The sequence below is a fragment of the Prinia subflava genome, chromosome 10, assembly GCF_021018805.1.
Source record: "Prinia subflava isolate CZ2003 ecotype Zambia chromosome 10, Cam_Psub_1.2, whole genome shotgun sequence".
NCBI classification, from domain to species: domain Eukaryota; kingdom Metazoa; phylum Chordata; class Aves; order Passeriformes; family Cisticolidae; genus Prinia; species Prinia subflava.
In genome coordinates, this window is record NC_086256.1 from 843,630 (window position 1) to 906,649 (window position 63,020).

At 48.1% G+C, this 63,020-nt stretch overlaps 1 protein-coding gene across 1 annotated transcript; it reads left to right on the forward strand.

Annotated features, from left to right (window-relative positions):
• The first annotated feature begins 2,602 nt into the window (after positions 1–2,602).
• Positions 2,603–59,592, forward strand: LRRC7 (leucine rich repeat containing 7). The gene is made up of 25 exons (XM_063406864.1): positions 2,603–2,791; positions 6,609–6,726; positions 7,542–7,620; positions 8,902–8,991; positions 11,624–11,680; positions 21,612–21,675; positions 24,999–25,073; positions 25,548–25,692; positions 26,532–26,604; positions 29,686–29,815; positions 30,771–30,886; positions 32,288–32,357; positions 36,073–36,172; positions 37,525–37,527; positions 37,566–37,684; positions 40,331–40,531; positions 44,900–45,011; positions 45,206–45,386; positions 46,270–47,947; positions 50,086–50,235; positions 53,508–53,627; positions 55,191–55,409; positions 56,714–56,806; positions 57,965–58,039; positions 59,485–59,592. The coding sequence occupies exons 1-25, from the start codon at positions 2,603–2,605 to the stop codon at positions 59,590–59,592; spliced, it is 4,365 nt and encodes a 1,454-aa protein (XP_063262934.1).
• The last annotated feature ends 3,428 nt before the right edge of the window (positions 59,593–63,020 follow it).

The following is a 63,020-nucleotide window of genomic DNA, read 5'->3' on the forward strand; positions in this document are numbered from 1 at the left end:
TTTCCTCCCACCCCACCCCTGCCATGGCAGGGACCTTCCATTGTCCCAGATTGCTCCAGCCTGGCCTTAGGCACTGCCAGGGATCCAGGGACAGCCACAGCTGCTCTGGGAATTCCAGCCCAGCCCCTCCCCACCCTGCCAGCCAGGAATTCCTTCCCAATATCCCAATACCCCAATATCCCAATAGCTCAATATCCCAATATCCCAATTTCCCAATATCCCAATATCCCAATATCCCAATTTCCCAATGTCCCAATGTCCCAATATCCCAATAGCTCAATATCCCAATATCCCAATATCCCAATATCCCAATATCCCAATATCCCAATATCCCAATATCCCAATATCCCAATACCCCAATATCCCAATATCCCAATACCCCAATACCCCAATATCCCAATATCCCAGTATCCCAGTATCCCCTCCATCCCTGCCCTCTGGATACATCACGTGTGTGGCCCTTTGCAGAGGATAAAGCTTTTGAGACAGAAAACTGAAACTGTTCTGTTCTTTGTCCTGCTGTTCCAAGACGTTTGGAATGTTGGGGTTTGTTGAGCTGTTCAGTCCCAGCTGGGGGAAGCTGCAGCAGTTTTCTCTGCCTTTCCAGCAGGTGAGGGAAATGTCTTTTCCTGTGGCTCCTGACAAACAGGGATTAGTGTTTTCCTGCACAAAGGATCCATGAACTGAGAGGGGATTGTATTTTATTGTAATTGATTTCCATAAAGCTCCTGTTTTCCTCAGATGAAGGGGTTTCTGTATAAGACAATCAGCTGCAGGAGCTGATAATGAGCTGCTTGCTGGAGCTGAAAAGGAGCAGGTTATTTTATGCTGCTCTCCTCATTTATCTGCCTTTATTCAAGAAATAATCTGATTTTTGAGCTCTTTTGGAGGGTCTGCTCTTCCTGTGGGATGTGGGGCAATGGCTGTGGGGAATTTTAGTTCTTTAATGAGGAAAAGCACCGAGCTCTGGTGTTTCCAGGGGGATGGAAGAGGGATGAGGAATCCTTGCAGGGATTAAGGAATGCATGGAGCTGCTCTGTCCCTGACTCAGCTCAGTCAGGGGGTGGCTCCTGGACTGATCCTTCTCCATGAGCAACCTCCAGCACCAAGGAAAGGATCCTGAACATCAGGAGAGAGCAAAATGCAGGGCAGGAAAGTGTAATTACCAAAGCTGGAATTAGTCCAGGGTAGGAATTAATAATGCTGAAATTATTAAAAGGTTTAATTACCATGAGCCCACAGGGCGTGAATTCTGCTTCCTCCAATCGTAGCCCAGGTCCTTCCATTCCAGCCTTATTTTGCTTTGTTTGGACTAATTTAGTGCATTTTTTTTCCTAAATATAACTCAAAACCTTGGAAGTGATTTGGGAAATGGGAGTTGGAGGCTGAGCCCTCCTTGCCTTTGTGGTAGATGCGTTTCAGGACAGCCTGGGGTACCCAAAGCGTTGAATTAACTCCTGAAGGTGTCCAGGATGGATTTAGGGATGGATTGATGTGTTCCAAATCTGCTTTTGGAGCGTTGCCTCCATCCCAAGGTGGTTTTGTTCCAGTGACAAGGAGAAGGGCACTGTGTAAGCCACTGAGTGAGGGAGGGTCTGCATCGCTGGGACTGAGGTGGGAGAAGTCTGGGAAAACTTCCTGGACCCGTCTTTTAGCGCAGGAGAAGGAAGGGATTTTGTTAAATCCCCTCTCGGAGCTCCCAGCAGAGCGTGGTGGCACAGGGGGGACAGGGATGGTTTGGGATTGCTCTGGAGCCAAGGATGCCACCCCTGCTCTCCTGGGCTGCTGCAGGAGCCCGAGGGAGCGGCCGTGGGAGCTCTGCTGGGTGGGGGATCCAGGGATAATGCCCACCTCCCACGGGAATGAGCCCCACTCTGATTCAGCCCGGTTCATTCACTCAGTAACAGCCCAGCTCATCCAGACAATCGTGGATTTCTCGGTGCTCATCCGTAGGAGTTGTTGGAGATTTGGGTGGCTTCCTCACGGGCAGTCCCACTGATCATTCGGAATCCTGCTCTGATTATCTCTCCTGTTTGGGTGGCTTTCTCACGGGCAGTCCCACTGATCACTCAGCACCCTGACTGCCTCTCCTGCAGTCCCTGCAGTGACCACAGCCCTGCTTTCACTCTCCTGCTTTGCACAGGCTTTGTTTTGGTGCATGACCACAGCTGACAGGTTTAGATCTCTGAAATAAGAACATCTTGCCATGGATCCCTGAGTCCCCGGGCCAGGGACCGGCCTTGGCTCTGTGCTTCCATGGATGTGTTTGGGTTTGTGGCTTCCCCCGGCTCATTTTCCCATCAAAGCCAGGCTTGTGGCTGCTGTGCTCCCTTCCATCCCAGAGCGGGGAAAGGCTGCAGGGTCCAGGATTTCTCCCCCCACTCCAATCCCACCTTTTCCCTCCAGAACGTGCTTTCCCACAGGCGCTGCACAGTGCACGCTCCGGGCACCCCTCGGGAAAAGCATCTTTTAACGAGCGCCAATCCGGAGGGGAATTCCCAAGAACATTCCCAGGTGTTCCCAACATCCCAGGAGGTTCCCCGGAGCTCTGCCGGTGCCAGCAGCCGGTTCTCCCCTCTGTCCCCCAGTATGCTGCCTGGAGATGACAAGCAAAAGGAAGCTGATCGGGCGCCTGGTGCCGTGCCGCTGCTTCCGCGGCGAGGAGGAGATCGTGTCCGTGCTGGACTATTCCCACTGCGGCCTGCAGCAGGTGCCAAAGGAGGTCTTCAACTTCGAGCGGACCCTGGAGGAGCTTTACCTCGACGCCAACCAGATTGAGGAGCTGCCCAAGGTAATCCATGGCCTGCTGGGGCACCGGGGAAAACCTGGAATGTGTGCCGGGCTCTGGGAATGCCGGAGAGGAGGGGAGGGGAGTGCAGGGGTGTTCCTTGGGATTTGGGCTGGATGGGACTCCAGGGATATTCCTTGGGATTGGGGCTGGACTGGGAGCAGTAGGGACTGCAGGGCTGTTCCTTGGGACTGGGGCTGGACTGGGAGCAGTAGGGACTGCAGGGCTGTTCCTTGGGATTGGGAGCAGTAGGGACTGCAGGGATGTTCCCTGGGATTGGGAGCAGTAGGGACTGCAGGGATGTTCCCTGGGATTGGGAGCAGTAGGGACTGCAGGGGTGTTCCCTGGGATTGGGAGCAGTAGGGACTCCAGGGATATTCCCTGGGATTTGGGCTGGATTGGGAGCAGTAGGGACTGCAGGGATATTCCCTGGGATCTGGGCTGGATTGGGAGCAGTAGAGATTCCTGCTCCTTCTTCACAGCACAGGAATGGGGCAGCACGGAGCCTGAAACTGGGAAAAACAATTCTCCAAAGGAAACGGAGATTTTCCACCAGAAATTCCTGTGGGATCCAGTACCTGGGCCAGGAGTCACTGCTGCCTTTGATCCTCTCTATCCCTGCTTTTCAAAGCAAGCTCTCCTCCAGGATCAGCCCTTTGTCCCCGTGGGACATTCCTGGGAATGCCAGGGCTGTCCCCTGTGCCAGGATCAGCCCTTTGTCCCCGTGGGACATTCCTGGGAATGCCAACCATCCCCTGAGATGATCCAAGCCATCCTTCCCGTGTAGAACTCCTCTTCTGGAACCTTCCACTCCATTCTCCTGCTGATCAGTGTTTGCTATGAGGAATTAAAAGTTCCTGATCTGGAAACAAAAGAAGGAAAGGTGGAAAAAGCAATTAATGGCAGGTGCTGGCTCCATAATGAAGCGTGAAGGGATGGGATCCAGGCCTTAATGGAATTTTTCTCCACAATAGTGAAAGCTGCTTACAAATCTTTAATTAAACATTGCTGCAGTCTCCATCACCTCACAGCAAATTTCCCATTTGTGCTGCAGAGAGACTTTGTAAAAATTCCATTTACGAAAGTACAAAATGGCCTTTTCCCATGCCACGGAGTTGCTTTGCTGGGATGTGATGGTTCATTGCTTGAGAGCTTCACTCCGTGGAGGAATTCTGCACAGATGGTGGGGCAGGGCAGACAAAATCCCTTTATTTTCATGGAAAAATGCTGTGGAGAGCTGCCTGAGCTCTCCTGGAGACAGCACAGAACCAGCTGGGTTCTATCCCCAGAGATCCCAAATGGATCCTGGGGAAAACCTGCTCAGGATGCCCTGAGGTCCTGCAAACAGCAAATTAAAAATTGATTTAAAAATCCTTCTCCTTCTCCTTCTCCTTCTCCTTCTCCTTCTCCTTCTCCTTCTCCTTCTCCTTCTCCTTCTCCTTCTCCTTCTCCTTCTCCTTCTCCTTCTCCTTCTCCTTCTCCTTCTCCTTCTCCTTCTCCTTCTCCTTCTCCTTCTCCTTCTCCTTCTCCTTCTCCTTCTCCTTCTCCTTCTCCTTCTCCTTCTCCTTCTCCTTCTCCTTCTCCTTCTCCTTCTCCTTCTCCTTCTCCTTCTCCTTCTCCTTCTCCTTCTCCTTCTCCTTCTCCTCCTCCTAATAATAATAATAATAATAATAATAACAACAATAACAATAGGTTATGATGATAAATTCCCTTTCTTTTCCTTCTGCTCCTGAGGAATATTGGAAGTGTCTCATTTAGGGAGGGATTTTTGGGCTATTTGGGTTGGACCTCTTGGAGTTATCGCAGTGTTCCAGACTTGGGCTTGATGGAAAACAAATATATCAGAGCAAGATGCCAGAATTCTGTGTGGGAAAAAAAGAGGCCCAAAGGGAAGGGGTCCAAAATGCTGAAACTGGGATGAAGGTGATAATTTTCATTTAGAGTAAATCGAGTTTAACATAATCTTGGCCATGTGGAAGAGGAGATTAATGGCAGTGTTAATAGCACTCATCAGTTTGTGTCTTAAGCCTTTATTAATTGTTACCAGGAATTCAACAGCTGAAATAATTCCTTTATCAAATTTTCTGCTCGAGGTGTTTTTGCAGCAGAGTTCAAGGGGTTTTTTTCATCGCTGAATTAATATTTCAGGAGAGAAAATACCTTTTTCCCCATGAAACTGGCACTGTATTACTTCACATGAACTTCTGTGTTATACATGAAATTCTACCATTCTCTCACATTAAATTCTACCATTCTCTCCTCCCTCTGTAAATGTGATTTCAAAGAATTCCTTCCAGAGGAAATTTTGGGTCATTTTCTGGTTCTTGCCAAATGCTCTGTGCCCCTGATATTAGAAAATTCTTTTGAATCAAAACTCTTGATCATGTTTTATTATTTACTGGGGAAACACCTCAGTTAAGTCCAGCTCTGCTTTAGGTTCACGTGATGCTCCAGAACCCAGGAAATTATTTTACCTTGAACTGTTGCTTTAAACTCGTTCTGCCTGATTTTATTTTTATTTATACTTTCCATTTTAGGTATCATAATGCTGGTTCTTTTCCTGCTGATTTTTAGTTCTTCATTTCTTGTATTCCTCTGGTTTTTTAAGGTCTTACAAGATGGTTTTTTACTTCTTACTCTCTTTTTTTGGCTAAACGCAGCCAAGTCTTCTTGTTCTCTTTGCCTTTGCCTTTATTCTCCTGCTGCAAAAAATCCTTTCTTTGTATGAGTCAAATGAATTGATGACTAATAAAGGGAAAATTGATCTGGATGAGAGTGGAGTCATTGGAATCAGCATCCAGAAAAACATGAGTGGGATGGAATTCTCCCCAGAGGTGCAGAACAAAACCCTGATTTTATAACTCAGAGCTCGGTAGCATCACTTGGATTTGGTCTGAGAGGAATTAAAGTCGTGCATGGATGGAGGAATGATGACTCCAAGAAAATCCTGATGGCCAGGGAGCTCTGGAAACTGGGAAAAAATACCTGTTAAACATCCAGTGGGTGAAAAAAATGCAATTTTGGGACCTCATTCCCACATTCCATGGCTCACGTTCCTTCTGGTGCAACAGCACTTCATAAAATCATTCCAGGGGGAAGATTTTTAATTGGGCTTCTCCCTCCAGCACTTCCAAGGCCTTGGGTGTGTCCAGGTGGGGTCAGAATGAGCTCTGAGCCCTCCTCGGCTCCCAAGGGAATTCCTGGTGGAAACTGGGAACCCACTTCTATAAAATTGGGATTTGGTGGAAGAATTGGAATTGAGTCCTGGCTTTTGGGCAGGGATTTCAAGAAAGCATCCTTTGGATGATGCCAAAGCATTTTTGGATCCTGAGGATAATTATTTATTAATATTGCAGTTATTTATTTATTATTTAATTAATAATACTCTGTATTTATTTATTTATAGTATAATAATATAGTAATTGTTTATTAATAATACTCTGAATGCAGCCACGGTATTTTAAAATCCGCCATGAAATTCAGTTATGAAATCAAATATTTTCATTTATCAGGAGGCACAAGAATTTGGGAATTTTTATGTGGAATATGAAACACATCAATAAATACGAGTGATATGCAATGATATCAAAATCACAATTACTGATAGCAGTGACCTGGCAGGTTTGGGCTGCCTTTGGACACTCCTGCCACGTGTGACCCATTTGTGTCACCCCTGCCAAAGGTGGGAACGCCTTCCCAAAAAACCCACGGGGAGGACTGAATCCCGCTGGGGCAAAGGGGGTTTGTGCTGTTTGGTGTGTCAATAACGAGCCCAAATGGATTTTTTTTTATTATTTTTCCCATGAAACCCCCGGAACAGCAACTGTTCAACTGCCAGGCGCTGCGGAAGCTGAGCATCCCCGACAACGACCTGTCCAGCCTGCCCACCTCCATCGCCAGCCTGGTCAACCTCCGCGAGCTCGACATCAGCAAGAACGGTGAGAGAACCCCCAGAGCCCCAAAAATCGGGAGCTGGGACGGAGCTTTCACCCCTCGTGATGCAGGAATTCGTGCTCAGCCTCGGGTTTCCCGCCCGGCGCTTTGGGGGAGGATCCGTGGAATTCCTGCTCTGGTTTTTCCATAAAAATCAGAGTTTTCTGTAGCATCCTGTGCTCTGGGGGCTTCTGCCCAGCTGGAATAGGAATGTGAGGCTGGTTTTCCATGCACTGAGGAACATTCCACTTCCAATGGGGTCTAGAGCTCGCTGGGCTCTTGTGTGGAGGGGTTTAAACAATTCCCGTGATTTAAACAATTCCCAAGATTTATCCGGACTGGTTTGGTGCTGTGCATTCCCAGTTCTGCGTTTTTGTATTGATGGGCCTAAAAACCTTTGCTGTCTGAGCTCGAGGGTCTTTGTTTTTAAAAAATTCCTGGAAATGTTGGGGAATTTCCTGTCAGGGGAGGAGACTCTGAGGATCCTGTGGGAGAAAAGCAGTTTGGGAAGGGATGGAGGCACAAATCTCAGCACAAATTATGTCACTGTTAATTCCAGAGCATTATATAAACCAAGCATCAGCAGAAGAGTTATGATTTTGTATTTTTATGTATTTATTTAGGGCTTGAGCATCACCTTTTGGGTGATAATTCCAAACTGTTTCCTTCCTGCTCAAGCTGAACTCTGAGCTGAAAATCCCAGTGAAGCATTTATGAACAAAGCAGGCTGGACAGTTTTTGTGTAGATAATATTTTTCTGTATTTAATAAATATTTTTGTCTATCTAATAGCCTTTCCATGTTGTGTTTTTTTCTTTTAGGAATCCAAGATTTCCCAGAAAACATCAAGTGTTGTAAGTGTTTAACGATAATCGAAGCCAGCGTCAATCCCGTGTCCAAGTGAGTACCAGGAGCTCGTTCTGCTCATTCCAAGGGTGCTCAGAGTCCAGGGCTTCGTGTCCAGACCTTCTGCAGGGTTAATCTGAATCCCTTTCTAATTGATTTACACCAGGGTGGGTTTATCCGGGAGCTCTGGCAGTGCCTGGCAGGCTGGGCAGTCTCTGAACACAGGGGGGAGGCTTCACCTTGCCAGCCCTTGTTCCTTATTCCTCCCAAAATCCTGCAAAAATAGCAACAAAAGATGTGTTGTAAATCCAGGATTTACACGGTGGAGTGCAGGGCAGAGAGGGCGAAATGTTGATATTTCAGTTTAAAAAATATGGAAAGAAAGGAAGAGGGAGAGGGAGGAAGAATGAGAGAGAAAGAGGAGAAAGAGAAAAAGGGAAAATATTGAGAGGAAAGGAAGAGAAGGAGAAGGAGAAGGAGAAGGAGAAGGAGAAGGAGAAGGAGAAGGAGAAGGAGAAGGAGAAGGAGAAGGAGAAGGAGAAGGAGAAGGAGAAGGAGAAGGAGAAGGAGAAGGAGAAGGAGAAGGAGAAGGAGAAGGAGAAGGAGAAGGAGAAGGAGAAGGAGAAGGAGAAGGAGAAGGAGAAGGAGAAGGAGAAGGAGAAGGAGAAGGAGAAGGAGAAGGAGAAGGAGAAGGAGAAGGAGAAGGAGAAGGAGAAGGAGAAGGAGAAGGAGAAGGAGAAGGAGAAGGAGAAGGAGAAGGAGAAGGAGAAGGAGAAGGAGAAGGAGAAGGAGAAGGAGAAGGAGAAGGAGAAGGAGAAGGAGAAGGAGAAGGAGAAGGAGAAGGAGAAGGAGAAGGAGAAGGAGAAGGAGAAGGAGAAGGAGAAGGAAAGGAAAGGAAAGGAAAGGAAAGGAAAGGAAAGGAAAGGAAAGGAAAGGAAAGGAAAGGAAAGGAAAGGAAAGGAAAGGAAAGGAAAGGAAAGGAAAGGAAAGGAAAGGAAAGGAAAGGAAAGGAAAGGAAAGGAAAGGAAAGGAAAGGAAAGGAAAGGAAAGGAAAGGAAAGGAAAGGAAAGGAAAGGAAAGGAAAGGAAAGGAAAGGAAAGGAAAGGAAAGGAAAGGCTGCTGTCCCTGAATGTGCCAGGCCTTTGCATTTCCTGTCTGTAGCAATGCAGAGAAGATGGGAATGGGCAAAAATGTCCATTAAAAGTGAGTTCTTCAGGAGAGTTTGGGTAGAAGAAGAAGGTGAGAGAGAAAGTCACCTTTCTGCTTCTAAATATACATTGTTATTATCTCCATGGCAACTCGGGGTGAGCATTAAGGTTTGCTCTGTTTTTTTAGGCTGCCAGATGGCTTCACACAACTTCTAAATTTGACCCAGCTCTATCTAAATGATGCCTTTTTGGAGTTTCTTCCAGCTAACTTTGGAAGGTAAGAATGAGTCACCACAGCACATTCCTGAACCCGGCCCAGGCTCCGAGGTACCAGCTCAGAGCTTGAAAATCCAAACAAAAAATGGAGATTTGGGCTTCTGGAGTTTTCAGCAGTGGTTGGGAGAGGGAGCTGCCAGCAGGGGTGTGGTGGTGAGGGATGGAGCTGGGCAGTCTGGGGAAAGGTGATGTGAAAAACGAGCTTCACTTCCTTGGTAAAATGTAAAAAGTTTAATTAAAAGGCAATTAGGAGACAGAATAAAAGAAAGTTTTACAGCTGGGGGCTTGGCATTCAGCCGAGAGCACACTTCACCCTCCCAGAAACGCTTCCTTAAATGCACCAGCCTGGTGCATGTTCATAGCCCTCCGTGCACTTTTCAAACTCTCCTTTGAGTTTAGAGGGGTTTTTCTGGGTTTATTTCTCCTCGTGGCTCTGTCCTGCAGGCCCTGATAACAGAGAGGCAATAAATTCCTCCTTTGGGGTTCTGGTGTCTGGTGTCTCCATCTAGATAGGATAACCCAAGAAAGTGAAGAATTTCCTGGTTATACTTCCCATTCTCTGAGTTAGCCACAAAAAGCATTTTACAGTGAAGTTTTTCTAGCATTATACATACAGCACTCATTTTAATATTTGTGATTTTATTTGCGATTAATATTGCAATTAATAAAGGCCAACTTTATACTCAGTGTTTATAACAGTGAGGACGAGCAGAGCTCGGAGATTCTCGTCCTTCCTGCCCTGCCCCAGCTCTGGGGCAGGGGCTGCAGCTTTCTCTTCAGCAAGGTTTTCTCTTAAGAAGGGTTTTCTTTTCAGCAGGGTTTTCTCTTCAGGGGGTTTTTCTCTTCAGGGAGTTTTTCTGTTCCGGGAGTTTTTCTCTTCAGGGAGTTTTTCTGTTCAGGGAGTTTTTCTGTTCAGGGAGTTTTTCTGTTCAGGGAGTTTTTCTGTTCAGCAGGGTTTTCTCTTCAGGGGGTTTTTCTGTTCAGGGAGTTTTTCTGTTCAGGGAGTTTTTCTGTTCAGGGAGTTTTTCTGTTCAGGGAGTTTTTCTCTGGAGGGAGTTTTCCTTTTCAGCAGCTCTGCCCAGGTCCCTGCCTGGCAGACGGGCACAGGGTGAGGAGCTGCGGGCAGGGGCACAGAGGGGCACAGAGGGGCACAGAGGGGTGGGAGAGGCAGAGCTGAAATGTGGAAAGCAGAAGGAGAGAGGGGAGCCCAAAGGAGAGAGGGGAGCCCAAAGGAGAGAGGGGAGCCCAAAGGAGAGAGGGGAGCCCGAAGGCAGCAGAGCGAGGGTGAAAATCAACGCAGGCAGAGCCGGGGCAGAGCTGTCAGACAAGGACAGGGCAGGGGGGATCAGAGTTATCCCAGTTCCCACAGGAGGGGCAGGAGCTGACCCTGCACAGCCCTGGCACAAATGGGGACTTCATTCCACCGGGAATTGTTGGGATTTCTGGATTGTTCCCCTGGGCAAGGAGCTCAGCAGAAAAAAGATCAGCAGAGCAAAGCTTTGGTGTTGTCACAGAGCTCACCCAAGCCCAGTTTTAGGCTGGTCCCTGCAGCCACCTGGGTGAAATGTTTTATTCTTTATTTTATTTAATTATTTATTTATTTTTTTAATTTTTATTTTTAATTTTTTAAATTTTGTTTCTTTATTTTTTTAATTTTAATTTAATTTTTTTTTTATTTTTATTTTTATTTTCAATTTCAATTTCAATTTCAATTTCAATTTCAATTTCAATTTCAATTTCAATTTCAATTTCAATTTCAATTTCAATTTCAATTTCAATTTCAATTTCAATTTCAATTTCAATTTCAATTTTTATTAGTTGTGTTATTTGCTTATTTATTATATATGGGAAAATCAGCTCAGCTCTCCAAACAAAATGGCAAAATGTGGCCAAGTCCTGCTGGATTATTATTGTTGTTATTTCCCCCTGTCCGATCCCTTTGGGGCCCTGCGTTTACAAACTTTCCTCTTGGCTCCTTGCTGGGTCCTTTTTGTTTCTCCCAAACTTTGCCCCTTCTCCTGAGTTTGCCTTGCCGGAGTGAGGAATCAAAGGAATTTGGAATTGCTGGGGAAGCCTGACAGGTGCCAGAGCTTTCCCGGGGATTCAGACAGGGCAGACACGACAGGGAATTATTTGGCTCTGATTTTTGTGCCAGACCCAGCCACTCAAGAACTGGGCATGGGATTATTTGCATGAAACAGACTTCTTTAATTTAAAATAAATAAATTTAAATCTTGGTTAAAATTAAAATTAAATTTAAATTATTTAATAATTTTTAAATTATAATTATTTTAATTTTTTTATTTTAAATTATTTTTTTAAAAATTAAAATTTTAATGGATTATTTTCCATAAAACAGACTTCTTAAATTTAAAATAAATAATTTTAAATTCTGATTTAAACTAAAATTAAAATTAAATTATTTAATAATTTTAAAATTATAATTATTTTATTTTATTTTTTATTTTATTTTAAATTATTTTAATAAAAATTAAATTATTTTTAATGGATTATTTTCCATAAAACAAACTTCCTAAATTTAAAATAAATAATTTTAAATTCTGATTTAAATTTAAATTAAAGGTTCTGATGGATTCTTTGAACGTATTAATTATTTTCTCTCCCATTTCCAGACTTGTCAAATTGCGGATTTTGGAGTTAAGAGAAAACCACTTGAAAACTCTACCAAAGTAAGTGCTGGGGTATTTACAATTATTCACCTGGACTTTCCAAAAGTGCCAAATGTTTGGGTTGGCAGCAATGCAGTGGTGCTGTTTCTGTGATGAGATATTTTATTTTGCATTTATAAAAGAAATTCTAGGAAGGCTTCTAGAAAAAAAAAATTAAAGATTCCATGATTTGAGGGAAGATGGACAATGGTGGATCAGCTGAGCGTAACCCAAAACCCAAAATTTGACATTTGAAGATAAATATCTGATGTTTTAAGGTAAATATCTGATATTTTTAGATAAATATCTAATGTTTTAAGATAAATGTCTGATATTTTAAGATAAGTATTTGCTATTTTAAGATAAATAAACAGAATTGGGAAGCACCAGATGAGCTGTCCCAGGTCAGTGAGGGTGGCAGCGTTTCCATCACCAGGAATCATCCAAGGGTTGAAAACGTCCCCAGGGAAATGTTTTCCCCTCCTGGTCTGTTGGGTTTTTTTTAATTTTACCTCAGGAAAAATCTGAAATCTCCTGGAATTTTCAAAGGTCTTGGAGTGAATTTCAGCCCGGGGCAGAGGAAAACACCTTCCCAAAGTGCTGCGGGATTCCTTCCCAAATTCCTCTGGAAAATGGAATTTCTCAGGGCCCTGCCTGGCCCTGGTGACTCTCGGGAGGCTGCAGGGATGAGAAAATCCCGGGATTTGCTCTTCCCATTCTGAGTCACGGCCTCAGCACAGCCTGGGCAGTTTTGGCAGCAGGAATTGTTTTCCTGCTGGGAAAGGCGACGGCCAATGGATCATTGCCAAAGGAGTCCTGGCGTGGGGAAAAATAAAAAAGAAAAATTGGATTTCTCCTGATTTCGGGATTAATTTGTGAGGAGGAAAAGTTGCAGCCCTCAAAAAACCCAGGCAGGAATGTGAAAATTTGGGATTTAAGGTGCAAAGTCAGGTCCTGGGGGAGCAGAGGGAACGTGGGGATCCAACAGGAGCTCTCCAGGCGGGAATCAGGCTGGGAATGCAGGATGGGAGCGTTTGAGGGCTGTAAAATGGATTTATAATGGCTGGGAGTCATGGACCTGCCAGGGAATTCTCACCGCAGCCAAAGGAGTGTCCCTGCCACAGGGGGGGATTCCAGATTATTCCTGAGGTAAAAGAAGAAATCAGGGAGATCCCTGAATATTCCTGACTGCCCTCAGGAGTCCAACAGGATGCTCAAATCCCAAAAAATCCCCAAAATCCCAAAATGTTTAGGGATGAATAAAGGGTGAGAGCTCATTTGGGAAAGCCCCAAGGGAAATGGGAAAGGCTGGAGCAGATCCTGAGGGGAACAAGAGTGACTGCACAGTGAATGGTGTGGGAGGGCCTGAAAAGTGATATTTATTTATATTTATTTATATCTATTTATATTTATTTATATTTATTTATATTTATTTACATTTATTTATATTTTTACTCTTATTTATATTTATTTCTTTATATTTATTTTTATTTCTTTATATTTATTTTTATTTCTTTATATTTATTTTTATTTATCTAAAAATCCAGACCTGAGGGGGGATAATTCCATGTTTGTGTGCACTCACAGGGAATTGTTCACTGGGGGAACGGGCTGGGATCAGCCAGAAATGGGACATTTTATCCCAAATGTGGTGACAATGGGAGACTCCCTGGCAGAGGAGCTGGTTTGGGTTGCTCTGTTCTGGGGGGTTCAGGCTGAAATCCCTGCAATAATCAGATTTTCCAGCCCTCTCTTTGCAGCGTCAGTGCAATTTTCCCAAATATTTCATCCTCGTGCTTTTTCTCCTGCATGGAGTCGGGAATAAAAGGAATTTATGGACAGGAGGATGAAAATGAGGATTAATGAGGATGAGGATGTTGGGTGGGGTTTGACTCTGCTTTTATTAAAATCTCCCATTTTATCCTGCTCAGTTTTCAGCTTTGAGACGTTTCTGCTTCCAGCCTTAAAATCTAAACCTGTGGTTTTAGTTCTGGTTTTAATCCTTGATTCTTTCAGGCTCTGACTGTGCCAAAACAGCACCAAAATGTGGGAATAGGGGTTGATTGCAGCCCCAGGTTTATTCCTGGGAATTCCTGCTCGCTCTGTTTGCTGTCCCAATTCAGAATTTCCTTGCAAAGTCCTCGTTTGGCTTTACCCCTGGTGGGCAATGGAAAACAGGAATTTTCTGCTTTGCCTTTTTCTCCAAATGCCCCAAACTGGGCTGAATTTCTGGGGTTTGGCTGCCACAGTTTAGGTTACAAAAGGATTTCTATCCATTCAATTCTATAAAAACTAAATTTTCCTATTTTGTGTATTATTTTCCTATCAATGCTCCAACATTTTCCATGATAAAGGGAAAACCGGATAAGTTTTCTTCTCATAATTTAAAACCACACAAGGTTAAAATTTTCCATTAAAATCTTTGAAGGAGAAAAGGGCACAAGAAGGATTTTCCTCAATTAAGATTTTCTTTCTGGGTAATAAATGAAGAGGTGAAAACAAGATATTGGTGTAGATATAATTGAAAATACCTGGTTGGGCTTTCCCAATTATATATTGGGGAAAAAAGCACATTTTTTACCCACAAGAGTTTCCTTTTAAGAATTTCCATAAAATGGCATTTTCTCTGTCCTTTGAATTCCAAGTGTACTTTGATTTTTTATCTGTAAATACAATGTGAAAAAATGACATTTTTCTCTGACATTCATTCTATTTTTTCCCAGGCCTTCCCACTTTTATCTATTTTTCTCTTCACCCCCCAAATTTAGAGATAGACCCAAAGTTTTAATTTGAATTAATCCCACTGTGGATCTGCACCAAATGAATTGCCAGGTATCCCCAAAATCTAGGAAAAAATCAATAATAAATAAAGCAAAGTGGGGAAGTTTTGCTGTTCTTGCTAAAATTCAGATTTATTGGGATGATTCATAACTTTTATTTATATTTATTTCTTAAAGGGGTGAGACTGTGTATAAAGAGATTAAACACATGGAGGTTTTTAAGCAACATCATGAAAACTGTGTGCAAAGGAGATTTTCTGTGTTTTTAAAACAAAATCAAGTGAATTAAACAAGATTCTTGCCATTATCAGTAACAGTGGCTGCTTTGCAGAGGGTAAATCTGCAAATTTGAGGTTTCTCATTGGAATTGGAGTTACAATTTTTGTGCCTCCTGCAGCCAAGACTTTGCTCCAAAGGGAGAAATGAAATGAATAATCCAGAAATTCCAGGAAATCATTCCGAGATTACAGATCTGCCAATCCTTTACCTCCCTCCTGACAGGAATTTACTGCGAAAAATTGATTTTAATTTCCAGGAACCCGATAATCGAGGGTCCAAAACTTCCCTGTGCCTCACAAACATCTCTGCCATAAAATCCACATTCCTCCCCTCCCCAGCACTTCCCAAATCCCACTTTTGGGAGCTGCCTGGTGAAAATCACAGGTTTTTTTGAAGTGTGTTAAAGTCAGTGGAGGAGACAATTTAAATCAGCTGAGAATCCGTCCTGGGGGGATAAATTTAGGGAAAAGCTTCACTTTCTCCTGCTATTTTTTGAGATGCTGCTCCACTTTCTCCCGAGGTTCTGATGGAGACGGGAAGCGTTTGCACACTTTGGGTTTACAAATATTTGCAGAGTTTTTGGTGCCCTGTTTTCCTCAAATAGCAGCTCTGGCTGACTTTGGGAACTCACACACCCCGAGCTTTACTACTCCGGCACCACCTTATTAAATATTGGCAATATTTGAATCAGCAGCTGCTACTGCCAGGCTTCCCTTGAGGCTTTTGGGAGTTAAATCTGTTTGCTGCTCAGGGAAGAGGCTGGAAAATGCATCCCATTATTTTGCTTTGGGAAAAAAAGGCTTTTCCCATTGTTTTACTTTAGGAAAAAGGCTTTTCCCATTGTTTTGCTTTAGGAAAAAAAGGCTTTTCCCATTGTTTTACTTTAGGGAAAAAGGCTTTTCCCATTGTTTTGCTTTAGGAAAAAGGCTTTTCCCATTGTTTTACTTTAGGGAAAAAGGCTTTTCCCATTGTCTTGCTTTAGGAAAAAGGCTTTTCCCATTGTCTTGCTTTGGGGAAAAAAGGTTTTTCCTATTTTCAAAGCTGTCTGGAAAATTGACTTCATTATTCTTTGTAAAATCTCAGAATTCCAGGCAGGTTTGGGTTGGGAGTTAAATCTCATCTGGTTCCACAGAGTTTTCAGGTCTTTTCCAGGGAATTCTGGGATTCATCCCGGAGGAGCTGAGATCTCATTAGGAACGCTGAATTTCAGAGGAACACTGGCTGGCCCCAAGTGGTGGGAGGGGAGAACATCGAGAACCGTGGAGAATTCCCCAATTCCTCTTGTTCTTCATTATCCCAAATCCCGGCCCCTCCCAGCCCCTGGAGCTGAACACACTCGGAATTCCCGGTGGGATTCCCCGATGGGATCGGGTTTGGTCACGCTCCTCCCCTGCTCTGCTGCTTTGTGGGAAGTGGCTGCTGGTGCTCCGAATTTCCCAGTGCCATTCCCGTTATCCCGGGTAATAACAGTGCCATTCCCGTTATCCTGGGTAATAACAGTGCCATTCCCATTATCTGGATAATAACAGTGCCATTCCCATTATCCTGGATAATAACAGTGCCATTCCCGTTATCCTGGGTAATAACAGTGCCATTCCCATTATCCCGGGTAATAACAGTGCCATTCCCGTTATCCCGGGTAATAACAGTGCCATTCCCATTATCCCGGGTAATAACAGTGCCATTCCCGTTATCCCGGGTAATAACAGTGCCATTCCCATTATCCCGGATAATAACAGTGCCATTCCCGTTATCCCGGGTAATAACAGTGCCATTCCCATTATCCCGGATAATAACAGTGCCATTCCCATTATCCTGGGTAATAACAGTGCCATTCCCATTATCCCGGGTAATAACAGTGCCATTCCCGTTATCCCAGATAATAACAGTGCCATTCCCGTTATCCCGGGTAATAACAGTGCCATTCCCATTATCCCGGGTAATAACAGTGCCATTCCCATTATCCTGGGTAATAACAGTGCCATTCCCGTTATCCTGGATAATAACAGTGCCATTCCCGTTATCCCAGATAATAACAGTGCCATTCCCGTTATCCCGGATAATAACAGTGCCATTCCCATTATCCTGGATAATAACAGTGCCATTCCCGTTATCCCGGGTAATAACAGTGCCATTCCCGTTATCCCGGATAATAACAGTGCCATTCCCATTATCTGGATAATAACAGTGCCATTCCCATTATCCCGGATAATAACAGTGCCATTCCCGTTATCCTGGATAATAACAGTGCCATTCCCGTTATCCTGGGTAATAACAGTGCCATTCCCGTTATCCTGGATAATAACAGTGCCATTCCCATTATCCCAGATAATAACAGTGCCATTCCCGTTATCTGGATAATAACAGTGCCATTCCCGTTATCCCGGATAATAACAGTGCCATTCCCATTATCCCGGATAATAACAGTGCCATTCCCATTATCCCGGATAATAACAGTGCCATTCCCGTTATCCCGGATAATAACAGTGCCATTCCCATTATCCCGGATAATAACAGTGCCATTCCCGTTATCCCGGATAATAACAGTGCCATTCCCATTATCCCGGATAATAACAGTGCCATTCCCATTATCCCGGATAATAACAGTGCCATTCCCGTTATCCTGGATAATAACAGTGCCATTCCCATTATCCTGGGTAATATTCCAGTGCCATTCCCGTTATCCCGGGTAATAACAGTGCCATTCCCGTTATCCCAGATAATAACAGTGCCATTCCCATTATCCCGGATAATAACAGTGCCATTCCCGTTATCCTGGATAATAACAGTGCCATTCCCATTATCTGGATAATAACAGTGCCATTCCCGTTATCCCGGATAATAACAGTGCCATTCCCGTTATCCCAGATAATAACAGTGCCATTCCCGTTATCTGGATAATAACAGTGCCATTCCCGTTATCCCAGGTAATAACAGTGCCATTCCCATTATCCTGGATAATAACAGTGCCATTCCCGTTATCCCGGGTAATAACAGTGCCATTCCCGTTATCCCGGGTAATAACAGTGCCATTCCCGTTATCCTGGATAATAACAGTGCCATTCCCGTTATCCCGGATAATAACAGTGCCATTCCCATTATCCTGGATAATAACAGTGCCATTCCCATTATCCTGGGTAATAACAGTGCCATTCCCGTTATCCCAGATAATAACAGTGCCATTCCCATTATCCCGGGTAATAACAGTGCCATTCCCGTTATCCTGGATAATAACAGTGCCATTCCCATTATCCCGGATAATAACAGTGCCATTCCCATTATCCCGGGTAATAACAGTGCCATTCCCGTTATCCCGGATAATAACAGTGCCATTCCCGTTATCCCGGGTAATAACAGTGCCATTCCCGTTATCTGGATAATAACAGTGCCATTCCCATTATCCCGGATAATAACAGTGCCATTCCCATTATCCCGGGTAATAACAGTGCCATTCCCATTATCCTGGGTAATAACAGTGCCATTCCCGTTATCCCGGATAATAACAGTGCCATTCCCGTTATCCCGGGCTCATCCCGGGCTTGGCTTGGAAATCAGGATTCTGCCAGGGAAAGGCAGAGCCTCCCTTGGAATGGAGAATGTAAAACCCCTCCCTCCCAATTATTGCAATTCTGAAATTCAGGGGCTCTCAGGCACAGAGGAATTAAGGAATGAATCCTGGTAATTCCAGAGGGATATTCCAGGAGTTTTCCAGGTGTTCCTGCCCGTTTCCAGCCACTCCTCAAGGAAAATGCAGGTTGTTTTTGAGTCCTGGCACTTTTCATCTTGGCTCCATCCCAGCCCAAATTTGTTTCCCAGGTTTTATTTGGGAATGAAGCCGGGTTTGATCCGTGCTCTCGCTGCCCCCAGGCCAGGCTGCAGCAGGAGGGGAATCAAAAGGACTCTGAAATAAGGAACTCAAATTCCTTTTCTCCCGTTTTTGGGTTGAGCTGGTGGAGCCAGCTTGGAATCATCAGATATTCCCTAACTCCCATCGAACCTGGTTCATCCCTGGGGAATATCCAGCACCTTAAATCAGATATTCTGCAGTTCTCTGGCAAAATGAGTGGAAAAAACAGGGCTAAAAGTGCATTTTCAGTCTCTCTTGACTTTCTGTTTGCTCATTCCGTGCTGAATTAGTGCAGAAGAGCAGGAAGTGTGATGAATTCTTTAGGGGTTGGAATAACATGGAAATATAAAGGTTTCTAATAAGCATAATCTCTTGTATATCCTGATGAAACTTGGGTTATTTTTAGGCAGTTTTTATTATGGGAAACTTGGGCTGCTTCTCCTCAAGGCGGGGGAGACTGAGATCCCAAATGCTGTTAAATAACCCAGTTAATTGGATATTATAATTTGATCTTCATTTAATAACCTGGTGGAGTCTTCAACCCTGGAAGTGACAAAAACCCTTTTGGATGTGGCATTTGGGGACATGGATTAGAGGTGACCGTGGCTGGACTCAGTGACCTCAGAGGGCTTTTCCAGCCTTCACAATTCCATGATTTTGTTATTTGAGGAATTTCCTCCGTGGCCTAAACCAGAGGAATTTCCTGGTTATTTGAAGGCTTTACAATAAAAATTGATAATGAATTTATTTCCCGTTTCCTGTGGAGTTTTCCCCCTGTTTCTTTGGGGTTTATTTCCCTGGTTTTGTGCAGTTATTTCCCTGTTTTATTGCAGGTTTTTTCCTGTTTCTGTGGGGTGTATTTCCTCCATTTTGTGGGGTTTATTTCCTTGCTCTAAAAAAGGGAAAAGTGAAATTTGTTGGCAATAAAAATTACAGATAAATGGCTTCTAAATGAGGCAGCAAAGCCAAACCTGCATGAACTTGAGAAAGTTAAATTAAGCCATTAATGTGATTAGCAGGAATTGTAATTAATACCCCTGATTTGTATCATGTGAGTTATAATTCATGGACTGGGAATGGTTTAAAATGTTAATTTTTCACAAGTTTTCCGTGGTCTCTCTGCTGATCTCCGTGCCTCTGTAGCCTTTTAAAAAGCACATTCCATGCTGAAAAATGATTAAAAAATAAAATCATTTTATTCAGAACCTCGTGGGAATTACACCCCCAAAATCCCCTGAATGGAGTCACTCGGGAGTGGAGGGAAAACTCCAAGTGGAGCCCAACCAAGATTTGTGGGAAACCCTGGGCTGCCACTTCTGTGAGCACTGAATTCTCCCATGACATCATTTAAGGAATGAATATTTAACTGAGCATTACTCATAAAACTGCTCCCTTCCTGATCCACCTCCAAAAAACAGCCCCACGTAAAAACCAGAACGAAGCTTTCCATAAGAAAAATATAAGTAATTACAGGAGAGGGATAAAAAGAGCAGCAGCTAATGGAAAAATCCAATTTTCCATTGGGAGCATTGGCAGAGCTTCATCTTTTGATGGAGCCCAGCCCCTGAAATGAATCTGCCCCCACACCAATTTCAGCTCCTGGAATTGTTTATTTGGCTGGAAGGGACACCGAGAATGGCTCAAAGTTGCATTTGGAGCTGAATTTACAGCAGAAAACCCAAAGCTGTTGAAGTTGTGTTCAAAAGAATTTGGGGTGAAAGACAAAGGTTTTACCAATTTGAGTGTATTTCATCTCTGAAGAGTTTCAGGATTTAATTGTTAAAAAGTTAGACTAGAGACATCTAAAATATTAAAATATATCATGTGGATAATATAGAATGTGTGTAACAATTAAAATATTGGTTACAATAATATATTGGAATATATTTCAGTGGAGTTTGATCCCCTGGTTTTGTAGGGTTCATTGTCCTGTTCCTATGGGGCTTATTTTCTGGTTTTATGCAGTTTATTTCCTGTTTCTGTGGAGTTTATTCCCTGTTTCTATGGGGTTTATTTCCTATTTCCATGGGCTTTATTTCCCTGTTTCTGTGGAGTTTATTTTCCCCTTCCTGTGGAGTTTATTTCCTATTTCTGAAGAGCTTGTTTCCTATTTCTGTATAGTTTATTTCCTATTTCTGTGGAGTTGATTTTCCTGCTCCCCTGGGGTCGAATTCCTGGGTGTTTTTGAGTTTATTTCCCTGTTTCCACAAGGGAAAAGTGAATTTTGCTGGCAATAAAACGGCAGCAGTGCCCTGAGCACAGCCAGGTTGGAATGCTAAACCAGGGCTCTGCTTTCCAGCCTTTCAATAATAATCACATTTACCTCTGGCACAAACTGCAGAGATGAAGTGGCTGATATTTTAGATCACAGCAATTAAGGCTATGCTAATTTTTTGATTAGGATCTGATTACCTCGGGAGGCCTCTGAACTGCCTGTTGCAGTTCATGGCAGATGATTTCATTATTTTTATCCTCTTTTTTCACCACACCCCCCCAAACCCAGCGCGGTGTTTGGTTCATTTTGGTCTGTCAGGAGAAATTCTGAATAAATTTTATTCAGGATAAAACCCTGCTCTGGTTTTGCTCATGGAAACAAAGGCAAAAATTGATTTATTAACTTTGAACTTGATTAAATCTGAACCTCAGAGCAGGGGACCTGGCTCAAGAGTCCAAACGCTTTCTAGTGGTTTATAAAAAACCACAGCAAAGGCATAAATCTCTCTCAAAAAGCCACAATTTCTGTTATATTTAATTTCAGTCACTTATTGATATAACATGGGGCATTTTCCCTGAACAAACATGGAAAAATCTACCAAGATTTTATGAATTTCTATACAAAAATAACTGTTGCTGGCCTTTGAGTTCAATAACCTCAGCTCACGTCTCAGGGATGGGATATATTGTCGGAATTTGCATCAGCATCCAGCTGGGGCCACTCTTTTTTTGCCATCACAGCATCAGTGCAGGTTTATTTTTATCCCACCCAAACCTGGCTGACGTTTTGTGGGTCAAAATCTCATTTCCAGTCCTTCCTGCTCTGTTCCAGGTCAATGCACAAACTGACCCAGCTGGAGAGGCTCGACCTGGGCAATAATGAGTTCTCGGAGCTGGTAAGAAATGCAGATTTCAGAGGGAATTCCGGGGGTTGGTGCTCTGTCCATGGGGAGTTCAACTTTTTCTGGGAAGGTTTTTGGGATCGTGGCCTTGGGCAGGGGACACATTTCCCTCCAACCCAAAGTCTGGGATTCTGTCACTCCAGCAGGGGATTCTGGACTCCCAAAGGGGTTCCTGTCCCTGACTCGTCCCAGGATCTGGATTCATTTCCCTGAGATTTAAATCTTTGGGGAATTCTCTCTGCTGCCAGCACAGGCAGTGGGAGTTGTGGAAGAACAGGAGCAGGGATTACAGCCCTGCGAGGGAATAGTTCCTGTAGCTTTAGTTAAAACTGAGATAATTCCCCTCCAAACAAACCTTGAAATGTCACCTGGTGCTGAAAAGCTGTGGCAAAGTCTCTACATCTGTTTTATGGAGCAGCTCCTGCCCTGTTCCAGGCTGCTCATTTATTCCGTGCAGGAGGAAGAGAGAGGATTTAACTCTGATTTTTAATTAAAATCTTCAGCGTGGATAAACAGAGCGAATTTTTCACAAGTGCTGCTTGGAATTTTAATTGGAGGAGTTAAATCCTTCCCAAGTTCAGAGTGTCTCTTCTGGGGGTGGCTGGGATTGTGGTGTTTGAAAAGAGCTGGACAATATTCCGTGTATTCCCCTGGCAGCACGGTGACCCCACGAGGGATAGATCAGGGGAGGGGTGGTCCCATCCTCCTGCTGGGGCCAGAATTCCCAGGTTTTAACTCATTTTTCAGGCAGCTGTTCCAAAAATGTGGGAACTGGAATGGAATGGCAGGAGCCAAACGGGCTGAGAGGCCAAGGAGCAGTGGGAATGTGCAGGGATGTCACAGAAAAGTGGTTCTAGTTTAACTCCCACCTGGAAAAGGGGATTTAAAGGTCCTGTTCTCGTGGATTCTGAAAACCTGACTTGGTTTTCCATAGAAATTTCCTTTTTATTGGGGCAGGGGGAGTTGGTGGTGTGGGAGAGCCTCATTTCTGTGGAGTCCTGGGACTGCTGTGCCCGTCCTGCAGGAGGATGGAGCCGCGGGCACGGGGCTGCCACGGCCAAAATGAGCTCATCCTGTTCCTCCACTGTGCTGGGAACAGGATTCCCACAGCCTGGCAGACTGTGCCCTCCTGGAATGCAAACCGTGCTCCCTCAAGAGCAGCAGTGTCCGGGCTGGAATGGCAGAGGGCAGAGGCAGCTCCCAGCTCCTCTCCCGGGCTCCAGGAGCACATCCCAGAGCCTGGAACATCCCTGGAACTGGGAGAGCAGGGGCAGCAGCTTGGCCAAGTTTGGCTTCTCCCTCCCAGTTCCAGAGGTTCAGGAGTGTGCAGGCAGCAGCAAGGCTTTGGGAGAAACTCAGGAAGGGAGCAGGGAGAGGAGGAAAAGGAAAGAGAGAAAATAGAATGTAACTTTTGCCAAAATTCCTGTGAGTCTTCCGCTCAGACTCGATCCCAGGAGGATTTTCTGTATGGAGAGGGTGGTCAGACCCTGGAAAAGGCTCCTGGGAAGGGGGATTGAGGGACATTTGGACAATTCCCTGAGTAATATCCTTCAAGGTTTGGTCAGACTGAATTGTTCAGGGAGCTGGACTGGGTGGTCAGTGTAAAACCCTTCCAGCTGGTTCTCTTCTGTTCTGTTCCTGTTCTCGATCCTATCCCTATCCCTATCCCTATCCCTATCCCTATCCCTATCCCTATCCCTATCCCTATCCCTATCCCTATCCCTATCCCTATCCCTATCCCTATCCCTATCCCTGTTCCTATCCCTGTTCCTGATCCTATTCCTATTGTATTCCTGTTTCTATTCTATTCTATTCTATTCTATTCTATTCTATTCTATTCTATTCTATTCCATTCCATTCCATTCCATTCCCACTCCCATTCCCACTCCCATTCCCATTCCACTCTATTCCAGCTGTAGCAGCCTGTGTGGAAAATGAGAATATTCCCCAAACAGCCCCGAACCAGAGCATTTCTACCAGAGATAAATCAGGTTTTAATGGCCCTTTAACACCAACCCATCCAGAGATCTCACCTGGATCATGGTGTGCCATAATGTGGGATATTCCGTGGTGCTCCACAACAATGGGAAAATCATAGCCCTGGGAAATTATAATCCAAGGAATTCCCCATCAAAGCGTGCCCTGTACAGCCCAGGAGCAGGCCTTGAGGAAAGGTGTCTGTTAATGAGAGGGATTCAAAAGCAAATTAAAGTTGAGAGGGGAAATTATGATTATCCATAATGACCTCCAGAGGGATAAAGAAACATTAATCAGCACAGGAATAAATAGTATCAAATGACCATTAATCAATTTAGCCTGGAAACGAGCAGTGGTTTTAATCATTGCAAGACAGCAGAATTTCAATGGAATTAAGAGAGGCAAAATAAATCATCTTTAAACTGCTCACCACTAGTTTTTAATAGGAACTCATTATGTGGAAAACAAGGACTGAGCTCTCCTGTTTGACAGCTTTGCTCTTATCTGATGGGGCACCAGGAGCTTCTCCTGCAATTCCCTGGGCAAGTGGAAAATCAGATTTCTTCTGGGAAAGGCAGAATTCCAGACCAGAGCACTCGAGGCCCCTCTTAGGGTCTGAAGGTCCATTTGTTTCTGTGCTGGGATAATTCCAGGGCAATTTCACTGCTTCCAAACGCTGGACCCTGATCTGGAATGGAATATTCGTGGAATATATCATGGAATATTTCATGGAACATTTAATACCAGGTTCTGACAGGCTGTGAAAAAAAAATCTCCACAACTTGAGAGGACAAAGGCAAATTCCAGGTGTTGGTTTGCTGTGGAAAGCATTTCGTGGGGAAGGAAAGCACTGCTGAGGAAAGCTGGGAATATCTGTGAGCTGGAGCTGTAACTCTGTCATTTCCCAGCTGTAAGGAGTGAGGAGGGGTTTGGGAATTGCCGTTTTTAGCTCCTCTCCCTGCCAGTGCTGAGAAGGATAAAACAGAAGAGGGTTTGACTGCAGTTCCAGGTTTTCTCCGTGCTCATTACCTGCTGTGTGCTCTGACTCCAGCAGAGCCAGCTGCACACACTAAACCTCCCAAGGATGTGTCCTTTGGCCTCATTCCCCTTGCAAAGGTTCTGAAATTTCTCCCATTTCCATGAGGAGCAGCAGTGGTTCCATTACAGGAAGGGAATGTTCCCCTCTTGTCCTTACGCACCTGCCAGGCTGAGGTGGGTTGTAAAAACCAAAGGGAAGTCAAGAGGGAAGCTTGACTTTTTTGGAGAAAATCTTGATTTTTGCATAACTCAAGGAACACTGCTTTATTTAGCTGCCTATAATTATTTATTCTTTTCCTCAGCCTGAGGTTCTTGAACAAATCCAGAATCTGAGGGAGCTGTGGATGGACAATAATTCCTTGCAAGTGCTACCTGGGGTATGGACATTTATTTTAGGGAGTTATTGGGTGGTTTGGTGGCCTCTTTTCCTGGCAGGGAACATTCACGTGCATTCCCTTGGGGGGGTGCAGAGAGCCATGAATTAATTAATTAACTCGTTATTATACAAGTCATGGGATGGCTCCACACAGAAAAGCTCCACCTGCCTGGTGGGAGGTGGGGACTGGGAATATCCCCTGGATCTGTGTCCAGATGGAGAAATAGCTCAGCTGCATGCCCAGGAATGCCAGATTCCAGCAGATTTAATGAATCTGGAGCACATTAATTAACCTGGGGGGGTTAATTATTGCTCCTTTGAGGCTGAGCCCACCCTGGCCCTGCCGCGGGGAGAGACCCGACGCGAGGGGTGCTGGGATGAGCCCAGATCAGCTGGGTTTGTGTGTTTGTCTCTAATTAACGCTCTCATTAACAGCTCTATCTGCTCAAGTAACTCTGTCTCACGTGCTATTAAGTCTATAGGGAAGTTAAAACAGCTCGTGTACCTGGATGTGTCCAAAAACAGGATCGAGACGGTCGACCTGGACATCTCGGGCTGCGAGGGGCTGGAGGATCTGCTCCTCTCATCCAACATGCTGCAGCAGCTGCCAGATTCCATAGGTGAGCAACCAGCAGGGCTTCTCTCCAGTTCACAGAGTTTTTAATATATTTTTAAAATTTTGGGGGTTTTTTTTGGAATTACGGGATTTTATAATGATGGAGCAAGGCCTGCCATTAAATCCCAGAGGAGGCAGAAAATGGTGTCTGGACAATCCCACTTTGTAAAGTCAGGAGCAGAATTCCCTGCTTTGGAAGGATTTGATCCACCTTCCCTCCTTTTCAAGGAAAAGAAGCCAAGCAGGACAGAATTAATTTGATTTAAATGTAAAAATCCACCCGGGAGCGATGATGGGATTGCTGTTCATTCACAGTGGGAAAAGGAAATACAAAGGAAATCATTCAAACTGTGAATTTAATTTTATTTTGACTGTTTTACATGCATGGAGTTCCTGGATTATTTGGGATCTGTGGAAGTTCTGGGAGCTGAGTGGCTGCAGGGACATCCCTCTGTCCACTGGGATATTTCCTTTCAGTCCTGAGCCCTTACATTTGCTTTTCCCTTTCCCTTTGAACATGGAACTGTAAAATTCCTCAGTTTTACATCTATTTACTCAGATTCCGACGTGGATTGTTAATTAACGCTGTTAATTCTTGACTCTCTTACTGGTGTCCCCTCCTATTTTCCATCTCGTTCTTCTACACCTCCCCATCACTCCCAGGATTTTTGTCCTGTGGTTTTCTGCCAGGATTGGTTTTTAGAGGGCTTTTAGCAGGGATAAATCCAGTTGGAGTGAAACTTCCTGAAACCCAGGGCAGAGCTGTTCAGGGTTACAAATCGTTGCTTCTGGGATTCCAGGAAACCTCCATGGGAGCTGTTTATCCGTAATTTCTTCCCGCAGGATTGTTGAAGAGACTGACAACTCTGAAAGTGGATGACAATCAGCTCACAATCCTGCCCAACGCCATCGGAAAGTGAGTCCCAGTTTCACCATTTCTGATTAAAATACCTTTTCCCTTCTGCTCAAGGAGTGTGGGTTTTACGATATAAAATAAGACAAATATACTGAATGATGAAATAATTTCCAACCCCCAGGTTGTGACATTTAAATTTGGAGTGCCACTTTTAATCCTGGGGGTTTTTCAGTGCAAGGGGGAAGAAGGTGAAATATATCCAATTTTCCAAGAGGAAAACCAAAGATTTCGGTGTGAATCAATCTGGATGAGCAGGGCAGCAAAAGCAGAAGAATTTGGGGGGGGGAAAAATAAATCCATCTGTTCCCATGGCAACAGGCAGGGCTTGGAGCCTGGAAGGATCCGGCTGTGGCCTCACAGGGATGGAGAGTTCCTAAAACATCCAGGAGGATTCCAGGGGCTGGGATTAGGGAAGCACTCGGGGTGCTCTGCAGGGGGGTCTCACCTGGCTCTGCTGAGGGGCTGCAGCTTCCAGAATCCTCTGGAATGATCCCACCCACACCTCCCACCCCCCAGGCTGCTCCCGCCCTGCCCTGGCCTGTCCCAATCAGGATTTTGCTGCTGTGATGCCATTTAATCAATAATCAATAATCAATAATCCGTATTTGCGAGCAACAGCTCACATTTTGTAACAGCTGCCAGAATTCTCGGTGCTCCAAGGCCTTTCAAAGTTTCGTAACCAACAGCAAATTGTTGAGATGCATAAACCAAACATTAAATCTACACCTTGTATCTAACACCAGGAGCTTGGTTTGTGTTTTTGCTGCTCAGGAATTTTTATCCTCTTCTACAAACAAAGCCCAGAGCTCGCCTGAACTCCTCTATTATCTTGTTTGACACGTTTTTCCTCCCCTCCACAGCACAAAGCCACATTCTGGTTGTGTGTCCTTAACCTGGTGTCTGTTTACCTCTGAGCCTCACACCTGCACTGCCAGGGGAGCTTTCTGCTTTTTGTTTCCCACAATCCAGTCCCCAACTTACAGGGGTTTTCTCTATTTTTTTCCTTTTTTTTCTTTTTTTTTTTTCTTTTTTTTTTTTTTTTTTTTTGGGGGGGGGTTTTTTTGGGGTTTTTTTTTTTTTTTTCTTTTTTTTTTTTTTAGAGTTGGGATTAAATGTTTGAGATTTTTTTTTTGCTTGGACTTCGATGTTTATTAATTTTTATCGATATTATAGTTTTATAAATGGTGATTTTTATAGCACTTCATGCCAACAAGCTAAAAATGGCGATGTACATTTTTATTTTGTAAGGCCTTTTAAGGGTGAACTGTCTAATCAAGAAATGACACTTAAATTATTTTCACTTTTAACTTAATCACTCACTACTCGCGGCTTGCAATGTGGACTTTAATTACAAAATACTACTTAGACTCATGAAGAAGGTGAAAAAGCAGACAAACCTCTGCCCTGAAATGTCCATCTTGCTTTAGATATAAATATTACTGTATTTTAAAACCTTAAACTCTAAGTTTTCTACCATGTGATATTACTTTTAGATAGATATATCACTATATACATAGATATATAGAGATATCTATTACTATATTTAGATATATATGTTACTATAGATATTATATCTATATTTAGAGATATATATAGTTAAGATATATATATCACTATATTTTAAAACCTTTATATATATATTACTTTAGTAATATATAGTATTTAGTACTATTTATATTAGTACTAATATTTATATAAATATTAGTATTTAGTACTTTTATATTACTTTTATATATTACTTTTTATTTTTATATACAGTAATATATATTACTGTATCTTAGAATCTTAACCTCTAAGTTTTCTACCATGTGATATTACTTTAAATATATATTACTATATACATAGATATATATTACTAGATATATATTTCTATAGATGTTATATATATTATATATTATATATTGTATACTGTATATTGTACATTATATATTATATATTATATATTACATATTATAAATATTTATAAATGTTTATAATATACAATTTATATGTATATTATAAATATTTATATATTGTATATAGTCTTTATAAATATATATTATATTTAAATATATTATAAATATATATTATATATTGTAAATATTCTCTATATAACATGTATAGATATTATATATTTTTATAGATAGATATTTAGATATCTATGTTTATATAGATATATATAGTTTAGATATATATTACTATATTTTAAAACCTCTAGATATATATATTACTGTATTTTAGAACCTTAAACTGCAAGTTTTGCACCCTGTGCTATCACACCCTTCTATCCAAATTACACCCCCACAATCCCAGTGCTGTCACTCAATTTTGGGAGCCTGTTCCACTGCCTTGGGTCAGTGCAGGATTTTTGGGAGTCAGTCCTGGGACACTCTGGGGGTCAGTGCCTGTCAGCAGGGGAGCTCTGGAATTCCCAGTGCCCATGGAGGGGTTCCCAGTGCCCATGGAGGGGTTCCCAGTGCCCGTGGAGGGGTTCCCAGTGCCCGTGGAGGGGTTCCCAGTGCCCATGGAGGAGTTCCCAGTGCCCGTGGAGGGGTTCCCAGTGCCATGGAGGAGTTCCCAGTGCCCATGGAGGGGTTCCCAGTGCCCAGGTTTTCCCCCACAGCTCACGAGGAGTTCCCAGTGCCCGTGGAGGGGTTCCCAGTGCCCATGGAGGAGTTCCCAGTGCCCATAGAGGGTTTCCCCAGCTCACAAGGTGTTCCCAGTGCCCATGGAGGGGTTCCCAGTGCCATGGAGGGGTTCCCAGTGCCATGGAGGGGTTCCCAGTGCCCGTGGAGGGGTTCCCAGTGCCCGTGGAGGGGTTCCCAGTGCCCATGGAGGGGTTCCCAGTGCCCGTGGAGGGGTTCCCAGTGCCATGGAGGGGTTCCCAGTGCCATGGAGGAGTTCCCAGTGCCCACGGAGGAGTTCCCAGTGCCCCCACAGCTCACGAGGAGTTCCCAGTGCCCGTGGAGGAGTTCCCAGTGCCCGTGGAGGGGTTCCCAGTGCCATGGAGGAGTTCCCAGTGCCCGTGGAGGGGTTCCCAGTGCCATGGAGGGGTTCCCAGTGCCCAGGTTTCCCCAGCTCACGCGGCGTTTCCCGTTGCAGCCTGTCCCTGCTGGAGGAGTTCGACTGCAGCTGTAACGAGCTGGAGGCGCTGCCCTCCACCATCGGGTACCTGCACAACCTGCGCACCCTGGCCGTGGACGAGAACTTCCTCCCGGAGCTGCCCCGGGAGGTCAGCAGCTGCCTCCCTGCACGATCCTGGGGGGTTTTTTTAATCTTCTTTTCTTCTGTTAGAGCCAGGATTAATTGCATGAGAGATGGTGTTTCGTGTTCGGGCTCAGATGTTTATTAATTCTTATTTATAGCACAGTCCACAGGTTGAGAGTTCTGGCTAACAAAGTGGAAAGTGGCTCTGTCTCTAACTCATTCCAAGGCCTTTTGAGGATAAACTGTCCAATTCTGAAATGACACCTAAATTATTTTTACTTTTAACCCGATATCCAAACACCCCTGGCCCACAATGTGGATTTTTCTCTCCAGTTGCAAAACACCACCCAGACCCACAGAGGAGAAGCTGAAAAAGAAGGACTCAGCCTCTGCCCTAAATCCTCCATCCTGCTTTATATCTATTACTGTATTCTAAACCCTTAAACTCTGAGTTTTGTACCCTGTGCTATCACACACTGCTACCCAAACTCCACACCCACAGTCCCAGTGCTGTCACTCAATTTTGGAGCCTGTTCCACGGCCTCAGGTCAATGCAGAGTTTGTTTGGGGTCAGTGCCTGTGAGCACAGAAAGTCTGAAACTCTCCGTGCCCAGGTTCCAGCAGGATTCCAGGCTGGAATGTCCTGTGGGAGCCAGGACTCCACCCTGCCCTGGTGGATCTGTGGAATTGCATTGTCTTGGTGTGCAAGGGCAAATATTGCTGAGGTGCTCGGTGGTGAAACTGGGCAGCAAATCCATGGGAAATTGGGAATGTTCCTGTGAGGAGCAGTGTGAGGAGCCCTGAGCATTCCCTGAGGTTCCTGCCAGCAGGAAAATGTCATTTTCTGGTTGAATTCTGGATTTTCTGCCTTTTGTGCCTTTCAATAAAACCCAATTTAGCCACCTCCACCCAGCATGAGAAGCCATAATAAACATTCCCAAACGTGGGATTCCATCACTTTGGCCTTTCCATTCCCGCAGATCGGGAGCTGTAAGAACGTGACTGTGATGTCCCTGCGCTCCAACAAGCTGGAATTTCTTCCTGATGAGATTGGCCAGATGCAGAAGCTGAGGGTGTTAAATCTGAGTGATAACAGGTACAGTTCGCAGCACTTTTTTGACCTTTAGAAGTCGTGTCCAGGGGTCTCGGCAAGGCAGATGAGAGATGCAGAGTTCTGTGATTTGGGTGGGTGTGGGACTGCAGAATCAGCACGGACTGGTCTCGTCCCACAGCAGCTCCAAGGGCTGTGGCCAGTCCTGCTTCTCCCTTTGATCCCCAACTCCAATTCCTGGAGCACCCCAGTGCCCCCTGAGACACCTTTCGGTCTGGTCCTGGATTTTGAATTCCACCCTGGGGTGCCCAGAAACGTGGGAATCACTTCCGTGGGATGCAGGGCCTGAGGCTGGCACAAAAGGGCTTTTCCTCCTGATTTTTCCCAAGCCTCTTTTAGGGTCTGTTTTTTCCGATGCTCCTTTGGTCCCTCTGGTTCTTCCCAGCTCCTTCAACCCCCAAAAGCTGGGAGAGCCTCATTCCATGGCTGGGCCAGGCCGTGCGTTGGGAAAGAGCAGGGTCGGGTGGGATGTGGGGAAGGAATTCTTGGATGTGAGGGTGGGGAGGCCCTGGAATGGAATTCCCAGATTTTCCATGGCTGGAAGTGTCCAAGGCCAGGCTGGAGCAGCCTGGGATGGTGGAAAGTGTCCCTGCCATGGAAGGATGGGATGGGATTGGGATGGGATTGGGATGGGATTGGGATGGGGTGGGATGGGATTGGGATTTAAGGTCTCTCCCAACCCAAACCATGCTGGATTCCACGGTTCTATAAAAACACCCCGTTCAGAAGGAGTTATGGGAAAAACATCAATGAAGATTCCACAAATATCCTGCCATCCATTCCCATTCCCACTCCCAGATCCCTTTTAGGAAACTGTGTTTAAATGTCTCATTAAAATACTGGGGTTTTTCCCTGCTCTATTTAATTTTGTCATTTAGGTTCACTATGAATATTTATATTATTTTAATCTTTGGTCTGACATTTCAACAAAAATGAATTTTCCATCATCTTGGAATATTTCTGTTCCAAACTTCCAGTGTCCGATAAAGGAGCTCTGTGAGTGGCACTGGGGTTCCTCTAAACCTCTCTGGGACCAAGATTTTCTCTTTTTTATGTCTTATACATGTTATTTTCTTACACTATAACCAAAAGAAAATGTCAGTCTCTTCTCAGTACCAAAGGATGTGATGTCAGCAGTTCTACTTTCCAAATAGAACTCATAATGTGGAATATTAATCAGATTAATAATAACAATAGCAATAGGAAAAATAATAACAACAGCAGTAACAGGAATATTGATAAAATATTGCATTTTAGTAAAATTGATTTTTAAAAGCGGTGAAATTTTAGCTGTATTTCAGTGTGATAAACATGCTGCATACAAATCTTTAAAGAAATTATTTTAGAAGTGAAGGATTCACCTTCTCCCAATATTCTCTTTTACAGGCTGAAGAATTTGCCCTTCACTTTCACCAAGCTCAAAGAACTGGCAGCCCTGTGGCTTTCTGACAACCAGGTAATGCCTGTCAATATTCCCATTTTCCTCAGGAAAGGGGCTGGCAATGAGCCCTGTCACTCAACACAAGATTTAGGAGGGTTTTGGAAGGGTTTGCTCCCAGCCCAGCTGTAGATTTCCATATCCAGCCATAAATCCTGCTGGGTGTCATTTTTTTACCAAGGAAAAATCACCTTTGCAGGATTTCTTTTACCAGGAGCAGCTTCTGCCTCCTTACCAAAGTAGTAAACAAAGGGCAAAAGCAGCACGGGAGTATTTGTGAAGCAGAAATTCAAGATGTTCCTTCCCAAACTCGTTATTATCCTGTTCCCACCCTTTGTTCCATCTGCTGCTCTAACCTTGGCCTCCTCTCCCCTTTTCCCACCCATCCCTGCATTTTTTAAACTCCGCTGCAGTCAGGGAGAGCTCAAACAAGTCAAGGAGGCACAAGGACTCCGGGTCCTGCTTTGGAGAAACCTCATTTCTGTGCCTCAGAAATCCGAGGGGCCTTTCTTTGTTCCAGGGCTCTGGGTTACTGCAGAGATTCTTTGGGATTCTATTTTGAACCGAATTATGCAACAGGAGCCCTGAGAAATGCAACGGCTCCAGCAGCAGCTGAGCCCTAAAATAAGTCTGAAATGTACATTTAGTTTTAGAGCCGAGCCAAAAAAGTGAAAGCTGAAAGTGGGGGGGGGGGGGTAATAGAAAATTGTGATGAAATTTTAATGTGTTAAATGAGGATTCTTGCGGTGGTTTTTTTCCTTCTGATTTCCATTTTAAAAATTAACATTGCCTGGCTGTGCAGCCCAGGCACAGAACACCCTCAGCCCTTAAAATACACAACATTTCCCAGCATTTTGGCTTTCCTGTGGCACAGCACGGATTGATTTCCATTCTCTGGGCTGAGGCAGTCGCTCCTGGATCAGAGCGGCTTTGGACAGAGCAAAGCAGAGATAAATCACCCCCAGCTGAAACCAAAGCCAGCAGGAATTCTCAGGGAATGCTCCATGGGAGTTCTTACACCAGGTTTACTCCCAGGTGAACTGACAACCACCAGGAATTTACTCCTAGAGTAATGCTGGAATAGTACTAATAGTATTAATACTGTTAGTAGAATAATAGTAATATACTAATGTAGAATAGTAGAGTTATTAATTAACTCTTCATTAGGCCTGGCTTAAGATACATCCCAAGGGGTGTTGTTGTGCCAGGTCTGTTCCCTGATCCTTTTTCCCTTGGAGCAGCCGGGCAGGATTCCTGGGAATGACAGAATGATTCCATTCCACTGGGAATGGCAGGGCTGAGGAAAGGGAGAGGAGGCTCCACGCTCCTGCCAGCCCAGGGGAGTTTGTTTTCCTGGGTCCCCCCTGCAGGGGAGGCTGGGTCCTGCCCCATCCCCAGGAATTCCTGGCTGTGTGTTCCCATTTCCTGCTGAGAAAGACAAGGGTTGCCTTCTTGGTAAATTTTAATTTTTTGATGTATTTCTAAAAAAATAATTTTAATAGGTTTGATTTTTAAAAAATGAGACAATTAGGAGACATAAATCGAATTGTTAATGCGGTGGAGCGGGTGTCCTGGCATTCAGCCAAGAGCACACCTACTGTCCTGGAGGGATTCTTTAAATACCCTTTGTTACGTCAGCCTGTTGCATATCCATCTTTTTCCAGGAATAGTTCAGCATGGCCACTCCCTGGGCCCGCCCCTTTAGAGCTGGAGCGTTTCTTGGCTGTGCTTTTATTGTCACCTCCAGTTTGGGCTGTGCTCCACAATCTCCTCAGGTGGCAGATGCTGATAGTTTCAGCAAGGTCAGAGATAAAATATATATCAGAGATAAAATATATATATCAGAGATATAGCTAGGATTATATATATATATATAAATAAAATATATAGATATATAATATATATATCAGAGATAAAATATATATATGAGATATATCAGAGATTATCTATATATCTATGTATCTATATATTATAATATATATATAATATATATATATCAGAGATAATATATATATCTGAGATATATCTGAGATAATATATATCAGAGATAAAATATATATATCAGAGATATAGCTAAGATTATATATATATATATATATAAAATATATAGATATATAATATATATATCTGAGATAAAATATATATATATGAGATATATCTGAGATTATCTATATATCTATGTATCTATATATTATAATATATATATAATATATATATCAGAGATAAAATATATATATCTGAGATATATCTGAGATAATATATATCAGAGATAAAAAATATATATCAGAGATATAGCTAAGATTATATATATATATATAAATAAAATATATAGATATATAATATATATATCTGAGATAAAATATATATATATGAGATATATCAGAGATTATCTATATATCTGAGATATATCTGAGATAATATATATCAGAGATAAAATATATATATCTGAGATATAGCTAAGATTATATATATATATAAATAAAATATATAGATATATAATATATATATCTGAGATAAAATATATATATCTGAGATAATATATATCAGAGATAAAATATATATCAACAGCAGGGTCCTCATCCCCTGTCCATCGGGTGTTACCCCTGACAGTTCCATTGCAGGTGTAACTACAGATCAGCTCTGCCACTGCCACGCTGTGGGCTCGAGTTTCTGGAGCCTGGGGGTTTCCTGGATTTCCAGGGGCAGCTTTTGGGGGGTTTCTCCTTCCCTGGCAGCTTTGTGTGGGCAGCTGCTCTTCCTGTAACATTTCTGGGTGAACAATGTTCCTTCCCCTACCAACCTCTCTCCAGGTGCTGTTTGTGTTACTGAACCAGTGGAGAGAGGTGTCCAGCCCATGGATCAATAATGTGCCTTTTTTAGCACAGCGTGTTATAAAAAGGGTGGATAAATTGTAATTTAAAAAAATCTTCTGATCTTTCTTCTGCTGGAGTCAAGCATCTTTATTTCGTGTCCAATTGCGACACCACGTCTAAGCAAAAACCATTAAATCTATCCTTACAGCAGAGTTATTTTAACATTGTACATGTATGTACCGGTTTGAAAGAAAAAACAGCGAGACTCCAAGTCACAAATACAACTTAATAGCGAGAGAAGAAACAAACAGCAACAACAAAAAGGGTAAAAATAAAATAAAATAAGATAAGATAAATGCAATAGTACAAAGGAGCACTGACAGAGTCAGAATGCAAACCTGACCCCCTGTTGGTCAGGGTGTTGGAAGAAGTCTGAAATAAATCCTCCCGGAGTGACAGATGTGGCTCTGTTGGAGTAGAGATGATCCTCAGGAAAGGGTCCAGTCATCCTCTGGGAATCCAGTGGGAACGGCTCCCTTGGAGTTTGGGATTGCTGGTTTATCCCATGGAAAGGCTTTGGCTCCTCCCGCTGGGTGGAGCATCTCCCAATGGGATGAGGTGATGTTATCAGTCCTGTGAGAGCCTTCAATGGCCCATTCACAGGGGATGTCCCTGGGAGGAGGATGGGTGCAGGAAGAGATAAGGAGGCCCTGCCTTATCTGCTGTTATCAGGTGTCCATTAACAGAAGGGATCTGCCCTCTTCCCCCCTAAAGCTACAAGAGATAAAGAACAATATCTCTGAACAGGTTTGAACAGCTGAAAACAGGACACACATTTTGGTGACATTTCCAACCCAGCACCCTGCAGCGTTCCTGTCAGTGTTTCCACAGCAGTAACCCCTGTGTCTCTGCACCCGCAGTCCAAGGCCCTGATCCCGCTGCAGACCGAGGCGCACCCCGAGACCAAGCAGCGCGTGCTCACCAACTACATGTTCCCCCAGCAGCCCCGCAGCGACGAGGGTGAGCCCACGGGGGCCGGGGACAGGCAGGGGCCGGGGACAGGCAGGGGCCGGGGACAGGCAGGGCAATCCTGGGATAGGCGGGGCAATCCTGGGACAGGCAGGGCAATCCTGGGACAGGCAGGGATTCTGGGGACAGGCAGGGCAATCCTGGGACAGGCAGGGGGCCGGGGACAGGCAGGGGGCCGGGGACAGGCAGGGGGCCGGGGACAGGCAGGGCAATCCTGGGACAGGCAGGCATTCCGGGGACAGGCAGGGGTCTGGGGACAGGCAGGGCAATCCTGGGACAGGCAGGGCAATCCTGGGACAGGCAGGGCAATCCTGGGACAGGCAGGGCAATCCTGGGACAGGCAGGGCAATCCTGGGACAGGCGGGGCAATCCTGGGACAGGCAGGGATTCCGGGGACAGGCAGGGGTCTGGGGACAGGCAGGCTGCCGGGGCAGGAGGGTCCAGTGGCTCCACGGCACGCCAGGGTCACAGGGACACCCCTGGTCTGGCCCACGGGGGTGAATCCTGGTATTGCCAGGCTGTCAGACTGACACGTGCTCATTTGCACCCTCAGACTGACATTTTCTGATAGAAATCTTCAGACTGACATTTTCTGATTTGTACTTTCAGACTGACACTCGATAGTTTGCATTTTCAGACTGACATTTTCTGGTTTGCATTTTCAGACTGACCCTTGATGGTTTACACGTTCTGACTGACATTTTCTGATTGACGCTTTCAGACGGACATTTTCTGATATGAATTTTCAGATTAACATTTACTGATTTACATTTTCACATCAACATTTTCTGATTGACACTTTCAGACTGACATTTTCTGATTTGCATTTTCAGATTGACATTGTCTGATTTGCATTTTTAGACTGACATTTTTTGATATAAATTTTAGACTGACATTTTCTGGTTTTCATTTTCAGACTGACATTCTCTGATTTGCATTTTCAGACTGACATTTTCTGATTTGCATTTTCAGACTGACTCTTGCTGATTGACACTTTCACACTGACGCTTTCTGAACCCCTTTTATTTTCAGAGCAGTCTGACCCCAGCTCTGGGTGTGCACACACCAGGAGTTCTTGGCTCCAGACAGGAGTTGGGAATGTCCAGCCCCATGGGGGTGTGGGGGCTCAGGGCTCCCAAACGTGGCTGGATTGAGGCTTGCTCCTCCCACAGCTCCACTAAATTCCAATTTTCACACTCCCCTCTGCTCCAGGGCTGCCCCAAACCCGGGTGGTGCTTCCACACTCTCACCCCACTTTTATCCATCCCTCTGGGATGGTTTCTCAGTTCCCTTTGTCCCCCTCACATTTTCAGACAATCCCCCAAGTGACCAAGGAGGAAAAGTCTGTGTGCATCACTCCCGTCTCCCTTTCCAATCCCTGCAGATTTCCAGTCAGACAGCGACAGCTTTAACCCCACTCTGTGGGAGGAGCAGAGGCAGCAGAGAATGACTGTGGCCTTTGAGTTCGAGGACAAGAAGGAAGAGGAGGAAAATCCAGGGAAAGTTAAGGTGAGCACTGCTGGATTTATTCTGGGGTTCACTTGTCGTGGACAGGGCTCAATAGGCAGGTCTGGAATTGAACTGGGTTTGTGTTTTAATCCCTGCTCTGTCCCAAAGGGAACTGAGACAGAATTGCTGTCCAAACACTGCTTTTTTAGGAATATTTAAATCCCGTGGGGGATCCCATGTTCTTCTCAAAGTGGAAGTCACCGAGGGCTCTGCAGCCTCATGGAATGTGCAGTGGAGAGGGCAGCGCTTGTAAAAAAATGAAGTTCAAAGCACGAATTTCCTCCCCCAGTCTTGTGAAATTAATGTCACTGCAGAGCTCTCCATCAATCCCTCAATCAGCTGCATGTGCAGGAGGAGATTTTCAAACCTGTCAGCCTTCACATGGCATGGAAATGTCTCTTTCTTGAATAAAATAAAGGAATTATCCCACACTTCAACCCTGCGAATTTCTAACTGTGGTAGAACACCCAAGGTAAAATGTAAGGTCAGAGATAAAATCATCTGAGGAGATTTAAATCAGATTTTACTTCTAAAATTAACAGTTCTCTTGGCAACAGCAATTTAACATTCCATTGAGAACCTGGTGGAAGTTCTTGGTTTTTCTTTCCAATGTTTTTCCCAGTTGGGAATTTCTCCCCAGCTCCTGTGCTCAGAGCTAATGGACCCTTCTGCTTTAGTGAAACAGAAAATGGAGCCAAAAGCAGCCTTCAGCTCACAATAAATAGATTAAAGTGGGATTTTACCCTGGATGAGTTGCAGGTTTATGGGTCATGCATGGAAAGCAGCATCTGGGAAAGTTTTCTGTTGTTCCACAACTTTTACCAGGATTTTCCCTGGGTGTGACATGGCTGGAGGTTTCAACATGAACACTTTTAGCAGTTCCACCAGAGCTTTAAGAGACAAATTTAAATAAATTTCAATTCTCAGCAGGCAGTAACCACCAACACTGTGGCATTTGACAACAGCAGCAGGAGTTTTCACTTTTTATTTCTCATCAAGCTGAACTTTCGGCCAGACAGATGTTCAAATAGATTTGATAATTGGGGTTGTTCAGTCGCTTTTTTCCGTGGAGGATTTTGAACTTTGAACATTCCCCCTTTGGGGCCAGGCTGCTTTTGATGCAGCACTGGGCTGGGATTGGCAGGGAATTTCCTCTGGGATGGTACCTGTGGGTCAGCGAGGGCCAGTTCTGCATCCCAGAGCTGTCCCCAGCTCAGCTGCAGGACTTTGGCTGTTTTATTAACCCTCCCAGGAGCTGAAATTCCTGCTGCAATCCCTGTTTGGGGTCGTCTGTCTCATCCCACCCCCAGTTCCTTCTCCCTGGCTGCAGCTCCTGAGGATTTGCTCCCTGCCTCGGCTCTCAGGCTCAAACCATGGCCTGAGCTCTGGGAGGCACCAAGTGCCCCCCCAGGCCAGCCCCAAACACCATTTCATCCACCCAGAATTAAAGCACAGCTCCAGTGCTGCTTCCCAGGCTCGATTTATCGTTTTCTGTTGGAATTCTCTATTAGAAGTGACATCCCACTCACAGATTTCAACATTTCCTGTCCTGCTCCGTGACGTTTATTCTCTCCTGGCTCAGATCTGGATGCCAGCACTTGATGCAGTTTTATTTACCAAATCAATCATGCTTTTGCCTCTGAAATATTCCTACAGACAGACCATTTGCAGCTGAATCCAAAATTGTGTTTTTCCTGCTCACTGGGAATTTAAACCCAGCAGTTCTGGCAGGGAGCTGAGATCAGCTCACCCACACCAAGAGGTAGAAGCTGCTGTGTGGAGAATTCCAGATCCTCCATCACCAGGAGGAGTTTGAAGTTTCCCAGCCTCGTCACCCTGACAGGCCCCGGGAGCCTTGGGAAGTTGGGATGTGGGGTTTTCCAGGGAATCTGGGCTCTGTCCCTCCGTTCAGGCTCAGCCAGGCCCTGGGGACTCTCTGGAGAGCTCGGGGTCTGTTCTGCTGTGCCAGAGCAGAGCCCAGGCACGGGGCTGTGTGAACACGATCCGGGAGCAAAGGGCTCCCAGGGGATCGGCTCCTGCTCTCAGAGCCATCCATAATTCAGATTAACTGAGTACCCGGCGCGTGGCTGAACAAATCCTGCATTTCCAGCAGGATTGTTTGGGAAGTGTGATGGGATCTGTCAGCCCAGAGTTACCAACACCCCCAGGGTGAGGGCTGGGCTCGCAGGGGACCGTCCCCACCCCTCATTTGATGTCACTGGGATCGTCTTTGACAAAGAGGGAGTGAGCAAATCTCAGTCCTGAGCTCCTCGAACTCCCCAGACAGACCAACCAAACCATGAGGAAAGCGCCCTCAGCCCAGCACTGCAACCAAATTTCAGGTTAAACCACTGCAGAACCCTCAAATCTGGGCTGGAATCCTGCCCCAAACCACCTCAAAACCCCAAATTTGGGCTCAGACCCATAAAAGCTCCCCAGAACCCCCAAATTTGGAGTTCAAATGTCCCAAACCCTCCCCAGAACCCCCAAATTTGGGGTAAAATCCCCCAAGATAACACCAACACCCCCAAATCCGGGGTTGAAACGTTTCATGGGGTTCAACCGTTACACGGGGTTAAATTGCGCCCCGTTTTCCTTCTGTATTTCCTGATTCTGCCTCTCCTCTCCGTGGCTGCCCAGGTGGAGATCAACCTGAAGCGCTACCCCACGCCCTACCCCGAGGACCTGAAGAACATGGTGAAATCCGTGCAGAACCTGGTGAGCAAACCCAGCCTGGGCGTGCGCCCCGAGAACGCCGCCCCGGCCGCCGGCAGCGACCCCGCGGCCAAGGACACCTACGAGCACAAGTGGCCCCTGACCCCCAAGGAGATCTCCGTGGAGGTACTCTCAGGGACCCCTGTCCTCTCCACCATTCCAGATTCCTTTTCTTTTTTGGGTTTTGATCCCCCAGGGGGTGTTTCGATCCGCTCAGCCCTCCTCGTTTCACCCGTGAGGTTTTGTGTTGAGCTGCTGAGTTTCTCCCAGTTTGAGACTGAGCTGCTGTTTTTCCCAGTGCTGCTGGATTTTCGGGTTGGAATCTCCCTGGGTGGGAATTTTGCTGTGGATTTATCCCAGTGCTCTGTTAAATGTCAGTGGTGTGACAGGAGGATGGGCCCAGGCACCTTTTCCATCCCATTTTACCTTTTAAAGACCCCTGGGTGCTGTCTGGCCCTGCTGTGCCAGGAGGTTCTGCCCTTGGCATTGCTGTTAGGAGCAGGGATCCAATTAACCCAGCCCAGAGTTAATGAGGGCTCCTTGCACCGCCCTGCACGGTGACTCCAGTGAGCTCCAGCTCCTCCTGGGGTGTTTGCCAAGCACAGGGACAAATTCCAGCCCGGGATTAACCCCCAGAAAGTAAATTCCTAAATCCTGCTGGAGCCTGGTCACACCTGCCCCACCAAACCTGTGTGCAGGCACCGCTCAGAAACGAGGGAAATCCCTTCCCAAGGGAGTTTAAAAGCTTGGAGAGGTCTGCAGGAATGCCAGCACTCCTGAGAATCTTTGCAAAGCTTTAATGTTGAGAGGAAACAAATGAGAAAAAAAGATTTTCCTTCTTTTTCACTGCTTTGTTATCTGAACTTCGTGATGAACTCCTCGTCCTTGAAATGCCCCTGTCTGTGGCCAGTCCTGTGTGCAGGAATTGCTCTCCCTCTCCCTTTTTCCCTGTCTGTGGCACAAATATTACACATTCAGCTGTGGCTGCTCTCTCAGTGCTGTGTTTTAGTTGCAGTTAAACATTTTTATTCCTTAAAAAAATGACCCTCCTAAAGTTTTCTCTTCAAGTTGGCTCCAGAAGGCTTCAACTCTAGGCACGACTTCAATTAGGACTAAAATATTGAAGTTAAATATTTAATATCAACTAAAATAGTTAAGTTAAATCACTCATGTTTTCATCTAAATCTGAAATCTTCAATTCCACCATTATTCCTTTTGACTCATTAAATTCTCTGTGTAAATCTGCTCTTTGAGCCAGCTGGTGACTCAGGCCACAAGCCTTGACCTTCTGCTCTTGTTGCTGAATGTAGAGAATTTATTTTGTATTATCCACAGTTTGAACATGAATATTCTCAACAGCTTTTAATTATCCCTACGTGTTTCCATCTGGAATTTATCCACGTGGCCTGGCAGAGGTTTGAGGTGTTTGGTGGCTGTGGCTGGCGATGTGGCCTCCAGAAATCAGTGGTTTGCTAATATTTGTTAAAATAAATGTTGAATTTTTCAATGGAAACACGGGTATCCCAGTGAGCTGAGCCCAGCAGGGTCCTGGAGCCAGGAATTCATCCCCAGGAGATTTCATCTCCTGTGTTCGTGGAGATGGGGGAACTTTTTCAGATTTTAATTTCCCTGACACAGACACAACTATGCCAGCAGCTAAAGAAAAGAAAAGGGATGTTCTTGTTGTCCCCAGACACCAGGAGGGGTTTTAGCTCTCATCAGGGTGCTGCAGGTACATTTCCTTCTCCTTGGCTTCCTGCACCAGGATAAAGCACACGGGAAGTGCAGGCGAAGTGTGAATGGTTTTGTGAACAATACTGGCCTGATTTCAGTTGTAACCCGTTAAATAAAACATAATTAAGCTCCATTTGCTTTGCAGATAATTAGCAGACAGACTCAAGCCTGCAGTTAAAGTGCACTTTGAAATTGCAGGTGTGTTGTGATGTAGCTAAAGCTGAAGGCAGTTTCTGATCCCAGGTAATTGAATTTCAGGTGCAGTGCTCACTTTTCAGCCTCAGATAAACCAGTTTCTGATCTCTTTTGGCTTTCCCTGCAATTAATTTTCACATGTCTCTTCAGAAACTGTTTCTAAATAATGAAAGGGAGCATCTGGAATGAGGAGCTGAATGAGGAGCTGCCTTTCAAATCCACTGTGCCATCCTTCACCTCCATTCACAATGAGCACACAATGTCTTGATTAATCATCAATTAAAACAAACCTCTTCATCATTCTAATTCTCTTTTAAAGATGTGAGTTTTGGCCAAAGAGGAGTCTGGGATTATTTAGGGAGTTGTGCTGCCTTTCCGTGAGAAACAGTGAGGAATATCAAAATCAGCAAGTCAGGTCTCTGTAGTTGCTGTTCTTGGTGTCTTTGCACTGAGAAAATCCCACATTTCCTCCGCCTCATCCCTTCCCAGAGTCCTGGGCTGCTCCAGGCAGATTCCAGGAGTCTGCTCATTCCAAACCTCCTGCCCCTCCAGATTATAATTTAATGTTCTTGTGTTCTCAGCCTGAATTTTTGGTGATTTTTCTCTTGACAGTTGTTTTAATGGTTTGTACCAGGTATTTCCTCCTCACCACAGTTCTCTGCATCCTTCCCCAGTTAATCCTGAGGAATAAATCCTGAGGAATAAACCCTGCTCAACACAATTGCATTTATGTCTTCCCTTTCTCCTTGCAACTTTCTTCCTGTTAGTGACGTTTGTGTTCTTCAGCTTGTAAGGACAAGGTCCTCTTAAAGAGAGTGGAATTAAATGGAGTGTGATTTGGGGTTTTACAGCGTATTTCACATCTTCATGGCAGATTCACAAATGCCAGAGCAGTTCTTTCAAAAGTGCATTGGTTTTTGTTGGAATAGCTGGGCTGAGGGGTGAAAAGAAAAGAAAAATTCTATAAAATAGGGAGCTTTGTGCAGCTGAAGTTCACCGTCTTGTCAAAAATGGAGCTGCTGGGTCTTCCTCTCCTCCAGCCAGTTTAGGGGGGCAGGTTAAGCTTGAAACTCCTGGAAGTTTCACGGCACAATGTTGGGATTCCAGGTCCAAGATAAAGAGAGCAAAGAACCCCCCAAGAGCCCCCTGCCTGGCCCTGGGAACAGCCCGGAATCACCCCTGGAAGGTCCTGGCAGGGAGGAGCAAGCCCAGAGCTCAGAGGTACAGGCAGCCCTGGGCTGCCCAGGGGGAGAACGTCACCCCTGCACCCCCTGCACTGCCCACGGCAAGGGGGTCCCACCAGTTTGTCCCCCCGCACTGGGAAAGGGCTCTGGGAGGCACTGGGAGCACTGGGCACCTGTGGAGCACCCAAATCTCTGCATGGGGAAGGGAGGGCTGGCCTGGGTCACTCCCATTCCATGGGAATCCCCATGGAACTGCCAAACATCAGCCCTGAGGGCGCTGCCTGAGCTGAGGATGACTCTTGTGGGAAGGTCCTGCCTCCAGCTGAACATCAAACACAGAGGGTGGGAAATGGCCCTGGTGTAAACAGAATTAAATTCTCCAAGGATAAGTCACGTGGCAAATGCTGCTGCAAATCTCTGTCACTGCAAAAAGTAGTTCATGGCAGTAAACCTCTGAAAGTTCCCTCCCTGTAAGTAAAAAACAAGAAAACCTTTAAAACACGGTAGCATTATACATTCCAGCAATGCAGATTTGGTGTGGGTACTCCAGTTTAAATTGGTTCTCTGATTATTGAGTCTATCCCTGTTGCCTCCCCTGTCCAAAGTCACTGGAGAACCTTTACAACCTGTCAGGGGACAGAGATCCTCCTGTCACCCAGCCCTGTCTCCCCAGGACAGCCACCCTCCCCATCCCTGAGCTTTCTGCAGGGGTCAGAAAGGCCCCAAAATTCCCCTTGGTGCCTTCATTCCCTCCTAGACACCCCGGGGGCCCAAATGTCCCCATTTAAAATTTCTCTTTCTAAGGATGAGTCCCACTCTCCTCCCCCAGTTTAGCTGGGGTTATTTTCAGCACACGTCCTGCTGCGGGGCCTGTGTGAAGGTCAGGTGTGCTGAACTCTCAGGCAGAAGTTTATTAAACCCAAATCATTTTAATTTAGCCACAAACTCCTCAGAGACAAAGCCATTTTAATTAAGTACAGCTCCAGGGACAGCTGAATCTGGGGAAGGCCTCACCAGAAATAACCGAGCGAGGAATCCTCCCTCCTGAAATACCAATTGTTTACACTCAATTTGTGTTTATTTCTTTCCACTGGCAGCAGTTTGGGTGACCTTGACTTCATCAAAAATGTTTACACGGCCTTGATGTGTCTTGCGAGTTCCATCTGGTGTGTCCACGTTTCCAGAACGAGCACATCACCCTGATTTTGAGGAGGATTCGTGCAGGATTAATTAGAACTTTCTGCTGACGAATCAGACCCTTCTGCACTGCCCGCACGGCGGCCTTGGGGTGTCTGAATGCTCACGAGGGGAGGGCTGTGAACTGTTTGTGTGCTGCACTTTGAGGTTCCCTGTGCTCACTCTGCCTTGTTGTGTCCCTCAGGATGCCTTTGGACATCCTGGCTCTGAGATGAGGATAGGGGAGCTCCGTCCCTCCATGCCCGAGACGCCGCTCTACCCCCCCAAACTCATCCTGCTGGGTAAAGACAAGAAAGGTACTGACGGATTTGCAGCCTTTGAGATGAAACCTGTGCTGGGGATGTTCCACCTCTGCTTGTAAACCGTAGCCCGCGGACATTTGTGCACGTATCAGTCCAACCCAACGACAGTTTTAATGAAAAAATGTGTTTTGCTGGTGTTTGCTTCCCAAGTGCCGCCCCCTGAAAGCGTTTGCTGTGTTTTGTTTCAGAGTCGACAGATGAGTCTGAAGCAGATAAGATCCATTGTCTGAATAACAGCGTTTCCTCAGGCACTTACTCAGACTATTCCCCTTCCCAGGCTTCCTCAGGGTCCTCCAACGCGCACGTAAAAATGGGCTCCCTGCAGACCACGGCTAAAGAAGCAGTGAATAACTCTTTGTGGGGGAACAGGTGTGACATCTTTCCTGACACAGCTTCTGCTTCCCTTCTGTCCCGTCTGGGCCCTCAGAGCGACCCTGGCAGGGCGTTTGGGTTAAAAAAAATCCACCCTTTTTTATCCCGTGTTGGCTGTGCAGAGCTGGCCAGCCTCCGTGTTCTAAAATCCCACAGAGTTCAGCTCTGTGCCATCCCCAGGCGTTAAAGCTCCTGGAGGTGGAGCTGCAGCTGGTGCTGTTGGTGTCCCATCACTGCTGTCCCAGCTCCCTCTGCCCTGGACCTCCAAAGGGGTTCTTGGAAAGCCATAACCTGCCCTGGGAACATTCCAGGACCAGCCTGTCCTGCCTGTGCCTGCCCCAAATCCCCTCAGGTGTTCCATCCGCAGCTCTGCCCCAGTTAAAGGCTGGATGGGAACGGGCAGAAACCTCCTCTGGCGTCTCTGGTTAAGAAGTGGGGGGAACCCTTCTGTGGCACTCATCCATTATTTTTACAGCAGGAAAATCTGTTCAGCGGGATTGCTGGGAACACAGCAAGGAGCCAGCCAGGCCTTTGAGTGACTTCTTAGCTTCTCCGTGTGTGTCCTGACAGAGTCTGTGCTCCAGGGCAGGAACCTGCTGCCACCATTCCCGTGCCAGTGGCACGACATCCACGGGGTTCCCAACAGCCTGAGAGTAGCTCAGCTGGTGCTAAAACCACCCAGGGGGGCAGGTTTGATTCCTGGCCTCAGTGATCCCTTGTGGGGCCCTTCCAGCTGGGAATATTCCATGATAAGGATCCCTGAAGCCTCCCGAAGCCAGGGCGTAGGCGGGAGAAGGCCGAACCGCCCTCCGAGGACGGCGGGCGCTGACGTGCTGGCGCAGAGGACATTTTATCTTGTTCCCTTCTCTTGTCTTTGCAGGCTGGCGCAGTCGTTCCCACAGCCCCTGGAGACCAAGCCATTGCTGAGCCAGCGGGAAGCGGCTCCGGCCGGGAACGTCCCGGCGCGCCCGGAGCGGCGCCCGCTGAGCGACGCCTTCGCCGACAGCTGGAACGACGGCTCCCACTACGACAACACGGGGTTCGTGGCCGAGGAGAGCGCGGCGGAGAGCGCCGGCACCAACCCCCTGCTGAGCACCAAATCCAGGAGCTCCTCGGCGCACGGGCGCCGGCCGCTGATCCGGCAGGACAGGATCGTGGGGATCCCCCTGGAGCTGGAGCAGCCCGCGCTCAGAAACGCACACGACTCCGAAGTGCCTCCTCCCAACCCTTGGCAAAATTGGACCAGAACCCCCAGTCCTTTTGAAGACAGGACAGCTTTTCCCTCCAAACTGGAAAGCACCCCCAACACCAGCCCTTTGCCCGAGCGGAAAGATCACGTCAAGGAGTCTCCCGAGATGACGAGCACTTTCACTCCAGGAATTCCGTGGGAATACCATGACTCCAATGCCAACAGGAGCCTCACAAACGTCTTTTCCCATATGCACTGTCGCCCGGACCCTCCCAAAAACGTCATCTCCATCAGCAAGAGCACGGAGCGGCTCTCCCCCATGATGAGGGATTTAAAAACGAACAAGTTTAAGAAGTCTCAGAGCATCGACGAGATCGACATCGGTGCGTACAAGGTGTACAACATCCCCCTGGAAAACTATGCATCCGGGAACGACACCGTGGGCCCCCACGAGAGGGTGGACAAGCTGCTGGGCCCCGAGCACGGCGTGCTGAGCATGTCCCGCAGCCAGTCCGTGCCCATGCTGGACGACGAGCTGCTCACCTACGGCAGCGTCAAGGTGCAGCCGCAGCACAAGGCGTCGGTCACCAAGAAGGTTTATCAGTTCGACCAAAGCTTCAACCCCCAGGGCGCCGTGGAGCTGCCGGCCGACAAGCGGCTCCTGCCGCCCTTCCAGCTCAACGCCGAGTACCTGCCCCAGCCGGCCAAGAGCCTGCCGCAGGAGCTGGTGAGCCCGCGGGGCTACCGCGGCTACGCGCCCGTGGAGCCCATGTTCTCCTTCTCGCAGCCCTCGGTGGGCGAGGAGCCGGCGGCCGCCCCGTTCCCCGGCCCGGCCGCGCGGCCCGGCTTCCTGCGCCGGGCGGATTCGCTGGTCAGCTCGGCGGAGATGTCCGTGTTCCGCAGGGTGGGCGAGCCCCAGGAGCTGCCCCCGGCGGACAGGTACGGCCGGGCCCCGTTCCGCGGCGCCCCGGAGCGCCAGGGCAGCATGGCCGTGCCCGAGGCCCAGTTCCTCAAGCGCAACGGGCGCTACGAAGACGAGCACCCTTCCTACCAGGAAGTGAAAGCCCAGACTGGGAGCTTCCCAGTTAAAAACCTCACGCAAAGGAGGCCCCTGTCGGCACGAAGCTACAGCACAGAGAGCTACGGCACGGCCCAAACGCGGCCGGTCTCAGCGAGGCCCACCATGGCAGCTCTGCTGGAAAAGATTCCGTCAGACTATAACTTGGGTAACTATGGCGACAAGCCTTCCGATAGCAGTGATATAAAGCCGAGGCCTCCCCCTGGGAAGGGAAATGAGAGCTGTGCTAAAATGCCCGCTGACTGGAGACAACAGCTACTTAGACATATAGAAGCTAGAAGGTTAGACAGGGTATGTTTGGCATTTCTCTGCAATTAATGCCTTTAGTTGTGTGTTTCGCTCTGTCAAACGATTTGCACGTGCAGCGGTGACCACCAGAATTCCCAGGGATGAAATTCCCGCCGTGGTGTCGGAGGGACCGGCCCGCCGAGGGCCCTGGGGGTGCTCGGCCGGAGTGAGGGATCCCAGAAAACCCAGAGGCTCCTCGCTGGTGATGCCCCTTGGGACAGTCACCGGGGTGGTGGCTCCGGGTCCTGGGTAAATCCAGAGCCTCCACCCCAGTGAATTCCTTGGGGCAGTCACTGGGGTGGTGATTCCGAAACCTGGGTGAATCCAGAGGCTCTGCCCCAGTGAGGCTCCACTGGGATGGAGACTCTGGATCCGGGTAAATCCAGAGGCTCTGCCCCAGTGCCTGTCACTGGGGCAGTGACTCCTGCAGCTCTGCCCAAAATTAGGAAGAACCCCGAGGTTCTCCCCTGCTCGTGGGAGCGCTGCTGGAGCCACCAGGTCAGTAACGACCGAGAGCTTGGAGAGGTGCTGGGCTTGTCTTGGCAGTAAAAGGGAATAAAGGAAAAAGAGAATGAGTAATGAAATGTATTTTAGCTCTGGTGTGACTGTTAGTGCAGGGGGTTTAAAAGTGTCTATAACTGAGAAATATCCCTGGGTAACCACTGCCACTGTTCTAATGGGAATGTGATCATTACTCCTTTTAGCTGTAGGAAGTTATGCTGATTTGCCTTCTATCCAAAGGGTACTTTAGTGCATGATTCAGTCATTACCGATTTAATGACCTAATCCACGAATCCGATTTACTCCGTGATCTGAAGTGGTTGTGACAAATTCCTGTGGTGAAAATGCATAAGAAGCCGTTGCCAAATGTGTCCGTATAGTGCTTTATGCCAGAGCCGCCTGAGTTTGGTGTTAATATTCTCCTTACCTTCCAGCTGCTCAGATGTGATGATATTAAATTATCCTTAGGGATCAAATGGGGAAACTTTAAAAAGGGGCTCCAAGGCTGAAGCCCTCCCTCAGCTCTTTTCCCTGTAAACCCACTGGAAATGGGGTTCCCTGTAAACCCACTGGAAATTGCCTCCTAGCCAGGGAAAGCAGTGCACCCCGAGCAGGGCCCTTCCTGATGGAAATGAACCCTTGCCAGACACTGTTGGTTTAAGGAACACCTTTGCTCTTAGTTTACAACATGTACAAAGGGGGCTTTTTAACCCCGGAGAGCTGGCACCGGTGGCTGTCCTTGCTCCCTGCCAGGTGGTTCCTGCTGGGTGCAGAGCTCCAAGGAGCTGGGCTGGGCTGCCTGCTGGAGGCTGTGCTGGTGGGAGCACCTGGGAGCAGCCCCTGTCCCTCGGGTGGGCACAGCAGCCATGTCCCCCAGGTGGGCATAGCACATGTGTCCCTTGGGTGGGCACAGCAGCCGTGTCCCTTGGGTGGGCACAGCAGCCGTGTCCCCCGGGTGGGCACAGCAGCCGTGTCCCTTGGGTGGGCACAGCAGCCGTGTCCCCGGGTGGGCACAGCAGCCGTGTCCCCGGGTGGGCACAGCAGCCGTGTCCCTGCCCTGCCCGGGTGGGCACAGCAGCCGTGTCCCCCGGGTGGGCATAGCAGCCGTGTCCCTTGGGTGGGCACAGCAGCCGTGTCCCTGTCCTGCCCAGCTCGTCCCACGTATCCAGACAGGTTTTCAGGGAGCAGCACCTCTCCAGGGGCTGCCCCTCTGCACCAGGCGCGCCTCTGGCTGCCCCCTCCACCCCAAATTTCACAGCCTCTGGCTGCCCAGCCCACCCCAAATTTCACAGCCTCTGGCTGCCCAGCCCACCCCAAATTTCACAGCCTCTGGCTGCCCAGCCCACCCCAAATTTTCCCGTTTTTCGCTCAAAGCGAGGCCCGTGCCAGCCCCACCGCCCCTCCTGTGCTGTCAGCGTGGACGTCCTTCCCCCGGTGCCCGTCCTTCCCCCGGTGCCCGTTCTCTGTACGAGGAGCAGTGTCCTCGCTGTGTGTGACCAGTGCATGCCCGGAGGAGCTCTCGGTTCTCGGGACTGTTTGTTGGCTTAAACTAAAACTCTGTGAACTTAACCATGTATGTGTGAGACTTAATTCTGAGCATGTGTGTTCATACGTGTCCCGTGGTTGTTTCCTCTACTCAGAGCGCTGCTTACAAACACCACACAGTTAGCCTTGGCATGCTGCACTCTGGAGGGGTTTCAGCCATGCATGCCGGCCGAAGCATGACTTTAAACTTGCAGCCTAAATCTAAATTTGAAAACCAAATGCTTCAAGAGCTACCTCTACCGAAAGTAAGTATGGGCTAGCCAGCACTGCCGGCATTCCCGGTTAATTAACGATCCTTGCTTCCTCCCGGGTTAGCTTCTGCCTCTTCCTCGTGCTTCTACGGTGCCTGGTCCACAAAGCAGGGCTGGCAGGGATGCGGCTTTGCCCCCTTGGTGGCCTTGCTTTTTGGATCCCCGAGCTCCCTGGCTGTCCTTCCTGCCCTCCTGCTCTCCTCACACACGCCAGGCTCTGTCATTTGCTCAGTGGGGAGCACAGTTTGCTCTGGGGATGGTTGATCCCAGGAAAATGGGTGTGGAAGCATTAAACAGGCTCCAGGAGACAGAGATTTCAGTATTTGAGCAGTAATTTGGTGTGCTGTAATACCTGATGGGTTTGGAACACCTTACTACAGCCAAACCCATTTTAAACTTTGAGAAACGCCTGAAAAAGAGAATGCTTTCCTCATTTATTTACTGTTTATCTTATATTTATTACCAATATCTTGTTGACTCGTATGACATACAAAACTATGTATTCCCAAGGAATATCTGAAGGGAGAGGGGCACAGACAAGGCAGAGAGGGCTGCTCCTGCAGGATTCTCAGGGTCAGGGAGGGATGCTGAGACCTTTCTGTGCATCCCGAGGGACAGGCACGGCTCAGCCTCTCCCTGCCCTGGCACAGGAGTGAGGGGACAAAACCACAGCAGCTCTGGGGGTAACTGGAGGGCAGCAGAGCCCGGATCCCGGCGTTCCAATGGGATCATCTGTGCTGGGAATTGCCAGGCTGGCCCCCGGCACCGGCAGTTCCCAAAGGAGGGCTCCAAGAGCTCAGATCCAGGGGTTTGAGGAGAGCAGGACCCTTCAGCAGCAGCAGGGGCTGGCCCAGAGCTGGGCCCTGCTCCTCCTGCCCACCCCACGGGCGCTGCAGCCGGAATTCCGGGCAATCCAGGGCAGGATGGCAGCGCCAGGGAGCAGGGCCAGCCTCCCCCGTCCCTTCCCCTCCATCCTCTGTCGCCTCCATCCCACGTCCCCCAGGCCCTGCTCTGGTCTGTGCTGCTCTGTGTGGGCGGGAGGCTCCGGGGACCCCTGGATGTGTGTGCTGGGCAGGGACACCCCGGTGTTGTCTTGGCTTCCCAAGATCTTGTCTGTCTGCTCAGGTACTTGTCACGAGTCCCTGGAAAAATCCATTGGCACCAACCCCAAAGAGCGGTGCTGGTTCCCTCCCCACGTTAGGGATGAGCTGTTCTCTGGCACTCCCAGGGCTTGGGCTGTGGGGGAACATGGATATCGATGGTGGATGTCTGAGGAAATTCAGGAGTCTGCTCTGTGATATATTTTGGGGTGTGGTCTGATGTGGATTATTCTGCTTTTCTATTCCACCAGCATTCCATTGCTCCATATCCATAGAAACTGTGATGCTGAACTGCACTGAGGGGTTGTTCTCTTGCTGTACTGTTTGGGGAAATCACTGTTGGGAACGATGACTGCAGGGGGGATGACTGTTGGGAAAATACTGTGTATATTTTGTGTTGTTAAATTTTATTGCCTCACGCCTTCCACAGAGTTTGCATTTCCTAAAGAATCCAGGCCACAGCAGTTTAATCCTTGCCTCTTCTCCTCCCTCCTCCCCGTGGCCTGGATTCAAGAGAGTAATGAGTGAGCTCTGGTGGTCAGGAAATCAACTTGAACAATGAATTACATTGAAAACGTTCATGACACCAATCTACTCCCTGTAGAAAATGTGGGAAGCGCTGCTTTTCCTCTTTTCCCCAGATTTCCTGGAGGTGGAGCTGGGTTGCAGCCTGTCCCAGCTCAGACAATCACCAATATTGCAAAGGGAAAAAATCCCTTTTGCTGCAGCAAATGAAATCCCAGGATTTCCCTGTTTATGGAGGAAGCTGAGAGCACCCTCTGCGTTTTCCCTTTTCCCTCTGCAGGGCAGGCCCAGCACTCTCCAGAGGGATCCTTTCCCTTTCTGGCTCCCTGTGAAAAGTTTTAAAAGTTTGTGGCTTGGTGCAACCCATTCCCAGAATGGGAATTCCCACTTTCCTTGGGAATAAAGTGAGGAGGGGAGCAGAGGTTCCCTTGGAATGACCCAGAGGGGTCCATAAATTGATCCCCTGGGATGTGAGTGAATTCCCAGCTCTGCAAGGAGGTCCTGGGCTTTAAACGGTGGAAATGTTTTTCAAGTGGTTTTTAATAGAAGAAAAATCCCAAATTCCTTTTTTTTTTCTGGAAGATTTCATGAATGATGAAGGAATTATCATGGAAGTTTCCTTTCATTTTAAATAATCGGGGTTGGACTTTTGTCACTTCGCCTCAGAGATGTGATTTAAATCAGAATTTCTTTCTATTTACTTTCCAACTCCTGTTAAAAATAGTTTTAAATGGAAAAATTCCCAGCTTTCACATTTCGAAGCAAATTTGATTAATTCTTCATCCATCAGAAGCATATCCTGATTTTTTTTTCTTTTTAGTCAAAGCTGGAGACGAAATTCCTGGAATGGCAGAGGAAGAATAGATATTTTTTGTTCCTTTGCAGATTCCCATTAATCAATAAGAACTGCACTGTGCCAGGTGCTGTCAGTGGCAGGACAGTGCTGGAATTTTGGGAAATCTGACACCCAAAAGGTGTTAGGAACCCCCAGGGATGATCAGAGACAGATGATGGAAACTCAGGATGGGGCAGGAAAAGTCCAAACCCCCTCCAAAGTCCTGAAAACAGGAACAAAACAACCAGGGAGGGAAGAGACAAGGAAGAAACATGGAACAGGAGAGAAAAGGGAATTATGAGCACTGAGGAAACTCTCCCTGTGTGTTGTGACCATTCACAAACATTGAATTTCAGGTTCATTTTATACAAAAACGTCCCTGGCACAGCCCAGGAGGTTCTGGGAGCTGCCCTGGAGCCAGCACAGCCTCGGCACTGCCAGCAGGGGATGTTTTCTGCACGAAACAAAACCAGCTGGTTTTTCTGGGTGGCAAATCCCTCCTAACAAAGTTCCTGCTGCTGGAACGAGCAGTGAGGAAATCCCAACCCCAGAACCAACGCCAGGCTGGTTCAATATTGCGATTTTGCCAAAATCTGTCTCTCTGAAAGTAACGCGCCCCGTTCAGTGGGTGTTCTCTCTCACCATTCATTATTCTCACCATTTCTGTCCCCAAAACCTCCCGGGCTGCTGCTGGCAGAGCCCCCGCGCCGCGGGCACCGGGGCCCTGTGGCAGCAGTGCCGGCCGGGCTGTGTGAGCTGAGTGAGGCTGTGCCCGGTGCCTAAAGGCTGCCCTGCCTTTGTGACAGACCCCGTCGCAGCAGAGCGGCCTCCTGGACAACGGGCAGGACGAGGTGGCCGTGGGCAGCCCCTGGAACCCCTACCCGCTGGGCCGGCGGGACGTGCCCCCCGACACCGTCACCAAGAAGGTAAGGGGTGCCAGGCAGGGCCCGGCCCGCCCCGGGGCAGCACCGGGGGTGTGGGCAGCACTGGGGGTGTGGGCAGCACTGGGGGTGTGGGCAGCACCCAGGGGTGTGGGCAGCACCTGGGGTGTTCCGAGGCTCAAAGAGAGAACTGCTGTGAGTCGAGGGAGGCGTTTTCACGGTGCCCCTTTGAGCTCTGGCTCTGCTGTGGGCAGTGGGCACGGAGGGCTGGGCAGGGCTGCTCCTGTCCCGGTCCTGCAGGGTCTAATCCCAAGGTTTCATCCCAGTGATGTTGTTCAGTCCATGGAAAGCATGAGAGGTGGGATGGCTTCAGTCCTGTCCTGGTCCTGCAGTCTCATCCTGAGATTTAATCCCAATGAAGTGGTTCAGTCCATGAAAAGCACAAGGGGTGGGATGGCTGGGCTGCTCCTGCCCTTGTCCTGCAGAGTTTCATCCCAAGGTTTCATCCCAGTGAAGTTGTTCAGTCCATGAAAAGCACGAGAGGTGGGACAGCTCCAGCCCAGCCCTGCACAGGCACAGCCCTTTCCCTGATGAACTCCCTGGGAAAGGGTCTCATTTCTGGCGGTTCTGTGGTGGTGGATACCAAATCCCAGTGCTTGGAGCTCCTGCTGCCCCTCCCAGCTCCAGCTCTGCCCGTGGGCTCAGGAGCTGCTGGGCTGGGCCGGGCTGAGCTGGGCCGAGCTGGGCCGGGCCGGGCCGGGCTGCTCTGCCCATAAAGCTGGAGAATGCAGAATCCTCCCAAGCTGTGCCTCCCGAGGAGCCGCAGGGATGAGCCAGGATAAGCGCAGGGATCGCTGGCAGGAGATCCACCCGATCCCCCCTGCCCGAGCCCCGGCAGCGAGTGACCCCAGGTGTGCACACCGGTCCCCGCTGTGTGCAGCCATCCCAGGGAGCTCCTGCTGCTCCAAGCTTTTATCCAAGGGAGCCGCAGAGGCAGCAGCCCTCGGCTTCACAGGAAACGCTGCCAGAGATCCCTGAGCAGGAGAATTGCTGGAGGGTGGGAAGGAAAAGCCATCGCTCCCGGAGATGCCTCCAGGCACAGGAGGGGGAGGGAGGGAAGCTGAGGAAGGGGAGGGATGGCGCTGGCCCTGACAGGCGGGTTTGTTGTCCTCTGTAGCGGTACACAGCTGGTTTACACAGACACAGTGAGTCTGATCGTAACAGACCCAATTCGGCTGGCCTGGCTTCTTCTAGAAGCCCCCAGGGGAGCAGAGACCTCAGGATCCCCACCTGAGCCCTGGGTGCAGACACGGCCAGAGATCTGGGCATGCAGAGATTCCCGAGCAATCGGCTCCCCGAGCCCGGGAAATTCAAACTGGCTACGAAAAGGAGCTGGGAACAATGAAGTGGTCACTGGCTGCTGGCCAGGACTCAGCAGAGCTCTGTGCGGTGCGTCCGTCTCCAGCCCGCGGAGCTCCTGTCCCCTGCTCTGCGGGAACGGGGATGGGAATTGCCGGGATCCCGTTTTTCCCGGCTCCGGGGGCCGGGCAGGGCGGGCTGGGCCGGGCAGGGCGGGCAGGGCCGTGCCCTCACACAGGTTGCCCACAGGCAGGCAGCCACATCCAGACGCTGATGGGGTCGCAGAGCCTGCAGCACCGCAGCCGGGAGCAGCAGTACGAGGGCGGCATGAACAAAGTCACCATCCAGCAGTACCAGCCGCCCCTGCCCATCCAGATCCCGTCCTCGCAGGGCTCCCGGGCCCCCCAGCCCCAGCGGTGCCTCATCCAGACCAAGGGCCAGCGCAGCACCGACGCCTACCAGGAGCAGGTGAGGCTCGGGGGCACCGCGGCTCCGGGCACCGCCGGCTCCGCCAAAGGGTCCGGGAGAGCGGACCTCGGGCAGGAGGGGCGGCTGAGCTGGGCAGCCCGGGGAGATGGGGCTGGGGGAGCTGTGGCTGGACTGGGGGAGCTGTGGCTGGACTGGGGGAGCTCTGGTTGGACTGGGAGAGCTCTGGTTGGACTGGGAGAGCTCTGGTTGGACTGGGGGAGCTGTGGCTGGACTGGGGGAGCTGTGGCTGGACTGGGGGAGCTGTGGCTGGACTGGGGGAGCTCTGGTTGGACTGGGAGAGCTCTGGCTGAGATGGAGGAGCTGTGGCTAGACTGGGAGAGCTGTGGCTGTAATGGGGAAGTTCTGGTTGGACTGGGGAAGCTCTGCTTGGACTGGGAGAGCTCTGGCTGGACTGGGAGAGCTCTGGCTGGACTGGGGGAGCTCTGGCTGGACTGGGGGAGCCCTGGTTGGACTGGGGACAGGCTGGGTCTGTCCCTTCCCCAGCAGCAGCCGCCAATACCCGTGTTCTCCCAGACTGACCCAGTGACACGTTTGGAACTGAGGTCCCTGAGCAGAGCTGGCATTCCCGGGTCAGACTGGGATGATGGAATTGGATCAGCCCTGCAGGGAGCCTCGATGGCCTCTGGACAGCAGAGATCCCCTGGAGGGAGGATGGGTCCTGGAAGGGATAAAGAACCCTGCCCCAGCTGGGTTTAACAGCTGCCCATGGACAGCAGAGATCCCCTGGGGGGAGGATGGGTCCTGGAAGGGATAAAGAACTCTGCCCCACCCTTTTTTTACAGCTGGGGATAGAATACAAACTTTTGGTTGCATCCTGCATCGCAGCCTAAGACAGGAGTGCTCAGTGCAGGCTGTCAGATCCCGGCAGTGCTCCAGAGATCCCAGAGTATTTTATCCATTTTATCCTTGGCTTTGTCCCAGGGGTGCTGCACGTCTGGCTCCTTGTGGGAAAATAAAATTGCACCAGGCAGAGCCTCACTGATGGGTTTGCCCCAATGTTTGAGTGAAAAACTTGGCCAGGGTGAACTTCTCTTTCACAATTCTAAAGGGTTTTTTCCTCCTTGAAAAAAGCATTAAAATCCATGCAGGAATCTGTGAACCACAGGGAATGTTGTGGTGTTGCTGCAGTGTGGGGAATCCTGCCAGTTCTTGCAGTTTATTGCAATATTCCAGTGGCTTTTCCCGTTTTGTGGAGTGCAGGGGCTCAGCTCTCCCAGGGAAATGGATGGGAGGGAAGGGGCTGGGGCAGGGTTCAGTGCTGACTCCCTGCTTTTCCTACCCAGTTCTGTGTGAGGATAGAGAAGAATCCTGGCCTTGGGTTCAGCATCAGTGGTGGAATAAGTGGACAAGGAAATCCATTCAAACCTTCTGATAAGGTAAGTGTGAAACTCCTCCCTCCCTGCTCCTTGTTTGAGAGGTCCCAGAGTGGAGGCAGAGAACATGAGGGGGATGTTTGTGCCCCTCTCTTGGTGGAACTGAAAGATTTTTTCCCCATACTTGGCTTAGTTTTAGGGTGGTTTTTTTGTTGTTTCTTTGTTTTAGCAGAGTGTTGTTTGCCTTTTTTTCCCCCAGTTAAAGATGATGAGGGAATCAAGCATCAATCCCATCAGTGTCTGGCCCATATCCCTGGATAAGATTTTTTTTTGGCTGTTTTTTGGAGAATTGTCTCTCTTACTTTTTAAGAGTCACCTTAGACCCCAATTAAACTTCTACTAAATTAATTAGCAGGAACCCTAAGGTGCAGAATCATCCCTGGAGGCTGAAATTCCAGGGTTTGTAGCTGCTGTGTCAAATAAACCGAGCCTGGAAATCCCTGGATCCTTACAGACCCATGGCAGCAGTTCTCTCCTGTTCTGGGTGGTCAGGGACATGCAGGATTCATTTAGGGAATTGCACATTTAAAATAAATCTATTTGCAACAGAAAGAGGCCTCAAAAACTCCAGCCTGTGGTGAGTCCCAGCTCCCAGAGCTGTAGGATTGGGAAGTGGACTCCTACCCGTGGATTTGTGTTTGGTGCCTGGAACTGAGTGGAGTTTGTTGGAAAAGGAGGCCTTGAACACATTCCTGGGGTTGGTGTTCTTGGATAACACCGGGTTCATGTTGCAGGGCCAGAGAGAACTTCCATAACCACGGAGAACGTTTGGCAAATCCTGAAATTAAAGCTGTGTTTCCTAGAGGAAGCAAAGATGGCTGTGCAGATTATGATACTCATTATTCTAATAATTACCACTTGCTCCATTTTAATTACCCTCCTGATAACCTGTCACTCTTGCCCTGTTACGCTGGACTTTCTTTGTGATGTGGGATTTTAGTTTAAAATGCCCCACAATTACTGAAAAGTGCTGCAGGTCCCAGAGAGCTGCCCCACCCCCAAAGGGGTGTTTGACAGCAGAATAAAACTGAATAATCCAGTCTGGTGCCACCCCATCCCCGGGGTACCCAGAGCCCCCAGGCCCCAGCTAGGGAGCCCCGTGGTTTTTGGGATGTAGTTCTTGGAGAAAGCATCCTAACCTGTGTTACTTCTGACTTATAGGGTATCTTTGTTACTAGGGTTCAGCCTGACGGCCCCGCCTCCAGCCTGCTCCAGCCCGGAGACAAAATCCTGCAGGTAGGGCTGCCCTGGGCTCACCTGGAAAGGCACTGGGGGGGTTTGCAGCACCACTGGAGCACCAGTTGTGTTGCAGGGGCTTCAATATTGATTTACAGCTGGAACCCACAGCAGTTTTTGCCCTGCTGGGCTCCTGGTTTGAATCCAAACTGGTGGGCAGGGATTGTCCCCTGTGCTGGGCACCTCCAGCCCTGTGGGCACTTCTGGGCACCCCCAGACCAGAGCCTGAGGGGCTGGAGAGTGTCCAGGGAAGGGAACAGAGCTGGGAAGGGAATGGAGAATCCCTGAGGGAGCTGGGAAGGGGCTGGAGAATCCCTGAGGGAGCTGGGAAGGGAATGAAGAATCCCTGAGGGAGCTGGGAAGGGGCTGGAGAACCCCTGAGGGAGCTGGGAAGGGAATGAAGAATCCCTGAGGGAGCTGGGAAGGGGCTGGAGAATCCCTGAGGGAGCTGGGAAGGGGCTGAGCCTGGAGAAAAGGAGGCTCAGGGGGGACCTTGTGGCTCTGCACAGCTCCTGACAGGAGGGGACAGCCGGGGGGATTTGGGATCTGCTCCAGGAACAGGGACAGGAGGAGAGGGAACGGCCTCAGGCTGGGCCAGGGGAGGTTTGGGTGGAGGAATTTCCCCATGGAAAAACCCTGTGGCTCTTTGGGTATCAGGCTGCTCCTGCTTTTCCTGCTGAGGTCCGACAGTGCCCTCCCAGTCATTCCCAGAGAATCACAGAACCACAGGGTTGGAAGGGACCTCCAAGGTCATCGAGCCCAACCCCGGCACCGAGTGCCACATCCAGTCTTGTTTTAATCCAATATCCAGCCTGCATTTCCCTTGGTGCAGCCCTGGGCTGTGTCAGGGCCCTGATCAGCCCCAGCCACTCCTCCTTTGCCCCCCTCATTCCAGATCCTCCTCTCTGGAGCCTGTCCCTGTCTGTGCCACTTGTTTTCCATCTCCCAGCCCAGCCTGGGCCCTCTGTCCCCACATCTGCCCCGTGAGCTCCCTCGGGATCTTCCAAACACCCTTGAGATCCCTCCCAGCCCACAGTGCAGAATTCCAGGGTTCCATTAATGCCTTTATTTCCAGGGTTCCATTAATGCCTGATTTTTGGCACAGCTGTCGATGTATTTGGAATTTTCCCTGCCTGGAGTTTGAACTCCTCTTTTCCAGAGGAAAGATGTTTTATTTTATTAAGGCTTTAAGCGGGTCCTGGTCAGACCCCAAAGCCATAGCAATGGCTGGAAATTCCCAATTTCAGTGGGAATGAAATCATTCCTTGGAGCCCCCAGCCCAGCCCTGAGGCCCACAGAGGACAAGAGAAATGTGTGTTTGTGTTATTGAGAAATCCTCATATGCTCATTATTTATTTCAGCCTTGCTTTTAATTGCCAAATATCCCTTTTTTTCCCCCAAAAGCAGCCACTAAAGCCTCTTCCCTTGTGCTTTCCCTGCTGCAGGCCAATGGACACAGCTTTGTCCACCTGGAACACGAGAAGGCTGTGCTCCTACTGAAGAGTTTCCAGAACACAGTAGACTTAGTTATCCAACGTGAGCTTACTGTCTAAATATTTTTTTATAAATAGTAAATATGTCTAGCCAGATCTAATGTTCAAACAGATTTATACATAGGAAACCAATTTTTTGCCAATTGCTGGACCAATGGCAAACAGTAGTGCCAAATGTATAATACTCTATGTTAGTACCAATCATCGGGAGAAAATATAAGAATTAACTCTATAAATATATTGTTCATGTGGCTCCGTATTAGTTTTACTTGTCAGCCTCTGGCTGTGCATTGGTGCGTTTTTTTAACCAAGTTCCTTCTTAAAAGTCAATTTCATATGATTTCAAAACACAGAAGCACATACAAATCCTTTAGGAATTCTGCTGTCCATCAGAAACACTGCCTCAAAGTTGTATATGCCTTTATAAAGATGAAATATATTAACCTGTACTTCCCATGAAATATTTCTATCATGTCGCATACGAAAGTATAGAGAAGAAAATATTTTCATAAACACCTCAAAGAAAGTATATATTAAATTAAATTTAATAATGTTCATTTATTTTCAATGCAAAGATATTCTATGCCTTATGAAAATACCTGTACATATGCCGTGTGTATAGCTGGCTCCGTAGGGATCAGGAACAATTCACTAAACAGGGTGAGAGACTTCTCCAACTGTAACTCTGGGACCTCGGGACAAGGAACCCACGTGGGAACGGGATAACCCCCTCTGGAACGGGATAACTCCCTCTGGAACGGGATAACCCCCTCTGGAACGGGATAATCTCCTCTGGAACGGGAGAACCCCCTCTGGAACGGGAGAACCCCCTCTGGAACGGGAGAACCCCCTCTGGAACGCGATAACTCCCTCTGGAACGGGATGACTCCCTCTGGAATGGGTGCACTCCCTCTGGAATGGGATAACCCCCTCTGGAATGGGTTAACTCCCTCTGGAATGGGATAACTCCCTCTGGAATGGGATAACCCCCTCTGGAATGGGTTAACTCCCTCTGGAATGGGATAACTCCCTCTGGAATGGGATAACCCCCTCTGGAACGGGATAACCCCCTCTGGAACGGGATAATTCCCTCTGGAACGGGATAACCCCCTCTAGAACGGGATAACCCCCTCTGGAATGGGATTACTCCCTCTGGAATGGGATAACCCCCTCTGGAACGGGATAATCTCCTCTGGAACGGGATAATCTCCTCTGGAACGGGATAAACCCCTCTGGAATGGGATAACCCCCTCTGGAACGGGATAACCCCCTCTGGAACGGGATGACTCCCTCTGGAGTGGGTGAACTCCCTCTGGAATGGGTCAGGTTGGACAGGGCTTGGAGCAGCCTGGGCTCGTGGAAGGTGTCCCTGCCCATGGCAGGGGTTAAGCAAGGTGAGCTTCAAGGTCCCTCCCAACCCAACCCATTCCATGGTTCTGTGATTCCAGCTTCTTCTGGAACGGGTTAACTCCCTCTGGAAAGGGTTAACTCCCTCTGGAACAGGTTAACTCCCTCTGGAATGAGTTAACTCCCTTTGGAAAGGGTTAACTCCCTCTGGAACAGGTTAACTCCCTCTGGAACGGGTTAACTCCCGCTGGAATGAGTTAACTCCCTCTGGAAAGGGTTAACTCCCTCTGGAACGGGTTAACTCCCTCTGGAATGAGTTAGCTTCCTCTGGAACGGGTTAACTCCCTTTGCTTTGGCTCTTCCCTCGATTCCATGTGCACACACTACAGGAGAACACCGAGGACAGGCAGGTTTGGCTCACGGATGGGAGGAAGGTTGTGATGGTGGCAGTAAAACTCCTTTTGTTGCTGCTAATTTTACTCTTTAATTTTCCATTTCAGACCCCCCATTGACATTGTTGTGTATTTCCCCCCTGCTCCGAGCCCTGCTCGGGATATTCCCGTGGGTGAGGCTCTCTGGGATCCCTGACGGGAGCCCTGGGAGGGGATGGGTGCAGGTGTCAGAGCTGACACTGCCCAGGGAGCTGCAGGAGGCCCTGGGCCAGCCTGGGAGGAGCATTCCCAGCACAGGGGCAGTGGGACAGCCCCTCATCCCCAATCCCGGGGCTGTTCCCAGTGGAGAGCCCCAAGCCCAGACTGTGCCCAGCTGCTGCTGCTGCTTCAGGGGTGCCGGGGTCCAGCCTGGTTGTCCCTGACAGCAAAATGGGAAACACGGGGAAAGCCCCCTGCAGGTGTTTTTGGGGATCCCAGTGCCCTGAGCGATGGCCAGGGGCTGAGGGACAGCTGGCTCTGGGGTCACCTGCACCATTCCCACCCCACGTCCCAGAGCCGAGGGTGCAGCCGCAGCCCACGGGCACGGCTGGGGATGTTCCACCTCTCCAGGAATTCCCAAACCTCCCCCTGGCTGTGGGGCCGGGGGAGCTGCAGACCCAGGGAAGCCTCCAGCACCCTCCACCCCTAACAATTCCCCATTTTCCCAGTGCCAGATGACAGTTCCTACCCAGGTGACGGCAAACCAGGAATGTTCTCAGCCAGTTGTTCCCAGCAGTGACCATTTACCATCCCCGAATCTGGTTTCATGTTTTCCTAGGTATTTTTTAACACACCCACGTCTGCATCTGTGTTTGGTGGCAGTGCCAGCCCTGGGAGGGGACAGGGGCTCCACACAGGGAACAGGCAGGACAAGGCTGAGGGTGAATGGGGCAGCTGAGAGCAGAGCCAAGGAAATCCAGGGAAAATCTGAGTGGGAAATGCCCAGGAGGTTGGTTTGCTGTTGGTAGTGAGCACTTGGAGTGTAAAGATGTCACTTGGTTAAAACCCTTTCCAGGGCCTAAAGGGGCTCCAGGAGAGCTGGGGAGGGACTGGGGATAAGGGATGGAGGGACAGGACACAGGGAATGGCTTTAAGATGAAAGTGGGGAGATTTAGGTGGATCCTGGGCAGGAATTCCTGGCTGGGAGGGTGGGCAGGCCCTGGCACAGGGTGCCCAGAGCAGCTGTGGCTGTCCCTGTCCCCTGGCAGTGCCCAAGGCCAGGCTGGAGCAGCCTGGGACAGGGAGAGGTGTCCCTGCCATGGCAGGGGTGGTACTGGAGGGGCTCTGGGGTCCCTCCCAGCCCCCTCTGGGGTGCTGTGACCCCTGTCTGCTGTAATTAGCACGGAATTACCTGATGCAATCAGAAATGCTCCTGTCCAGACGAGTGTACAGAGCGCTGGTGGGGAATGCAAGGACAGGGAATGCAAACCAGGGAAATGAGCCCCACACATGGATCAGCTGAGGGCAGGGCTCAGGGGAGAGGGCTCAGGGTGTTTATTCCCCCACGGATGAGGGATGGGGCTGGGGGCTCCGTGACCCCCCGGGCAGGCAGAGCCTGTCCCGCAGCCCCAGGGCTGGGGACAGGTCCCAGAATGGCACAGGGGGTGACAGAGCTGTGGGGCCACCACCCACGCTGGCAGGATTTGGACACAAACAAGGACAGCGAGTCCCACCTCAGCGTGAGGAAGGGCTGCTCTCCCTGGAGCTGCC

What these genes read in the sequence shown, in the direction of transcription:
- LRRC7 (XM_063406864.1), top strand. Translation starts at nt 2,603, where the DNA reads ATGACAAGCAAAAGGAAGCTGATCGGGCGCCTGGTGCCGTGCCGCTGC. An exon ending in GCTCGACATCAGCAAGAACG is followed by an intron (nt 6,727 to 7,541) that starts GTGAGAGAACCC and finishes TTTTTCTTTTAG; the next exon opens with GAATCCAAGATTTCCCAGAA. An exon ending in ATAATGAGTTCTCGGAGCTG is followed by an intron (nt 21,676 to 24,998) that starts GTAAGAAATGCA and finishes TCTTTTCCTCAG; the next exon opens with CCTGAGGTTCTTGAACAAAT.